The sequence below is a fragment of the Callorhinchus milii genome, unplaced genomic scaffold, assembly GCF_018977255.1.
Source record: "Callorhinchus milii isolate IMCB2004 unplaced genomic scaffold, IMCB_Cmil_1.0 Scaffold11, whole genome shotgun sequence".
NCBI classification, from domain to species: Eukaryota; Metazoa; Chordata; class Chondrichthyes; order Chimaeriformes; family Callorhinchidae; genus Callorhinchus; species Callorhinchus milii.
The window spans coordinates 1929249-2001337 of record NW_024704752.1 but is presented as its reverse complement, the minus strand read 5'-3'; positions in this window follow the sequence as shown (position 1 = coordinate 2001337).

Genomic DNA, 72089 nt, shown 5'->3' with positions numbered 1-72089 from the left:
CCTCTTCAGCAGCTCGCCATTAACCCCCGAGGTACCAAGGCAGGGACCGACCGACCATCTGCAAAATAAAACAAAACAAAAAAATGGTGTTTCCAATACTTTTAATAATGATAATGTTTCCTATCACGTCCCAGCTCCTCACATAATATGGCCGCCCTGTGTAGTGACTGTTTTTATTGATAGTAATAATACTTGCATTTGATGAAGCGCCTTATCACGTCTTCAAGACGTCTCAAAGCACTTCACAGGACAGACTGTAAAGTGAACTGACTGTATATTTTGTGGACGAAATGCAGCAGCCAATTGCACACAGGAGCGTCCCACAATCAGTCGTAGATTGAGTGAACAAATTATTATTATTTATTTGTTTGTTTTGAAGGGATTATTACCCCCCGGAAAAACGATCCGCCAATCGACTTAACAACTGGGTCCCTACTTACTGTTAGGTAAACAGAGGCGTGTGGAGTAAGGAAATTTGGCCAACGCTTCGCCCTGCTCGGGAATCGAACCCAGGTCCTCTCGCTTGTGAGCCGAGTGCTCTAACCACCATGCAGCAGGACTCCATAGAAACTGTCATAGGCGAATGAATGCTTGCTGGGAGAGGTTGAATGTGCTAACCTCGAGCACAACGAGGTCTTGAAATGAATGACCATTTTTTTTTGTGTGGGAGGAGGGGGAGCGTGAGGGGGAGGGAGGATTGTCAGCCAAAACCGGGAGAAACTCCCTGTTTTTTTCCAATAGTGGTACCAGAATTATCTCCCGACTTGGCCGTCCAAGACCTGGGTTATTGGGTTAGGAGTTTGATGTTTAATGTGAAAGATGACGCTTCTGACAATGTGGTGCTCCTAATGCCCATTCATCACCACCCCCTCCCTCCCTTATACCCCCACCAGCTCTGTGTCAGCCCTAGACTGTGAGCTCAAAACCCACGACGTGGGGGCTCGAACCCACAACCTGATGACCCAGGGGCAAGAGCGCTACCGACCGAGCCAGGCTGACACAAACACAAACAAAGGGGAAGACTTGAACTTTACATCAGTGACAACCTAGCATTAATCTCACAACCGCAACACTTCAACGCCTACCCGACGACTGTGAGACTCTGTTTTGACTAAACGCTCCTCTGCTCGTCAGTTCTGCAAACGAATGTCTCTACCGTTCACCCGGCTCTGTTACCGTGGCAACGTGCAACTCTTTGGCAGGGCCATAGCGCGGTGGAGTTACGATGGGGAGAAATAAGCATGAATCAATTCCTCAGGGGGGATGCAGCGTGCTGGAGGCCCGCGAACAATCAGCTCCATCAGGTTAGAGCTATTTTATTGCAGAGACCTGTGGTAGTTAGTGAGGGTTTTGGTAGTTAGTGAGGCCTGAGGTGGTCAGTGAGGCCTGAGGTGGTCAGTGAGGCCTGAGGTGGTCAGTGAGGCCTGAGGTGGTCAGTGAGGCCTGAGGTAGTCAGTGAGGCCTGAGGTAGTCAGTGAGGCCTGCGGTAGTCAGTGAGGCCTGCGGTAGTCAGTGAGGCCTGCGGTAGTTAGTGAGGCCTGCGGTAGTTAGTGAGGCCTGCGGTAGTTAGTGAGGCCTGTGGTAGTCACTGGGGCCTGAACCTCTCAGACTAAGCTGTACTTTCAATTTCACTGTGTTAGACCGAGTTCTGGTCTGTGGTTGTTTAGGTGGACATTAAATATCCTGTGGTACAATTGGAAAAGGGGATTTCTCTGTCCTGCCTGACAATCTCGCCAGATAAATAACATTGATCATTCACTTCCCAGCTGTTTGTGGGACGTTGCTCTGCGCAAACTGTGCAGCCGGGTTCGCCTACAAATTCCACAGTCACTACATTTACTGTGGCTTTGAGATCTTTTGAGTTTAGAAGCACTGGGTCAAAGATAATGATAATAATCCTTGCATTTGATATAGAGCCTTATCACGCCATTGAATGTCTCAAAGCGCTTCACGGAATAATTTGTACATTGGATTGACTATGTGTTTTGTGGGCGAAACGCGGCAGCTAATTGCGTACAGCAATGACCCACAAACAGTCGTGGATTGATTATTATTATTAAAAATTTTTTTTTTTGAAGGGATTATTACCCCCGGAAAGGCGATCCGTCAATTGACGAACAACCAGGTTCCTACTTACTGCTGGGAAAAACAGTGGCGTGTGGAGTAAGGAAACTTGTCTAAGGTTTTGCCCCCCCAGGGAATGGAACCCGGGTCCTCTCGCTTACGAGGCGAGCGTACCAACTGCTGCGCTATGGGACTCCAACGTCAGGAACCCCACTAAAACACGAAGCAAATGAAACCCGGGTTTGCCAAATTCACTGCTGGTGAATTTGAACCTGAGATCGGTTTCCGAGGCAGGTTTGATGTGTCCGTCATGCACTATTGGCCAGGTTCCTGTCCCTCATCTATTATTTAAGCCAGAGCAGGAATGGAAAACATTTCTTTAAATAAATCAGCCTTGAATCTCGACCGTGAAACCCAAATCCCTTGCTCACCTGACCTGTCTGTGACAATTACAGTTTGCAGCTTTATTTATTAGGCGATCGCGACTTTTGTTTGCTCCGTGTTTTAGTGGGATTCCTGACATTGGAGTCCCGTGGTGTAGTGGTTAGCGCGCTCGCATCGCAAACAAGAGAACCCGGGTTCGCTTCCGGACAGGGCAAAACCTTAAGTAAGTTTCCTTATTCCACATGTCTCTGTTTACTTAGCAGTAATTAGGAACCTGGTTGTTAGTCGATTGGCGGATTGCTTTCTAGGAGTAATAATCTCTCAAACAAAAATGTTTTCACTCAATCCACAACTGTAGACTGTTGTGCGTAATAGGTTGCAGTGTTTCGCCCACAAATATACAATCAATCCACTTTATGATATATTCTGTGGAGCACTTTGAGACGTCTCAAAGAGGTGATCAGGCGCTGTATCAAATGCAAGGATTATTATTAGTATTATTATCTCAATGACGTGATAAAGTGCTATATCGAATGCAAGGATTATCATTATTAGTGAGTCCCGGGATAATAATGCTAATAATAATCCTTGCGTTTGATCCAGCTCCTTTTATGTTGGGGTGACGTTTTAAAGTCCGTCATAGGATTTTACTGTAAAGTGCAGTGACTGTGCGTTTTGTTGGCGAATGGACTGAACTGGTGTAACGGGGGCTTAAACCTACAACTCCCAGTCCCAGAGACGAGAGCGAGAGCGACTGAGACAGACTGAACGCGTTAACTGAACTTCGCTTGTGGAAATGCAGGGGTAAATCTCTTGCATCAAAACATTTTGCAGCGTTACATTGACTACGGGTAATTGTGGAAAAATGACAGCAGCAATTCACCTGATTGTGTGGCTGCCTGAGGCTTACAACAGATGCACACAATAGAGAGGGATTTTCTATTGCATTTCCAAATTGCACTGCAAAACTATTAACTTATTCATAATACATAGCGCTCCAGCTGAGAGAACCTCTCTTCTCTTCACCGACACTTTTCCGTGTTCTCTCCAAACACTGGGGGGGATTTCATAAATACCATCTCAGAACTCCCCGCCAATCCCCACCCACCCCCACCAATTCTGGGGCAGGAGGGAGGAAAAGGAGGGGATGGGGGCCAAGTAAGGTGAAACTACAAAATTATACAAATCATTCAATCATTCAATTAAACTTTTTTCCGTATTTGAAAAGACACCGACAGTGAGGAATTTACCACGGCAATGCAGGGCCCCAAATTCCAGTCGTTCTCAGCCACAGAACCATAGACATTTCAAATAAATATAATAGAAATGATAAATTTTAAACGCCTCTGTTCACCTCGCAGTAGATTTGCAGATCACTTTCCAAGGTACTAATCCCTCCTGATAGTCAGTATATTTCTACACAACCCCAAAAAAATGTGGTCACTCATTCCACGATGTTTGTGGGATACCGCTGGCCACAATTGATTGCCACATTTCGCCCACAAAATACACAGTCTCTCCAATTTACAGCATATTCTGTGAAGCGCTCTGTGATGCCTCAACGACGTGATATGGGTCTATATCAAATGCAAGGATTATTATTATAATTATTCTTTTGGTTTGTCCTTAACTAAAGCCATCTTTGGCGCAATCTGAATCTCCGACACACACTATTCCACTTGGCCTGCCACAATGTTATAAATCTCTCCCCTTCGTAGGTGAAATAAATCACTGAGCACTTCATTCTTCCCCCATAAAAATGGGATCATAGAGGAAGGCTATTCAGCCCATCGTGTCTGTGCTGGTTCTTTTAAACAGCAAATCCTTTGAGTCCTATTTACCAGGCCTTTTCCCTTAATCCTGATGTGTAGCCCTAGTTAGATATCTGTCCAGTTCCCTTTTGAAAACTAATACTGATTCTGCCTAAACCACCGTTCTCATATTCCATACCTTAACAGCTCATGGAGTGAAAACATTTCTCCTAATAATAATAATCCTTGCATTTGATATAGCGCCTTATCACATCGTTGAGGCCTCTCAAAGCGCTTCACAGAATATACTGTAAAGAGAATTGACTGGGTATTTTGAAGAGCAGCCAATTGCGCTCAGGAGTGTCCACAAAAAGTCACTCGTTTTCTAGCTATCTTCAATCTTATCTTCGAAATTTGTGGGAATTCAGGACGTTCTTCGCTCTCCACCCGGGAAACCGAAGAAACAAAGAAGTGTGGAAAAGATCCGACCCCCAAAGACTTGAACTTTTCTGTTCAACCTTCAATTTCCTGGCTCCCCAGAAACCCACCCGTTCCCCCTGGTACAACAGTCATCTCCCCTCACTCAAAACACAAACATGGACATTCGAGTATAGGTGGCAGAAATCCAGCCTCATGATTCACCGCCAGCTGTGGCTCGAGCACGTCTGCACCTATCACCTTTCCCTTTCACAGGCCAAAACTGACTTTTACTCCAAAATTATCCTGGAGATCAAAAAACAATCCAATGACGCTATTTTCCACCGTCCATCAATTCCTCTGTGCACCCGCTCAAGCCCCCTATATCCTCACATCAGACGCCAAGTACAAAGAAGTCCTAGACTTCTTCGCCTCAAAGATTGAAAACATCTGCTTGACTGCACCATCCTCCCCCCACTGCATGTCCCTCCCCACCCCCAGACCAGACCATGCACACTGCCTTCTCCCTCCACCACTGCTCCTGCCACTCACCCTCCTTACCTTCCTTTGTCCCCATTTCTCCCTCCCTCTCAACCACAATAACCCGGATGAAGTTCACCACCTGCTGCCTTGACCCCCTCCCCACCCAACAGCTGGTCGCAAAACTCCCCCAGTCAACCAGTCTCTCTCCTCAGCTTTGCTCCACTTCCCCTGAAAACCGCTGTTATCACTCCCCTCCTCAAAAACCTACCCTCGATCCCTCATCTCTCACACTTCCATCCCATTTCCAACCTCCCTTTCGTTGCCAAAGTCCTGGAACGCAATGTTGCAGGTCAACTTTGGTCACACCTCTCCCTCCACTCCCTCCTCGAGCCCCTGCAGTCTGGTTTTCACCCTGACAGCACAGAGACAGCACTTGTCAAAGTCACAAATGACATCCTCTCTATCTGTGACCAGGGCTCCCTCTGCCTTCTCGTCCTCCTGGATCTCTCTGCCACGTTCGACACAGTTGACCACACCATCCCTCCCCACTGGCTCTCCTCTCTCATCCACCTTAGTTGGACCCCACTCACATGGTTCGAGTCCTACTTAATCAACCACCTCCATTTCATCTTGGCATATAGTTTCTCCTCCTGCCCCTGCTCAGTCACCTGCGGAGTACCCCAAGGCTCCATCCTTGGCTCTCTTCTTTTCCTTATCTACATGCTCCCACTTGGCGATGTCATCTGCAGATACGGGGCAAACTTCCACATGTATGCGGATGACACACAAATCTACTTTGCCTTCTCCAGCATTGACTCCACGTCCGCCGATGTTCTATCAACTTGTCTGGCAGACATCAGGGCCTGGATGAGTGCAAACTTCCTGCAGCTGAATGTGGACAAGACAGAAGCCATACTCCTTGGCTCTCATTAATGTCTTCACTCCTGCGGATCTAAACTCCTCAATATCCCTAGCCTCTCCCTCAGGCTCACCAAACCAGTGCCCAACTTAGATATCCGGTTCAACCCCCAGCTGTCCTTCCTCCCCCACATTCAGTCCCTGACCAGTCCCAGGCCTACCTTCCTCCACCACCAACTGTACCCTATCCCAAATGCAGCTGAAATCCTCATCCATGCGTTTGTCACCTCCCACCTGGATTACTCCAACGCACTCCTCGACGGTCTCCCCAGCTTCACTATTCAGAAGATGCAACTCATTCAAAACTCTGCCGCCCGCATACTGACCCGGACCAAACTCCGTAACCACATCTCACCAGTTCTGGCCCAGGCTCCACTGGCTCCTCATCACCGAACGAATCGACTTCAAGATCCTCGTGTTCAAATCCATTCACTCCCTGGCACCTCCCTACCTCTCCGACATCCTCACTCCCCAATCCACCACCCAGCACCTCCGCTCGACTGGCATGGGCCCCCTGCTCATTCCTCGCACTCTCCGCCCTACCATCGGAGGTCGTGCTTTCAGCCACTATGCCCCGAAACACTTTCCCTTAATCCCTTCACCTTGCCTCCTCTCTCCCCTCTTTCAAATCCCGCCTGAAGACCGCTTCAACTGTGCTTATGGCCACCTTCCCCCCCCATTCCACCCCGGCTGTTAAGTGCTCTGAGACGCTACCCTGCATGGAGGGTGCTATATACGTGCAAGTTGTTGTTGATGTTGTTGTTGTTCTGACACACAAAGGGGAGATTGAAAGAGCCAGGCTACATTTTAGGGAGACAAATAGTTTGCACTATTATTTTGTATTGCGATTGATTTCTTTTCCCTTCCTCAGCTGGGGGTAAATATAGCTTCAAAAGAATTCTCTCCTCCCACCCTCGACCCTCTCTCCATCCCCCCCCCTCCCGCACACAGCTGCTCACATCTGCTGCACCTGACGTGATTCAGCTACAGAGGTCGGCAGATGGGAGGAATCTTGTAATCAGTCAGCGAGGACAGGGAAGACAAAAGGCCATTAGTTGTGGTGCGTGCGATGATGTGTGGATCACAAGCCTCTCCATCGATCGTTACACAACTCCAGCCACCTGGCTGCCATCGCAGGCTGTAATCATTAGCCACAGAGAGTACTCCCTAACAAGTGTGAGCCACAGTTAGAGCCACACTGACTGACTCATTCACTCACTCACTCCCAAAATCCCACAACTCAGGTTGGCTTGCTTGCTCACACTCTGAGCTCGCAGTCCAGGCACAGCCCTGGGAGAGGGGAAAGGCTGGACAAGCAGCAGTAATCATGCCACACAACAACAACAACAAGATTCCATTTATAGAGCGCCTTTCACGTCGGGAGGACGTCCCAAGCGCTGGACAGTTGGGTCAGGACCCGAGCAGGGGGGAAATGGTCAGGGTGAGGGGGGGGAAGGGAGGGAGCGAGGAGGGTTAGAGAGTCGAGAGGGGAGCTGAAGGTACGGTCAAAGAGAAAGGTCTTGAGACCGGCCTTGAAGGAGGAAAGGGAGGAAGCAAGGCGAAGGCACTGGGGGATAGAGTTCCAGAGCCTCGGGGCTGAGAGGCTGAAGTCCCGGCCACCGATAGTAGGGCGGTTGGGGCGGGGGGTGTGGAGCAGACCGGAGCCAGAGGAACGGAGGGTACGGGCAGGTAAGTAGGGGGATAGTAGGTCGGAGAGGTAGGAGGGAGTAAGGCCGTGAATGGTCTTGTAAGTGAGGATGAGGATCTTGAATTCGAGCCTCTGGGGGATGGGGAGCCAGTGGAGGCGAACGAGGGTGGGAGTGATGTGGTCGCAAAGCCTGGTGCGGGACAGTACACGAGCTGCAGAATTCTGAATGACCTGCAGCTTGTGGAGGGATGTGGCGGAAAGGCCGTCGAGGAGAGAGTTCCCATAGTCCAGCCTTGAGATGATAAAGTTTCAGCAGCGTGAGGGGTGAGGTAGTGCCGTAGTCTGGCGATGTTTCGGAGGTGATGGAAGGCGGTGCCAGTTGTGGCGCAGATATGAGGAAGAAAGGACAGCTCAGGGTTGAACAGAACACCAAGGTTCCTGACTGTCTTTGATAGTGGAGAGTGCAGCCTTGGATGCTGATGCTGTCAGCGCCTGAGGTGCAGAGGCGCTGACGTGAGCCAATCAGGAGGGCCTCAGTTTTGCGCACGTTGAGCTGAAGAAAGTTGTCTCTCGTCCAGGACTCGATGTCGGACAGGCAGCTGTCAGGACATCGGTGGTCGTGGAGTTGAGGGTAGAGGAGGAAAGGTAGAGTTGGGTGTCATCCGCATACATGTGGAAGTTAACGCCATGTCTGCGGCTGATGTTACCAAGGGGGAGCATATAGAGGGTGAAGAGGAGGGGACCGAGGACAGAGCCCTGAGGGACACCGCACGAGACAGTGCGGTGGCTGGAGGAAAAGCCATTTGTGGAAACAAAATGAAGACGGTGGGAGAGGTACGACCTAAACCACTCAAGGACAGGGCCTTGAAGGTTGAGGTGGGAGGACAAGCGGTGGAGGAGGATAGCGTGGTCGACCGTATCGAATGCTGCCGATAGGTCAAGGTGGACGAGGAGGCAGAGGGAGCCCTGGTCATGGATGGTCAAGATGTCATCAGTGATCTTGACCAGAGCAGTTTTGTGCTATGGGCAGCACAGAAACCTGACTGAAGGGTTTCGAATAATGAATGGGTGGAGAGGAAAGAGCGCAGCTGGGAGGCGACATCTCTTTCAAGGACCTTGGACAGGAAGGGGAGGTTGGAGATGGGCCGGTAGCTTGATAGCTGCGACGCATCAAGAGAGGGTGCTTTCAAAGTGGGAGTGATGATGGCAGTTTTTAAGGGAATGGGAACACAGTGCTCTATAAGGTTTTAGCATTTATCATAATAATAATAATAATTCTTGTATTTGATATAGCGCCATCTCATGTCGTCTGAAAGCGCCTCATAAAATATATTGTAAAGTGGATTGACTGTGTATTTTGCGGGGAAAATGCAACAGCCAATTGCGAACAGTAGCGTCCCACAAACAGTCGTGGATTGCATCACATCTCCTCTCAATCATTTGCATTGACTGTTTGGCAACTTCTGGCTCTGAGTAAATTCTTATCAAAAGTTTTGATCATCCAGGTTCCACTGTGTATTTTGGTTTGCTGGGCAGACTAAACACATCGCCCCATCAGCCTTTTGTGGATGGAGGTAGCGTGGAGTCTGGGGTGCTCACTACCCCTCCGATTGCTCCCTCCCTCCCACCTGGCCCCCACCTCGTCTGCTCGGTATCTTTGAATTGATACAAGACAGGGAGCAGGCCTTATGTTCAGAGTTGGTATCAAACACTGTGAATGGTATCGCTTGTTTATCGCTACCCGCTTGAAGGGCGCTATATAAATGTAATAATAATAATCCTTGTATTTGATGCAGCGCCTTATCACATCGTTGAGACATCTCAAAGCGCTTCACAGAATATACTGTAAAGTGAATTGACTATATATTTTGTGGGCGAAATGCGGTAGCCAAGTGGAGTGAGCGATCACATTTTGTTTAGGGTTTATTATCCCTAGGAAAAGATCTGCCAATCAACTAATAACTAGATTCCTACTTACTGCTCAGTAAGAAGAGGCGTGTGGAGTAAGGAAACTTATGTAAGGTTTTCCCCTGCCCGGGAATTGAACTTTTGTCCTCTTTACCTTAGTTGTTGTTGTCTGCAAGCACTTAGGGGATTTTGGCCCGGAGTCAGAAGGTTGTGGGGTCAAACTTCCATTTGGGGATGAGGGGAGGGCTCCAATGCAGTGCTGGGGAGGGAGGGAAGAGAGAGCACTATATTGACGGAGGCAAAGTATCCTTGGATTTGATGCAACACCTTATCACATAGTCAGGACGTCTCAAGTGTTTCACAGGATATTTCTATAAAGTGCAGTGACTGTATTTTCAGACAACCACGGCACTACAATGATGCACAGCAATGTCCCACAAACAGCCATTGAGTGAGCGACCAATTTTATTTTGTGGGGGATTGTTGGCCAGACCCCGAGAGAGAGAGAGAGAGAGAGAGAGAGAGAGAGAGAAACAACTTATTTGATTGAATAGTACCGAGGGAGATCTTTAACGTCTACCTGAACAGGCACAGAAGGGACCTCGGTTTATCATATCATCCAAAGGAAGGCATCTCTGACAATGTAGTGTTCTCCAGTATCAGCCTAGACTGTGTGAGCTCAAAGTCCCAACGTGGAGCTTGAACCTACAACCTTCTAACTCAGAGACGAGAGTGCTACCAACTGAGCCATCCAGGCTGTCACCTATTATTACAGAATCATAGAATTATAGAATCCTACACCACAGAAGGAGGCCATTCTTTTAAAGAGCTATCCAATTAGTCCTACCGTCCATAACCTTGCAATTTTTTTTTCAAGTTTATCTACAATTTTGAAAGTTATTATTGAATCTGCATTTCAGATCGTAACAACTCTCTGGGTAAAAAAAAAATTTTCCTAATCTCCCCTCTGATTTTATTTGCCAATTATCTTAGATCCGGTTACCTACCCACCCGCCAGAGGAAACAGTTATGAGATTTATTATTTGGGGATGACCTTTGCTGTATCTGGGGACAGCCAGGTAGGTCACAGGGTACATGAGTAATGACACCAACATCTCTCTGTGCTCAATAGAAACAGTCGAACTCCCACTAGCTACAGACGAGACGCACGTTAAATCTGCCGTTTGTCATATCAGGCCCTTTATGAGTCAATTAATAGTCCGGGAAGAATGTCTTTTTAAGAGACTTACATGAACCAGTTGACCTCAGAGCAGGTCTGCCTGGGCCTAATAGCATCGAAAGGGCTTAACAAGCGTTTGCTTGAAGTTAACCAATATCGAGGTAATGACAGATGAGCAGGGGAACTCCACGGCTCAGGCACTGGGCAGGTTAGAGCCAGGCAGGCGGGCAGACGGTGATGAAAACAGGCTGATCACTTCACCAAACACTAGAAGGGATTTCGTCTGCGCCAACTTGCCCACTTCTGGACTCCTGTGCAAATATTTAAACCTCTTACTAAACATGCTGAAGGCGCTAAATAGGGGTGATTTCTCCCTTGGATTGAATTGAATGGTGTTTTACTTCCAAATACCTGATATTTTAACCCTGACTGATGATCCGTCATTGGAAAAAATAAATCGAATTATCATTAATAATAATGATTCTTGCAGAATGCCTTATGTCGAAATGCCTCAAAGTGCTTCACAGGATTTTACTGTAAAAGTGAGGTATTGTGTAATTTTGTAGGCGAACGCAGCAGCCAAATTTGCACACATCAACGTCACGGTAAATATCTAGGAATGACCGGTTTTATTGTATGTGACCAAAATAGATTTGTGGCCTTGGTTTTACTGTCTCATCCGCAGTGTAACACCGCCACAATGCAGCTGTCTCCCTCCTTACTTCGGTGGAGGGACAGCCTAGGCAATGAGCTCGAAGTCCTGAAACTGCATCCGCGTGGAGTCTCGTAGCGTATTGGTTTGTACGCTCGCCTCGCAAGCTCACAAGCGAGAGGACCCGGGTTCGATTGCCGGGCGGCGGAAAACCTTAGGTAAGTTTCCTTACTCCACACGCCCAGCAGTCAGTAGGAACCTGGCTGTTAGTCAATTGGCGGAAATTATGTTTGTGGGACACTGCTGTGCGCAATTGGCTGCTATGTTTGGCCTGCAAAATACACAGTCAATCCTGTACAGTATATGCTGTGAAGCGCTTTGAGATGTCTCAACGACGTGATAAAGCGCAACATCAAGTACAAGGATTATTTATTATTAAACGCTTTATGACGCTACCTTCCGTGGGGACACTATATAAACGCAAGTTGTTGCTGTTATTATTATAACCTTCCGACCTTGGAATCGAGAGCGTGTGCGGAGGTGGCAAACTGAGCCTGAAATGTGAGACTTCTGGCTGTCCTCCGCAGGCTAGTGACTGAGTGCTTGCTTCCTGTGGTGTGGTCTGTGCTATTCGTGCTACTAGTAATCCGTGCACTTGATATAGTGCCATTTATGGGCGAAACATTGCAGCCAATTGTGAGACCTTAGGCAAGTGTCTCACAAACAGTCGTGGATTGAGTGACCAAATTATTATTATTANTTTTTTAAGGGATTATTATCCCTGAAAAGCAATCCGCCAATCAACTGACAACCTGAGTTCCTACTTACTGCGAGATAAACAGAGGCATGGGGAGTAGGGAAACTTGCCTAAGGTTTCACCCTGCCCGAGAATCGAACCGGGGTCCTCTCGCTTGCGAGGCGAGCATGCTAACAACTGCTCTACAGGACTCCAAATTCCTGCCAGGTTTAACTGTGACCGCGCCTTCAGCTAAACCTGTGCTTCTCAGACCTTTGCAAACTGTCTTGGCTCGACAAGCCGTGGCTTGCCTGTCAAACAGACAGCCTTAGCTAGGATTTCCTTCCGATACTTTTAGCTGTGGGTGAGGCAATGAGGCGAAACCGTTCACATCACTCACCCTTCCCCCACTCCCAACCACCCACCCCAAAATACCACCCAACTATCCATTAATGCTTGCGTGACCTGGCTCAGCATTGCCAGCACTGAGCAATGAGGTGGCTGCGGGGGTAGGGCGTACTTCAGCAAATTTTGCAGCGTTCAGTGTTGTGTTAATGTAAATAAAGGCAGCTGTATGGTTTAGTTCCCCAACTGGAGCTCTCTACTCTAATCCCATTCCCCTGCTCTCTCTCTCCCCATCGTGTCTGTGCTGGTCCTCACTTCCTCACGAGAGCTCTCTCCTCTAATCCCATTCCCTGCTCTCTCCCCATCGTGTCTGTGCTGGTGCTCGCTCCCCCACTGGAGCTCTCTACATGCGGAAAAATGCTAAATGGGAGAGAGATAGCAAGCCTGGTTCATTATTTCCAAACACGCCGGTGGACGGATGGTTGAGGCCAGGAGCCTGACATTGACTGACATTGCTCACTTCAGCAATGAGAGGTCTGTGATATTATGTAACGATGAGATCAGATCTGAACCTCTCTTGAAAGACAATCTCATCAAATCATCACCGTCTTATTAATAATAATCCTTGCATTTGATATAACGCCTTATGTTGCTAAACCATCTCAAAATGCTTCATAGGATTGTGGCTGTAACGTGTAGTGACTGTGTCATTTTAGATTAACGATCTTCATATTCATTAAGCTGCTCATTGGTTTACAGTCCGTTCTGTATATATCTTGGTTACTGTAGGAATGGTTTGTTTGGTCAGCTAGGAGTCTGACACATGTGGAAACCTGTGTAATCAAACCAGACGGAGTTACACTGACATGTGCCACCTGCACAATAGAAAGATCCCTGTGTCTGGAATAGCATGTACAACAACATCAAAAACAACAAAATGACATTTATAGAGCGCCGTTCACGTCGGGAGGATGTCCCGAAGCGCTGAACAGTCAGGTGTCAGGGCCCGAGCACGGAGGAGGGGTGGGGTAGGGGTGAGGGAAGGCAGAGAGGTGGGAGGGCGACCGAAGGCACGATCGAAGAGAAGGGTCTTGAGACCGGCCTTGAAAGAGTCAAGGGAGGAAGCGAGACGAAGGGACCGTGGGATGGAGTTCCAGAGTGTGGGGGCAGAGAGGCTGAAAGCCCGGCCACCGATGGTAGGGCGGGTTGGGTGGGAGACATAGAGCACACTCTCTCTTAAGAGGTTTACACTCTGCTTGCCTAATTCAGGAAAATATTAGGCACAGGTTGGGAAGCTCCAAGGCTTGGGGAACCCCAGAGTGTGCATTGGGGTAACCAGCTGGAGTCTAACCAGCTAAAACTATGTAGTTTGCCATTGTGAGCAATGTCATAACATAACATGTAGGAGCAGGAGTAGGCCATTCGGCCCTTCGAGCCTGCTCCGCCATTCAATCATGGCTGATCTTCTAATCTAACTCCAGCTAATAACATAACCCTGCCTTATCCCCATATCCCTTAATCCCTTTTGCAATAAGAAGGATAATGTCTCAGTCAGTATCACTCTTGTTCAGGTTATAGGTTCAAGCCCCACATTGGGATGAGGAACTCCAAATTGACACTCCTTTACCGGAGGTTGGGAAAGCAAAGCATTGATAAAAGTGCCATCCTTCAGAATAGAGATGTTAAACCGCTGTCCCGTCTGTGCTTTTTCAGGTGGGTGTTGAAGATCCTGTGGCACTATATGCAAAGTGAAGTGAGCTTCTCTTCCCCAAACTATCCAACAATCTCCCAGATAAAAGTGATCATTCACTTCATGAGCTGTTTGTGGGATGTCGCTGCTGGCAATTTGGCTGCCACGTTCACCTACAAAATACAGTGACTACACTTTGCAGCATATCCTGCGAAGCGCTTCAAAACGTCCCCTCAATTGAAAGCTACAATACAAATTAGAGGATTACTATTATTATTGTGATAATTCCCTGTGAAGTGCTTTGAAAGGTTGACATTAAAGGCGCTGTATCAAACGGTTGGGTTGATATTATTGTGATCCTGGTTACAAGTCGAAGCGAATGTGATGAGACAGATACATGTATTGAGCTGGGTTTCACCTTGTTTGCTTGCAATTCTCATTAATACAAACGGGAGTGACTAATGACAGGAAAACCACTTCTAAGAACGATCATTATGACAGGACAATAAGGACCCTTTGATCTTGGACCTCTTTATTCCCTTTGCTTTCAGCAGACGTTGTGACAACAAGAATTCGCAGAGCAGCAGAATAATATAGAGATATTTATTTATAGACGATTAAAAAAAAACTTGTGGTGCGAATCAGGAGCAGGTGAATCCTCCTGAATCCCTGAGAAACGGGACCTCGCCCAACTCAGAGGTGAAGACACGGTCAGACACTCGACTCATAATAAGTGGGTGAGAGATCCGGATTTAACGATGACATTTTGCTCTTTGTGCGTGTCTGAGAAACAAACCCGCTGTTTGCTTTGGAAAGGTCGTCCGATGTGCCGAAGGAGGAAGTGAATTAGGGCCTTTTTTGTTTCTATTTTTAATAACTTCTGATCTTATTGTTTTTGTGTTTTTTTAGAAGACGTTGCAAGCGGTTCCCAACATTGGCAAGCGCTCTCGCCACACGCACCTCACTCAGGAAGCCACACAGAGAAAGGTGGCCATTCCGTCATCAGGGAGTGACACCAGAGAAACTAAGGAGAGGATTTTCTGTTTGTTTCCTCTCCTCCACTTCCCACCACACCACCCACCACCACAATTGACCCTGTGTGTGTCACTGAGCAAAATCCAACTGCCCTTTGTTAACTAGTTTCAGCCACAAAATACACAGTCCATTCACTTTACAGTATATCCTGTGAAGCACTTTGAGACGTCTCGAAGACGTCATAAGGCGTTGTATCAAATGAAAGGATTATTATTATTAATCCTAAATCAGTCCACAGGTCACAGGATCTCCCAATGTGGGAACCACCACCAACAAACACAAGACTTGGACTCACACAGCTCCTTTCATAACAATAATAACTAACCCTTGGATTTGATATCACTCCTCACCACATCGTGAAGACGTTTCAGAGTGCTTCACAGTAAAGTGTAAGGGCTGTATATTTTGTAGGCGAAACATAAGAGTGAGACAGCATGGAAACAGGACATTTGGCCCAACCAGTCCGTGCCAGTGCTTATACAACAACAGCAGCAGCAACAACTTGAAAATTTATATAGCACTTCACATAGGGCAGCGTCTCAGGGCACTTATACACTAAACATGTATCTCCATCTACTCCTCACTACCTCCCATATCCTACCATTCCTCTCTCCCTCATGTGTACATCTAGCTTCCTCTTAAATACGTCTATACTATCTGGACAACAGAGCGATTCTTGTTTTTACAGCACCAAAGACCTCATTCATCACCGTAAATGGAATGGCATCACCGTAAATGGAATGGCATTTACGTGATATGAGCCCCCCACTGCCTTTTTCCTCCTCCGCCTCCCCCTCCCCACCCCCTCACCTCCATTCACTTTCTGTTTTGCCAAAGGTTAAATGATTAATGTTAGCTAATTCCCTGGGGCATTATTAATATTTTAAAGATTTATACTAACGCTGTTGACTTGGGATTAGATCACTCAACCGCTTGAACCTCATTGATGACTGCAATGTCCCCTAAGATACCTAATGGTTCCAGATAATGAGGTGGACACAACTTGTTATTGATACTACTGAGGAGAGCTTGATAATCATCTCAGGAACACTGCCATCCATTTACCCTTTACTCTTCCATATTAGCAATATCAATAATCCTTACCTCTGATACAGCACCTTTCATGTCCAGAGGATACGTCAAAGAGCTTCACAGTGTATACTCTGAAGTGTAGTGACTGTGTATTTTGTAGGCACAGCCACATTCCACAAAAGGCTATGGATTAATGAACCAATTTTGTTTGGTCGGCCGGGTGTCTGACACATGTGTAAACCCTCCCAAACTGGGCTGGGAATTCCACGTATGCCACTTACACACGGAAATTCCCGTGTCTAGAATGGAATGCGCACTTTGCTTACCGAATTCTGGGGAGTATTAGGCGCAGGTTGGTGTAACTGCTGGAGTTTAACAATCTAAAGTTTAACAATCTAAAACCGACAGACAGCGCCCTCAATGGCAAGCTATGCGGTTTTAGCTGGCTAAGCTCCAGCAGTTAACCCAATACAAACTCTGGGGTGCCGAAGCCTTGGCTCTTGCCAAACTGCACCTAATACTTTCCAGAATTAGGTGAGCAGGATGCATCCCTCCAGGGAGAGCGCGCATTCCATTCCAACAAACTATCTCTGGGATTTCCATGTGTAGGTGGGAGGCGTGGAATTCTCAGTTTGGTTTGGATGCTCTTAAGCATAGTGTTGGGTTTCTGCATGTCTCAGACTGACCAAAAAAAATAGGTTCCATTGTAGTTCTGCGTACGAGTAGAGTAAGCAGAGTGGTTCCTCTACAATTCTTGTGTTTGACAAGGCATCATTCATATCGGGAGGGCGTCTCAAAGCGCTGCAGAGGAACCACTGCAAAAGTTGAGTGACTGCATTTTGTGGGTGAACACATCAGCCGATTTCCATTGAAGCAATGTATCACAGTCAGCCAGGCCTACATAGCAGATAAATCTCAGGATGTCTCTCACACACACACACACACACTGCATGTCCTGAGAGTAACAAGCAATGCTAACGGTCTCCTCTGCTGCTTGCCACTATTACACCACCCCTCAGTTCCATCTCCTTCACTCTCGCTCCATCCATCTCTCTCTCTCTCTTGCTTTAGCTCTCTCACTCCCTCTCTCTCTGCCTCTCCCCGTCCTCCCTGTGGCAGCCTGAGCATTAACAGTAATTGATGGTAATCACAGCACATTTAACGTTGTGCTCTGTGGCTAATTGTGGAGTCGGGGAGGGGCGAAGGGAGGCGAACCGTGACACTGCCTAGTGCCAGCGTGACCTGTGACCTCTGAGAGGACTGCTCGGAGAGAACACGGCAGCCCCTCTCCCAGGTGGGATCCGAGCGGCAGGTTAATCTGGGCTTTGAAGGGAGGAGGAACAAAACTTCTTGATGAGAGGGACAGATGTGTTTAATTGAGTAATTTTGCTGCATTCAGCCGCGCGCTCTGAACACCGCAAGCAGACGACAAACTCATCAGGAACTATAGTTCGCAGCCGTAATGGAACCGAGCACCTGCAGACGCAAGGAAGGCTTCTGGCTGATGCGCATTTTCAGACCCCCACTCTACGCCGAGGGTGGGTGCGATCCTTAAAGGAGCCACGCGCACACAGCGGCCCCCACCCCACCGCCCAAACGGAGCCCCGAGATTTGAAATTCCACCCAGCCTCAGCCTCAACACAATTCATGTTTGGGTCTCAAAATGGGAATCACGGAAAATTCGTAATTAGGGGCGCTATTTGGAAAGGTTACATTTTGCAGGTGAAAGAGCCTGTTCTACCCCATGTGAGGGGCGCTATATAAATGCAAATTGTTGTTGAAATATATCTCTCCCACAAAACACACAGTCACTCCACTTTACAGTACATTCTCTGAAGCACTTTGAGACGTCTCAACGACGTGATAAATCAAATGCAAGGATTATTATCATTAACTATGGGGAAAAACAGGTTCCCAAATTCAGGGTTAATTGAAGAATTTTACACAGTTTTGCACCTTCTTATGTTTTAAAACAAAATGGTTTTAAGGTGAAGATGAGGTGACTAGTTTTGAGCAGCCAATCTCCAGCCAGTAAAGTCTCATAGACAACAACAACTTGCATTTAAATAGCGTCCTTCACGTGGTGTAACATCCCAGAGCGCTTCACAGTGGCGCAGTCTGACACCGAGCAGTGGGAGAGGGAGGGGGGAGGTGACCGTAAGCACAATCAAAAAAGGTTTTCTGGCAGGATTTGAAGGTGGGGAGGGAGGGGGCAAGGCAGAGGGATTGAGTTCCAGCGTTTTGGGGTGTAGTGGCTAAAGGCACGGCCACCGGTGGTGGAACCGAGGGCATGAGAGACAAACAGGAGGCTGGAGCCAGCTGAGTGGAGGCAGTGGGTGGTAGAGCAGGGGGTAAGAGGGTTGGAGAGGTAGGGAGGGCATAAAGGGATTTGAAAATGAGACACAAATTGAATCGTCAATTTATCTGGATAATTATTGGCCAGAAAACGATGGGTGGGGGGGGAATAATCAAACAAACAAATAAACAATCCCCCTTCTCNTTTTTTGCAATTACTTGGAGGGATCTTTAATGTCCACATGAACAGGTAAAGGCAGAGGATTTGCCCCTTATCTGAAGGAAGGCATATGGGAAATGTAGTTTGCTGTTCAGTCTCACTCCCTGTCTCCACGCCCCGTGATGTCCCGCAGGTCAAACATAGACTGGGAGAAGCAGAGAGAAGCTGCCCCTCAATGGGAGCTGAATAGGCAAGTTTCCTCGTTCACAGGTATGCGCTCCCCCCACACCTTGCCTGGCCCACCCCACGCTCGAGCTGGTTCAGCCCCTGATGGATTAGCGCTGATCTGGGCTGATTCCTCACACCTGTCTGTCTCAAGCAGTTGACGTGGTAACCTGAGTTCCAATCAGCCACAAATGGGCGAGACGCCCTTGTGCACCACATTGTGCAAACAGCCAAATCTCAGGCACCTGCCCGCCTGTGGGAAACAGTCTGAGAGGGGAGGGAGGGAGAAAACAAGGTCCTTGTTCTTGAAAACTAAAAATGTGGTCAATGAATCCACGGCTGTTTGTGGGACGCTGCTGTACGCAATTGGATGCCGTGTTTCACCCACAAAATATACAGTCAATTCACTTTACTGTATATTCTGTGAAGCGCTTTGAGACAGATTGCAGTTGTATAGTGCCTTTCACGTTGGAGGACATCCCAAAGGGCTGGATGCTCTCAACAACGTGATAAGGCACTATATCAAATGTAAGGATTAATATTATTATTATTATTTCAGTTTATCCTTAAACAAAGATATTTTTGGCGCAGTCTGAATCTCTGTCTGACACGCACTATTGCACTTGGCCTGAGACGCCGTTACAAATCTCTCCTGTTTGGAGGTGAAATAAATCTCTGAGCCCTTTGTTCTTCTCAACAACAACAACAAATTACATTTGTATAGCACCTTTCACATTGGGAGTACTGGAGATTGATTCCATAAGAATGAAATTAATCACCTTTGACCCTCTCCTCCGCCCTCACCAGGCCATGCCGACAGGTTTCAAACGTTAAACCACAACTCAAAGACACAGCCATTGGCTTTCAACCTATTCCTACTCCCAGTGTCCATCTCACTTCATTGCTGAAGTCCTTTGCAACATAATGAAAATAGTAATAATCCTCACATTGGAGTCCTGTAGTTCAGGGGTTAGAGGACTCACCTCGCAAGCGAAAAGATCTGGGTTTGATTCCCAGGCAGGGCAAAATGGTGGGCAAGTTTTCTTACTCTGCACGCCTCTGTTCACCTAGGAGTAAGTAAAACCCAGTTGTTACTCGATTGGTGGATCGCTTTTTCAGAGGTAATAAGCCTTAAAAAATAAAAAAATGTGGGACACTGCTGTGCTGTGCTCAATTGGCTGCCGTGTTTCATCCACAAAAATATACAGTCACTACAATTTACAGTACATTCTGTGAAGTGCTTTGAGACGTCTCGAAGGTGTGATAAGGTGCTATATCAAATGCAAGGATTATTATTATTTGATACAGCGCTTTCACATCATGAGGACATCTCAAAGCTCTTCACGGGCTTTTACTATGAAGTGGAATGGCTGTGTATTTTTGCAAGCGAACGTGGGAGCCAATTTCTGCACAGCGATATCTGCACAAACAGCCAAGAAGTGAATGAGTGATTTTATCTGGCGGATTGTCGGTCAGGAACTGCAGAGTGCGGTAGGTATGTGGGCCATGGGGGCTGTCAGTTTCTCTGTGTTTTTGAAACTTCCCAGACTTTCTCCCAGTATCCTTGCCAACAATTCCCCAGATTAAATTGGTCATTCAGTCGGGTTAGAGTAGAGAGCTCCAATGGGGGAGCAAGCAACACAGACACAATGGGGGAAAGAGCGGGGAATGGGATGAGGGTAGAGAGCTCCAATGGGGATAGGAGAGGAGAGGGGGAACGAGCCCAGCACAGACACGATGGGCCAAATGATTCCAGTGTCGTAAACCTGATCCAGTCTCTCCGATCTGAAAATCGGGGTTCAAACCAATTCCATTCCCCCTCAAACCCCATTGACAATCTGAGCTCTAACACGGGATTGACGGCCTTATTCAGAAGCCATCAGATGCCATTTGAACTGCCCACCTGCTCTGAGCCATGGCATTGTACGCACATAGTCTGCGGAATTACATCATTAGCGGCCGAGCCGTACACAAAATTAAAATAGCTTTTTATCCTTCATTTGATTTGTATTGAGTTACCACAGGCAGCAAATATTAAATTAAAGGCAAACTGGATTTGTGGCTCTCTGTGTGGTCTGACATGTTTCAAGGTGCAGCTGTCATATGCATGACTGAGAGGATTGGCTTGCAATGCCCTCCTCCTCCACCTCCTTCCCCCCTCGCTCTCCCCCTTCCCCTCGCGCTCCCCCACCCCTTGCTCTCCCCCTTCTCACTCTCCCCCTCCCCCGTCGCTCTCCCACTCCCCCTACTCACTGTCCCCCACCCTTGCTCTCCCTCTCCCCACCCCCGCTCTCTCTCCCCCCGTGTTTATCAATCAGATCCAACTCAGGAACACCCATCGCTTCCTGTCTAAAGACTAACAGGAAATGCAAATGAACCTTACTGCCTTGTTCTTTCCATTTGCCCACAAAACGGACAAAGGATTGACAATGGTTGGATGCACCCTGATTAGTGAGCGGCCAGTGACTGGGTGGATGATGAGGTGTGGGCGCGTGGAGGGGGGGAAGGAAGTGGATGGGGAGGAGTCACGTCCTCTCCTGTCATTCAGGAATGAGTTTGAGAAAACTTTGTTGACCCATTTTAAACCCTTCTCCTACCAGAGTCAGACAAAGCCACCAAACCCGTCTCCTCTCCCCCCCTCTCCACCCCGTTCTTGCCAAGTCCTTTGATGCTGCTACATAGTAGAACCTCCCTCTGGGTCCCCACTCTCCTCCCTTCCTTCTCCCCACCCAAAATGGATTGTATCTTTAACTGAAGTTTACAAAGAGGAATATGACCTTCTCCCCGCACCCCCCACCCCCGTCCGTCCATCCATCACAGTAATTGACATATGAGGAAACCTGTCGCCAGGTTTACCAATCTCAAACCAAACAACAGGAGTATGTACCACATACACGTGGGAATTTTCAAAAGAGAGTCAGGGGGTGATTCCCAAATGCAGTCTGACCTCTGCTCTGAGACGCTACCCTTGCGTGAACTGCGCTATATCAATGAAAGTTGTTGTTGTTGTTGCTCTATTCTGCACCATTTGTACCAGGATGATGCATCAAACAGCCATGAAGTGAAACAAACCGGGGTGGGTGGGGGGGCATTTTGATCAGAGGAATAATCCCTTCACACCCTGGCACCTTCCTGCCTCTCCGACCTGTTTACTCCCCAGCCCACTACCCATTGTTTCCACTCGACTGGCTCCGGCCTCCTGCTTGTCCCTCATGCCTTCCGTTCCACCATCAGTGGCTGTGTTTTCAGCTGCTACGCCCCGAAATTCTGGAACACTTTGCCTCTATCCCTTCACCTTGCCCTCTCCTTCCCCATCTTCAGGTCACACCTGAAGAGCTTCCTCTTCGACCGCGCCTACGGTCACCTCCCACTCCCCAGCTCGGCCTCGTGCTCCGCCACTGTCAAGCGCTCTGGGATGCTACCTTGCATGAGGGGTGCTATATACAGGATGACCAAAAAGTCGTGATGTCTACCCTATATCAAAAAAAATATTATTTCTTCAAGATTTAATGGACATTGTAAGGGTATCACAACGTTTTGCTTACCTTGTACATGCAAGTTGCTGTTGATTACCATAACATGAAGGCTACCTGTTCTCTTTGGTGCTTACTTGCCTCTCACACCTGCACCCTCCCCCACTCCCCGACCACCAGTCTCCGCGTTTCTTAAAACAAATTAATGATATCTCACAGGGTAAATTGAAACTCTTATGCAAATATACTTTCTATAGTTGCCATTAAAAATTCATGTGGTTTTGCTTGAGGCCCATCTCAGTGTGGATTGGATTAGTGACCATATGGAAGGGTTGGGAAGCCACCTGTCTCCACGTTCATCACTTTAGGTGATTACTTCCCTCCCCACTTTGTCGCAAAGCCCCCAAACACCCAACACAAAGCTAGGCACGCTTATCTGGATCACAAGCACCCTTTCTTTCTCTCTCTCCCCCACTCTCTCTCCCACTCTAAGAGTTATTGTATCGATCTCGTAGAGTTTTACAGCACAGAAAGAGGACATTCAGACCATCATACCTCTCCTGGCTGTCTGTTCTTTCTCTCATTAGGATTGAAGGGTTTTGGGCCAGAACACTAGGAGAAATTTATTTCCAGTAGCGTTTTTCTCACAAAATACACAGTCACCCCACTTTACAGTATATTCTGTGAAGTGCATTGAGAAGTCTGAAAGATGTGATAAGACGCTATATCAAATGCAAGGATATTATCGTTTGTACTATGATGACGTCCACCTGAACAGATGGGACACCAGTTTAATATCTCATCTGTAGAACTAGCACATCCGACAATGCCGTGCTCCCCCCATGACTGCCCCTGGAATGTCTGACTGCGATCTCAAGTCTTTACCTGAGGCTTAGTCCCTCAACCTTCTGCCTCAGAGGTGTGTGGGTGCTACCAACCGAGCCAAGCTGACACATTAGACCTGATGGAATCACAGACTGGGTATTTCACTACTGTACCATCCTACATCCCACAAAGGATCACAGCTTTAGTTAGCGATCCAGGTCTGATTCAGTTGTGTATCCCGATAATAATAATAATAATAATCCTTGCGTTTGATATCGTGCCTTATCATGTTGTCGCAACATCTCAAAGCGCTTTACAGAATATACTGTGAAGTGAATTGACTGTATATTTTGTGGACGAAGCGTGGCAACCAATTGCACACCGCAGTGCCCCACAAACAGTCGTGGATTGAGTTACCAAATTATGATTTCCTGAAGGGATTATTACCCCCAGAAAGCGATCTGCTAATTGACTAACAACTGAGTTCCTACTTACTGCTGGGTAAACAGAGACATGTGGAGTAAGGAAACTTGCCTAAGGTTTCCCCCCGACTGAGAATCAAACCCGACTCCTCTCACTTGCAAGCTGAGCGCTCTATCCACCACACTACAGGACTCTATCACTGATCGAGAGCTTATCCCAGTTACAGCCTCCAATAGAACATTGATAGTTTCTAGACATTAATATTACCAGATGACAAGGTCTATGAGTTTAATCCTGAGAGACGGCTTGCAGTCATTGCATAAAGTCGTTTGAGGCAGTGTAGGTGTTGTATGTAGAGATGTCTATTGTGAAGTTGGATCAAGGTAGGATTAAGGGAGGTTAAAAAAAAGACGGAAGGAAAACCGAATTGTGCGTCCTGTGTGACATGGAGAAGAAAGGAAAGCACTTTGAGCAGCTATAATTTCATGTACTAGAATTAGCCGTGAGCCTAACAATGAGCAGTGGAAATTAATATCATGATAAATGATATTCTAACCCATATTGTGGTACGGGAGAGACAGGTAGCTTGACGCAGCTCATTACTGACTGCAACTCTAGCTACACCGAGGCTAAAAATAAAACCGGGACAGTGGGGTGGACAATAAGCGGGCCGTGGCCACGGGTATCAGAGATGCTGTGTTTTACCATCTCCGCTTGTAATATCCTCCACTATCCTCCAACTTCAATTCCAACTCTTTGAACTCACCTATGACCACTTCCTACTCTCCTTCACCCACACCTACACACACATCCACAAATCCTTTGCTCAGAGTCCAACCCAGTCCCCAGAAAAGCACTCTGACATGCGTTACTTGACGTGACAGACAGACTCTGTTTAAACCCAAGTTGTTGTTGTAATATTGCGGAGTCCTGTAGAATAGTGGTTAGTGCGCTTGCCTCGCAAGATTCGATTCCTGGGTGAGGCGAAACCTTAGGCAAGTCTCCTTACTCCACACGCTTCTGTTTCCCCACCAGTAAGTAGGAACCCGGTTGTTAGTCGATTGGCGGATCACTTTTCGGGAGTAATAATCCCTCCAAAAAAGTTCCCTGATTGTTTGTGGGACACTGCTGTGCGCAATTGGCAGCCACTTTTCGTTCACAAAATACACAGTCACTTTACAGTATATTCTGTGAAGCACTTTGAGACATCTCAATAAAGCGCTAATTCAAATGCAAGGATTATTGCATGACTGTCCAGCGCCTTGGGATGTCCTCCCGAAGTGAAAGGCACTCTATAAATGTAATTTTGTTATTGTTGTTGTACTACTGTATTGTGTCTTTCCAAACCTAAAGAATTGTTTAACAGAAAAAAGAGATAGAGAGAGAGGGGGAGAGAGAGAAACTGAGAAAGAGAGAGAGAGAGAAGAAAGGCGACTGACAAACAAGAGGAGGATATGAATGCTTAAAGACTTTCCAGACTATTTGCTAAACCTTGTCTATTCCTGTCAATCATGGTAGACATTTGGGAACAATATTAGAGGACGTAATTACATGCATCAGTCAACAGCCTTTGTCCCAGAGCAACTGAGACTTACAGTAAAGTTGGTAGAAAGAAATACGGTACTAGATTAAAGATGGATAGTGTCCAAAGGTGCTCAGTCCTATCGCTACTTGTCTCAACTAAATTGTCTAATCCTCAGGCAATTTGAAGAGGAGAGAATAGGTGAGGGGAAAAAGCACAGAATAAGGTCAAATGAAACAATTTTCGGCGCCACTTTTAACTCACATTGAAATCACAAGCTTGGCGCAAAAAGGGGGTGAACGGAAACAGGTGAGGTTTCTTGTGATCTTTGTCATGATTGCCCCCAAGGGTCAACGAGAGACACAGACTGTCAAGTGTGTATGGGGTGGGGTGGGGACCTAGAAAGAAAGAGGGGAGGAGGTCTTTGCTTGCATAGTGTATCGCATTTTGGAACCCCAGTTAGGGAACCAGCCCAAACAGACAGAGCAAAGCCAGACAGACAGCAAGTAAACCTAGAGGTGCAAACACCAGGTCCTCAACTCTTCAAGCCAAAGTCTTATGCACTCAGCCAGCGATGGTAAGATGTTCCATCTAGGACACATCCCACAAAGGACTCAGCTCTGTGACTTAGGGGAGAGTGGACAGAACCATCGACAATGACAATGAACTCAGACACACATGGACGATTCTCCAAATCTTATCAACAATAATAATCATTGCATTTAATAAAGGATAGACTGCAAAGTAGTTTGACTGTATATTTTGTGAGTGAAATGCGGCAGCCAATTGCGCACCAGCAGTCGTGGATTGAGTGACCAAATTATTATTATCTTTTATGGAGGGATTATTACCCCCAAAAAGCAATCCACCAAATGACTAGCAATCAGGTTCATACTTACTGCTAGGTGAGCAGAGGCGTGTGGAGTAAGGAAACTTGCCCAACTTTTCGACTTGCCTGGGAATCGAACCCAGGTCCTCTCGCTTGCGAGGCGAATGCTCTAACCACTAAGCTGCAGGACTCCACATATTATCATTTATTACAAATGAGTTATCATTTGTTGGTGCTCACCACTGCTCCAGTATGCGGAGTCAGGAAACTTGCCTAAGGTTTCGACTTGCCTGGGAATCGAATCGCAGTCCTCTCGCTTGTGAGGCGAGGGCCACTGTCCTACGGGATTACGCCATGATATGGAGGTATGGTGGAAAGCACACAGTTTGTACAGCGATCGAGGAGTTTTGAGTAAGGATGACGTTGTGTTCAGTCAGTGTTTGGCAGGAGCCAAGCTGGCTATAAATAATCTCTTCCAGAAATGGAAGTCAAAGTATTTCGGGCTGTAATGAAAATTCCTCCCTCACTTCCCCACAGAATTTCCAACCCCCCTTCCCCCCTCTCCCCCCTCCACGCCCCCTCCCCCGCGGGCGGTCCGGCAGGATAATCTAATTCCAGCCAATCAGTTTGGGGAGCTGCCATTTACCCTAGAATGTGAGCGGTGGCCATGGCAACAATTGGCCACGCTCTGAGGATATTAAGATACTCGGAAATAAATGAAAGACACCAGCTTGCTGTTCCGATGATTAATCTTTTCCCCTGTGATCGGCGCAGAATACATTACCGGGACTTGTCCCTCCCAAGACAATCATTAGAAAATTACCTGGGAACCAAAGTCCCGTTTAACTGTGTGGTTTAGTGAATGACCAGGGATCTCATACCAGATGTCCCTGTGACAGACTGGAGAGCGGTTGTCCCCAGAGGCAGGTTGGTGTTAGGCATTGGTCCAATGGCCTTTTTTTTTAACCGTCTCTATCCTTGCCACAACTTGGCCGCTTGGTGTTTTTTTTAATGAATTGCTGTTTTCTTTGGTCAGCTGGGAGGCTGGGCTGGGAGACTGGATTGGGAGGCTGGATTGGGAGGCTGGGCTGGGAGTCTGGGTGGTAGGCTGGATGGGAGGCTGGGCTGGGAGGCTGGGTTGAACGGGGGTTCTGGGAGGATGAGATCCGATTGATTTGACTGAAAGATCTTCTTCCCCTGAACCAATGTTGTGCCTGACCCCACACGGAAAATCATCACTGTGCTTAGGAGTATCCGGACCAAAGTTCCACATGTGTATGCCACCTACAAGCGGAAATTATACTGTGTCTGGAATGGAATGAGTGCACTCAATCTCCCGCCCCAGAACAACACACCCGGATTACTTGATCCTGAAGAGCAGTAGGTACAGGTTGGCGAGAGTCAAGGCTTGTGTTGGGGACCTCAGAATGAGGTAATTGGGGTAACTTCTGCATTGTCCCCTGTCCCCTCCGCTCCACCATTGGCAGCCTTGCTTCGAGCTGAATCTCTGGCACTCAGTCCCTCTGTCTTGCTCCTTCTTTGCCAACTTCAAATCACACCTGAAGACTTTCCTCTTTGACCGTACCTTCGGTCATGTGCCCTCTCTCTCCAGCTTGGTATCAAACATCTCACTGCTAAGTTCTCTGAGACATTACCCACGTGATGGCCGCTAAATAAATGCAAGTTGTTGTAGTATTTTTGGTGGAATTTAACTAGTTAAACCCAAACTGCTCGCTTGCCGTTTGCAGCAATCGCATTTTAAATGAAAACCACGCTCTCCCAGTTGATGGGATCAGGGTTTATACTGAGTAAGTCTTAAATGGAGATCAACATAGGAATAGGGGTTAGCCATTCAGCCCCTCGAGACTGTTACTCCATTCTATTAGATCATGGCTGATCTGTACCTCAACACCAAATACCCGCCTTTGCTTCATATTCCTTGATACCCTGCCCAAACAAAAATGTTAATTTAACTGAATAATAATAATGATACTCTATAATCTTTATAATCCTATAATCCTTGTATTTGATGTAGCACCTTATCATGTCTTCAAGATGTCTCAAAGCGCTTCACAGAATACACTTTAAAATGAATTGACTGCATATTTTGTGGGTGAAACGCGGCAGCCAATTGCACACATCGGTATCCCACAAACAGTCATGGATTGAGTGACCAAATTATTTCTTTTGGAGGGATTATTACCCGTGGAAAAGTGATACGCATTTCGATTAACAATCAGGTTCTACTTACTGCTGGGTAAACAGAGGCGTGTGGAGTAAGGAAACTTGCCCAACGTTTCGACCTGCCCGGGAATTGAACCCAGGTCCTCTCGCTTGCGAGGTGACTGCTCTAACCTTGAGCTAACAGGACTCTTAAGAATCAGTCACCCTCCTATCCTTATCCTCCCTACCCTCCACCATTCTTGATCCCAACCCCCAGCTCAGGTCTAAATCCCTGATTGTCCAATGCCTTGGGATGTCCTCCCGACATGAAAGGCTCTGTGTAAATGTAAATGTTGCTGTTATTGGAGACAACATGTAAGAATTGTCACAATCGCAAGAGATTTGCTGATTTGCAAGCGATTGGGTTAAAACAACGAGAGGCGTTTTTTTAATATTCTTTCCCGTTGGAGATTTGTCCTCGTGATGAGGAGGAGGACAAGTGCTGGAATGATTAGTTGCATTTTCGTTTAGGATTTTTGTTTGCTTTTGCTTGGAAAGCATTTGTTCATTTGCGCTCCTCACGTTTTTCTGTCTAATCATAAGCCTACTTTACAGCATCTCCTTTCTAGCAATAATCTAACCAGCTTTGGCTCTCCCCCTCCTATCCTCTCTCCATATTCTTTCTTTTCTTCTGCCAGGTTCTTTTTTCCAGTTCCTCCTCCCCTTCCTCCCCTGCCCTCTCTGCTATCTTGCTCTCCACTCCTTGATGGGCCCTCCTGATGACAGAACAGCCAGCCTGACTCATCAGCAGGACTTGGAGGGATAGACCAGTCATTGGGGGAAGAGACTCTTCCCACTCAGCTTCTGTTAACCCTGCAAGCCAAAGCATTGACTGGTAGGGTGGTCCTAGGAACATAGGAAAAGGAGTAGGTCATTCAGCTCCTCAAGCCTGTTTTGCCATTCTATTAGATCATGGTTGATGTGTACCTCAACTCCAATTACCCGCCTTTGCCCCATATCCCTTGATACCCTGACCTAACAAAATTCTATTCACCTCCGTCTTGAAAATTTGAATAGATCCAGCATCCACAACCTTTTGGGGTAGAGAGTTCCAGATTTCCACTCCCCTGTGTGGACAAGCAGTGGGAAGCTTGCCTGACAGTGCTCTCAAAGGCATACTATACCATAATAAGATGGTTAAACACCAATAAGCAACCCAAAGTACAAGCCTTGACTCTTATTAACCAGCGCCTAATATTCTCCAGAATTAGGTAAGCAGGGTACATCCCACTGGGATGAATGCACACTCCACTCCAGACACAGGGAAATGTCCATGTGGAGGTGGCTTCCGTATGTGGAGCTATCAGTGTGGTTTCAAGAATCCTGGAAACGGTAATGGTTTCTGCGTGTGTCAGACCCCCGACTGACTGAAACAAGTAGCCTGGAATGTTCACAGAATCCAGGGCAAGTGATTGGGTGTGACAGCAACAACAACTTTCATTTATAGAGCGCCCTTCAAGCAGGATAGCATCTCACATCACCGGCTGGTTAGCAGGACGTGAAGTGACTGTTTGTCCGTGTTTTTTTAGAGTAATCAGTGCTCTGAGACACGGCCCGGTGTGAAGGGTGCTATATAAATGCAAGTTGTTGTTGTTGTAATGTACCTTGTTAAAGAGTGGCCTCGATTCATAAACAGCAAGTTAATAACTCCCATTCTTTCAGAGTTCACATCAATCTACACAATTTGGTTACCCGTGTTTGTTCTGTTCCAGAGAGGAACTCCCTTCACCTCTCTCCCAAGGCCTCTTCTCTCCCTATTTATCTCCTCCTAAAAGCTTCCATCCCTTTGGTCAATACTCTTGAACTCCCCTCCTTCCCTCTCTGCTCGGTGATTGCACATTAATTATGAAAAGTGCTCCAAGGCCTTCTTGTTATCTTCTGAGGGGCATTGTATAAGTGTAAGTTGTTGGGTATTTGGTACCCTACCCTGTGTGAGGGGCGCTATATAAATGCAAGTTGTTGTTATTGTTATTTGTTCCTCTCTAACAATATCAATAAGAACCTCATCCAAAATGTTATACTAGGATGAGATCTTAATGGTAATAGATTAGAGTTCAAGCCCTCAATGCACGCACGCACATACACATGTCATATGTGTGCCACGTGACATGTGGGAGAGGGGAACAGAAAGGTGCGGGAGGGAGTGAAGAGAGGGTGAAGACTTGTGTGGAGATAAACACCGGCACAGACTGCTTGGGCCGATTTTCCTGTTTCCGCGCTGCATATCCTTTGTAAATCTTTGTCCATATGTACTTTGTCACTGTGCGCACTAACAATGACAACAACTTGCATTTATACAGTGGCCTTCACACGGGACAGCGTCTCGGAGCGGTTTAACAGTGGCAGAGCCTGACGTTGAGCGGTGGGAGGGAAGAGGTGACCGTAAGAAGAGGAAGGTCTTCAGTTTTTACCTAAAAGAGGGGAAAGAAGGGGCAAGGCGGAGGGATTGAGGGAGAGTTCCACAGCTTCGGGGTATAGTGGCTGATGGTGGAACAGGGAGGATGAGGGACAAGCAGGAGGCCGGAGCCAGTTGAGCGGAGGCAGCGGGCAGTGGAATGAGGAGAAAGCAGGTGGGAGAGGTAGCGAAGTGCCAGGGCATGAAGGGATTTATAGATGAGTGTGAGGTTCTTGAAATCGATCCGTTCTGGGATAGGGAGCCAGTGGAGCCTGGCGAGGACTGGTTTGATAGGGATGCAGAGTTTAGTGGGTGAGTATAGAGTGGTGGAGTTCTATATATAGGAGTTAAACCTGGCTATACTAGACATCTTTCACTCACCTACTGCATTGTCGCAGACACGCATTTCGCTGTGTGATTCCGTCCAGGAACAAAAGTTAAAACGGAGAGATCGGAAAAAATCTGGACGAAATTTGCACGAACAGAAAAAATTACTGACAGCCAATGGAAACAAAAACATGCAAATGAATCCTTAACCATGCAAATCCTCGTTATTCTCGTTTCCCAAAGCCGTGACGATGAGTCTTCTGTCAAATCAGAGACAAACGTGTCCCAGGAGCGACTAAAGGACAGAAGCTATCTAAACTTCACAGAGGAGGAAATTGGCAGGGTCCGCCTGGCAATATGCAGATCGCTTTGAAGCAGTGGGCATCTGACTGCCTTCACATGAGACACTCTGACAAACACATTTCGCCCACAAAATATACAGTCAATTCACTTTACAGTATATCCTGTGAAGCGCTTTGAGATGTCTCGAAGACGTGATAAGGCACTACAGCAAATGAAAACATTATTATTATTATTAAACACCGACAGTCTCGCTGTAACACATCTCCTGCTGAATATTATGGGGAATCCTGTAGCGTAGTGGCGTAGGACCTGGGTTCGATTGCCGGGCAAGGCGAAACTGTAGGTGAGTTTCCTTACTCCACATGCCTCTGTTACCTTGCAGTAAGTAGGAACCCAGTTGTTAGTCAATTAGCAGATCGCTTTCCACAGGTAATAATCTCTTCAAATTGTTATTATAATTTGGTCACTCAGTCCACGGCTGTTTGTGGAACTTTGTTGTGCGCAATTGGCTGCCACGTTTCGCCCACAAAATACAGTCAATTTACTTTAGAGTGTATTCTGTGAAGCGCTATGAGATGTCTCAACAGCATGATAAGATGCTATATCAAATGCAAGGATTATTATTCACTGGGGGAGACGCATTGCGTTAATAATAATCATTGTATTTAATATAGCACCTTATTATATTGTTGAGACATCTCAAAGTGCTTAACAGGATACACTGTAGAGTGGATTGACTGTGTATTTTGTGGGCAAAACGTAGCAGCACAATTGCCACAACAGTATCCCAAAACAGTCGTGGTGTGAGTGACCGATTTTAGCTGAGGGGTTTGTTGGTCAGGGACACCAGGAGAGAGAAACTCCCTTCCCTTTTCGAATAGCACCGCGGGATCTTTAACATCCACCTGAACAGAGAGATGGGACCTCAGTTTAACGTCTCATCCGAAGGATGAGGTTTTATTCTCAATATCCGCAATATAATATATACATCATGTCATCCCCATTGCAATGCTGGGGGGAGCGTTGCATTGTCAGAGGTGCCGTGCTTTGAATGGGACACTAAACTGAGGTCCCGTCTACCTTTTCAGGTGGACGTTAAAGATCCCACAACACCATTCGAAAAAAGAAGGGAGTTTCTCTCTCCCAGTGTCCTCTACCCTGATAGCATGGATCAATCACGTCCTAGCTGTTTACAGGACATTGCTGTGTGCAAACTAGCTGCCATGTTCGCTTGCAAAATCCACAGTCACTACATTTTTACAATAAAATCCAGGGAAGAGCTTGGCGATGTCCTCCTGACATGAAAGGCGCTACATCAAATGTAAGGATTATTTTTATTTTATTGTTTTTTTGTTATTCCTCTCAGCTGTGTCTAAAGCCTCTTCTAACACAGCACGTGGAGTTGAAATGCGGTAGGTTTGTGCTGCAGGCATGCGGGCTGTCAGTGTCTCAGTGGGTTTGAAGGCTCCCAGACTGTGCAACCTTGCAGTAGTCTGCAACCTCCTACCTTGACGTGCAGTCAGTGGCTCACAGCAGGGCACTGCTGTGAGAGAGTGCGAGAGAGAGAGAGAGAGACAGTGTGTGGCTAATTGGAGGGGGGGGAGGTGGAGCAGTGAGGGGGTTGGGAGAGGGGTGGGGGGAGAGCCAGGGGGGCAGAGCGAGGGAGGGGGAGGCCAGCGAGGGGGGCACTGTGGGGAGAGTGAGAGGGGAAATGGAATGAGGGTGGGGTGACCAGAGAGTGACCACAGAGTGACTGTGGAGTGAGCTGCCGCACAGAAAGACACCACTGTGACACCATTGTGAATGGGGATTTGACTTTAAACCTGTGGTTTGCTGTTTCCCTCCTCGCTTTTTGCTGGAGGTGAAACGGGGCGGCTTAGTTGCACTTGGCTGCCGGAGGAAGTGAAGTGAAGTTTGATCCGGACTGAATCCAAAACTCCAAACTTAACCCTTCAGAGGTTCGGCCCTAACATTTGGTCAATTTCCTTTTTTACACGAGGTTGCAGACACGCGGATGGGGGTGGGGGCCATGATGGGGCTGGGTGGGTTGTGGGGGGAGTGGGGGTGGGAGTCCTGAATGTTGAGTAGCCAGGAGATGTGTTGAAGACAAGGAAGCGGATCTTGCTCTGGAAACTGTCTCGCGAATCATCACGCAGGAAATACTACATGGGGTGTCAAGAGAGCTTGTGAAGCAGTCTGTCACTCTCGCACCATCTCCCCCACATTCTCACTCTCACTCTCACACTCTCATACTGTCACTGAAACACTCTCACATTGTCACTCTCATACTGTCACTCTCACTCTCACACTCACACACTGTCACATTCAAACAACGTCATTCTCACACTGTCACTCTCACATCGTCACTCTCACTCCATCACTCTCACATCGTCACTCTCACATCGTCACTCTCACATCGTCACTCTCACATCGTCACTCTCACACTCTCTAACCACTAAGCTACAGGACTCAGGAAGTGTGAAGAATGAATGGTGCAGAGTATTGAGGGAGTAAACACTGAGGAAACTAGGGCGAAAAAAAGTAAAAGCAAAGAAAGAAAAAAACATTAAGGGGAGATTTAATAGGGGTGTTCAAAATTATGAGAGGTTTTGATAGATCAATAGGAAGAAACTGTTTCCATTAATCAGGGGACATAGATGTAAAATAATTAAAATAAATAACCAGAGGGGAGATGAAGAGACATGTTTTTACACAGAGAGTTGTTATGGTCTGGAATGCACTGCTTGAAAGGCTGGTGGAAACAGATTCAATAACAACATTAAACAGAATTAGATAGGTAGTTGTAAAGAAAAAATTTGCAAGAAGATGGGAAAAGAATGGGGGAGAGGGACTGATTGGGTAGCTCTTCCAAAGAGGCAAGATGGGCCGAATGGCCTCTTTCTGTGCTGTAAGATTCTATGATTCCAGTCTATGAAACCATGGGCAAGTTTTCTTACTCCACACACCTCTGCTTACCTAGCAGAACTCGGTTGATAGTCAATTGGCGGATCACTTTCCTGGAGTACTGATCCCTCCAAAAAATAAATTCATTAAAAATTGGGTCACGTAATGCACGACTGTTTGTGGGACACTGCTGTACGCAAACGGCTACTGCGTTTCACCCACAAAATACACAGTCAATTCACTTTACAGTATATTCTGTGAAGCGCTTTGAAAAGTCTCAACAATGTGATAAGGCGCTATCAAATATAATATATCAAGTGCAAGGAATATTTTTTATTATTACACAGTGTATCTGTGACACACCTTGAGACATCAAGCTGTTTTTTTAAACGAATCCCAGTGTCCTAGCCTCAACCACACTGCTTGGCAATCTGTTCCAGTCGTAATTCCCCTTTTGGGTAAAGAAAAGCTTCCTGGCGTCTGTCCTGAAATTACCTCCTTTGCAACTCCAAACCTGTGTCCTCTTGTTCTACTGCCTTGTTGGGGCCTAAAGTATTGTTTTTATTGGGTTTGCTTTTTCCCATCGCATTTAAAAATTCACACACGCACCAAAACGAAAAACAAAATCTCACTAACAAGTTAATACAAACCAGAGTTTTTTTTAAATTGAGAGAGATTTCCTACGAGGAGAATATCAGTTGCATGAAAACAATGTAATCCAGGGGTTCATTCAAGTGACATATGAAACCACAAAGAGCGAGGTTAAGGTAATCTGATGCTTGTGGTTGGATTATATTGCTGAAATCTCTCCTTGCCATCGGTCATGTTTTGTACTCAATTGCTTTTAACAGCGGTAAATCTAATTTTCAATTTCCAGTTTCAAGCTGACTAGTTTCTACGGTTGATCATTATCACAGTGTTATTGTGTGAACTGTGCAAACCATGTGTATTGTGCAACTTGTGTAAACTGCAATCCTCTTCATTGATCAATTGCAGTCAAGGCCCCTCATAATATCCTCATTATGCACGTTTACACATCGTTTACGCGACAACAACAACAACAACCCGGCACAGACTCGATGGGCCGAATGGCCTCCTTCTGTGCCGTAACATTCTATGAAAAACGTGCATTTATATAGCACCCCTCAAACAGAGTAACATCCCAGAGCGCTTGACAGTGGCGGAGTATGACGTTGAGTCAGGAAAGAGAGAAATAAAGAGGAAGGTCTTCAGGCACGATCTGAAGATGGGGAATAATACACAATACACATTAATCATAGTAATTGATAATCGCTGACACGCGTGCTTCACACACAACACAAAAGGTACAAATCGGTTTACACATGATTTACACAACTCATACAATGGGACCCTCAGATTTATAGAGAGAATATTTTCACGGGGGGGGGGGGGGGGGAGGAAAAAAGTGTGTCTTTCCTAATAGAGATGAGCAGGATGACAGAACAAGTTTAGATGTCAAGACACGTGCATACAAATAACTAGTCGCCACTCTGTAAAGAGAGGACGCTTTGAATTTAACATAAGACAAAGACTATTTAATAATGCACAGCGCAGAGTAATGAGCATTAATTCATTCATTCATTTATTCATCCATTCATCTATCTGTCCATTCATTCATCCAGTCATTCATTCTGAGCGAGTGCGATTTGTCAGATCAACCAGATTCCGTGCAAGGCACGTTAACCAGAAATTGTGCACATTCAGATAGATTGCATCATGAGATTGTGAGGCTTAAGTGAGAAAGTATCTCTAAAATCACACACTCACCACCCAGACTCACACAGACACACACCACACACACACACCATCCACACACACAGACACGTACACACACACCACCACCACACACAGACACCTACACACCATGACACCCCCCACACACACATCACACAAACCACCCACCCATACATGCACACGTACACATAATAATAAACATATACATAATAATCCTTGCATTTGATGTAGCGCTTTTTCACGTCTTCTAGACGTCTCAAAGCACTTCACAGAATGTGCTGTAAAGTGAATTGACTGTATATTTGTGGGCAAAATGCGGCAGCCAATTGCAGGCACAGTGTCTCACAAGCAGTCGTGGATTGAAAATGACCAATTTTATTATTGTTTTTTTTGGAGGGATTATTATCAGGCGTGTGGAGTAAGGAAACTTGCCCAAGGTTTCGCCCTGCTTGGAATTGAACCCAGCGCTGTCTCGCTTGCAAGGCGAGTGCTCTAATCACTGAGCTACAGGACTCCACGAATATCCAGGGTAAATTATATATTTTTATCTCCCAGTTATTTTCTACCAAGATTTTTTAACAGTGCGTCAATTTCAATCACCATCACAACATGTGAGCTACTTCGCAGGTCCCTGGGAACAGCCACTAAGACCATCTGAATGTTTACAGGTACGCAGAAAAAACACACTGGGGGATTAGCTGTTCCCTGGGAAGCCATCTGAAATTTGAAGCCTTTATATTGAACTTATAATTCACTTATTACTTCTGCTTCTTCCAGTTATCTCCATCTTGGCTTCTGTCCATCCCTCTGTGTAAAACCACTAGTCTCCGCCAATTGGCTCAGCCACCCACCCACCCAACCACCCAACCAAACACCCACCCACTCACCCAACCACCCACTCACCCAACTAACCACCCACCCAACCACCGACCCAACCAAAAATCAAGCAACCAACCAACCAGCCAATCAACCAACCAACCACCCACCCACCCAACCACCTACCCTGTTAGTCTGTGGTTCAGCTAACCACCTCATGCTCAGGAGATTGTTGGTTTGAGCTCCCACATTGGGGGACTCTGAGCTCGTGGTCCAGGCTGACGCTCCAGCGCAGGGCACCGAGGAGGAGTGCGAGTGCTGAGGCACTAGCACTCAGAGGAGCTGTTAAACTGAGGTCCCCATCGCTGTGCCTGTTCAGGTGGATGTTAAAGATCACGCGGCACTATTCAAAAAAGAGAAAGGAGTTTCTCTCTCCCGTTGTCCCTGGCCAACAATCTTCCCAAATAAAATTGGTCGCACGCCATGGCTGTTTGTGGGATACTGCTGTGATGAATTGGCTATCGTGCTTTGCCCCCAAAATGCACAATCAATCCACTTTACAGTAAATCCTGTGAAGGGCTTGAAAATGTCCCAACGACGTTATAAGGAACTATATCAAATGCAAGGATTATTATTATTATTATCCCGCGGCGCTAATGGAAAGGAGAAGGAATTTCTTCCAGTGTCCTGGCTGACAAACCACACCAGATAAGATTGGTCACTCACTTCACAGCTGTTTGTTGGCCACGATTATGAGGTTTGTCTGTAAGAGAAGGAAGGGCCCATGAACCAGGGAGAGAGAGACAGTGAGCCAGGGAGCCCAATGTTGGACTGTGAGTGATGGGTAAAGCAGGTGGAAAATTCAACACTGGGGGTTAGTAATAAAAAGTTGAGTAAGCTGTCATTAACATAAATTGAACCATGCTGTGTGTACAATAATTGACAGGCTCTAATATGGAATCAAAGATGCTTCCTGCACACAATTTATTTACAGACCCACAGACCAGCGATTAAATTATCTGTAATTGCTGGGAATGAAAACAGGTCAGTCCCCATGTACACACACAGAAAACCATACACAGACACACAATCATAAACAGACATGTGTGCAGACACAATCATACACACACAGGCATAATCAATAATAATAATTTAATAATAATCCTTGCATTTGATATAGTTTGCCCATAAAATATACCATCAATTCACTGTACAGTATATTCTGTAAATATACTTTGAGACGTCTCGAAGACGTGATAAGGCGTTATATCAAATGCAAGGATTATTATTTTCACGTCGTCGAGACATCTCAAAGCGCTTCACAGAATATATTGTATGACTGTGTATTTTGTGGGCGAAATGCAGCAGCCAATTGCGCTGAGCAGTGTCGCATAAACAGTCGTGGATTGGGTGACTTTTTTTAAGACATTATTACGAATAATAATCAATAATCAATCATAAACAGACGCAGTCACACACACTAGTAACTGCATTGTCACCATAGCGTTATGTAATGTTCAAAGTTTGATTGAAAAATGTACGGACATATATATCAGTTTGTAAAATGCACCGACTGACCCGGAGGACATTTCCTTGTGTGTCCATCTGGGTTTACATTTTCAATCCCGTCGAAGATTTTATGCCCCCTATGAGGTCCACTTCAGCAACTTCTCCTCTCAAGACTAAAGAGGCCCCTGTCTCTTGTCTAACTATTGCTCATAGCTCATGCCTCTGATATTGGGGATCATCCTCATCACTCTCCTCTGCCATTAAAAAGACAAGTTCAGGATGCTCCCCAGAGCCTGTGTACTCTGGCCTGTGCCCCTGACCATTTCTCTCCATCTGCTGTATACGATGCTGGATGTGATGTTAAGCTCCCATCTGCCTGTTCAGGTAAACATTAAAGACCCCCCCCCCTGTGGCACTATTGGAAAAGAGAAGGGAATTTCTCTCTCTTCCGGTGTCTTGGCCAACAATCCCCCAAATAAAACTGTTCACTCACTCCATGGTTGTTTGTGGCACACTGTTGTACTCAAAACTAGCTGCTGTGCTGAGTTCACAAAATACCCAATCAATTCACTTTACAGTGTATCCTGTGAAGCGCTTTGAGAAGCTTCAATGACGTGATAAGGCATGACATCAAATGCAAGGATTATTATTATTATTATTTGTACTTGGGGACATCATGGCACTCACTATAAGAACTTTCAATATCTCATTAAAAAGTGAGCACACACCACAGGCTAAAGAGCTTCTGGAACAAAAGGGCTTCTGTGAAGGGAGGAGGAGCGGAGGAACTGGGTTTGACTGAAACACTTTGTGCAAACAACCAACCATCCACACATTCCATGTCCCAGCAATTAGGCGTGAAGTGGGCACTGCTTCGCAGTGGGAAGCTATCATACAGATAAGATCTTGTAGAGGAGAGGAGGGGGCAACACAGGAGGGAGGACGGGAGGGATGGAGTGGGGAGTGAGGGGAAAGAGAGGGAGGGAGGGATGGCAGAGCGAGGGAGAGATGGGGTAGCGAGGGAGGGATGGGGAAGCGAAAGAGGGATGGGGGAGCGAAAGAGGGATGGGCAGCGAGCGGGTGGGGGTCGGGGGAGGGAGGAAGAGAGGGAGTGGGAGAGGACGGAGGGGGAGGAGAAGAGAGAAAAAGAGCTGCCTCACTTGATATCCACCCAACATGTCACATCAAGATAATTACATCTCTCTCCCACGTCAATATATGTGACTGGCTCTATGGCATGCCATTGAGAGAAGATTGCAGGAACTTTTGAGCTGCTTATTTCAGCAATAAAACTTTTTAAGCTGCCTCCCCTCTGACCTTAGACTTAACTGAGCAGGAACTAATATTGGTTCGGAGCACAGCACAAGCAGGTGTAAGGTATTAGGCGCTAAGTGTTAGGTTTGTTCTTTCATGTTAAATATCATGTTAAAATCACTTCCTGCTTTCATTAAGCAATTTGCTTTCACCTGCGGTATTATCTGTTTAAACGGAATACACACACAACCCCCTCCCCCACAGCCACACACACACAACCCCTCCACCCACACAAGCGCCCCCCACCCACACAACTCCCCCCGCCACACACAACACCCCCCCAACCACACACACACAACCCCCCCCCCAGCCACACACACACAACCCCTCCACCCACACAACCCCCCCCACCCCCACACACACAACACCCACACACACAAACCCCCCCACCACACACAACACCCCCCAACCCCACACACAATCCCCCCACCCACATACACACAATTCCCCCCACACACACACAACCACCCCCACACACAACCACCCCCCCACAAACACACACACAATGCACCCACTCACACAACACCACCAACACACACAAACACCCCACCCACACACACTTAAATCCCCCCACACACACAGCAACCCCCACATACAGCTCTCCCAACCCCCCCACACACACACACAAACCCCCACTCACACAAAACCCCTACTCATGCACACACAAACCCCACCACACACACAGCCCCCCACCCCCCCACACACACCGCCCCACTCACACACACACAAACCCTCCACTCACACACACAAACCCCCTCACACACAATTTCACCCCCCCACACACAGATGCCACATACACAAACCCCCACACCCAACCCCACCCCACACACCCAGCCACACACAACCCCCCACCCCACCACACACATAAAACTCACACACAGCCCCCCTACTCACACATGCATAACTCCCCACCCACATATACACACGCAACTCCCCACGCACATATCCCCCCCTACCATACACACACATACACCCTCCCACACACATTTTTACACACAAAAATAACACGCAGCTATAAATCATCTGCATATCGGGCCTAGTGTGCGCCATTTCTTAATTGATTTCTTGATAAGAAATGTTCAATTATCAAATTATCAAAAAGCTTTGAAAAGCGTCTTCAGTAGAAAGTGTGTGAACAACTTGGCTCAGCTGTGTGTCGGTCTGGCCCATTGGTAGCGCTTTATCCTCCGAGTCAGGAGGTTGTGGGTTCAAATCCTGCGTCAGGACTTGGAATCACATAGTCTAAGATGACACTCCAATGCAGCGCTGAGGGGCTGTTGCATTGCATTGTCAAAGGCGTCGTCCTTCGGATTACACGTTAAGCCGAGCTCCCATCTGCCTGATCAGGTGGACGTTGAAGATCCCACGGCGCTATTGGAAAAGAGAGGGGAGGTTCTCTTTCTTGGTGTCCTCTCTCCAATAATTCCCCCAAATAAAACTGGTCACTCATTTCATGGCTGTTTAGAAACATAGAAACCATAGAAACAGGTGGAGGCTATTCAGCCCCTTGAGCCTGTTCCGCTATTCTATAAGATCATGGCTGATCTGTACCTCAAGTTCAATTACCTGCCCTTGCCCCATATCCCTTAATAGCCTGACCTCACGAGTTTTATGTTCTTCTTTGTGGGACATTGCTTTTTCTCAATTGTGCTACCATTTTAGCCTACAAAATACAGTCACAGTAAGTGCCGTGAAGGGCTTCAAGACGTCCTCGTGACTTGCTAAGGTGCAATACCAAATTCAAGGATATATTTTTATTACATTTTTTCTTAAGACTAAAGGCTGTGGGTGCTCGACACTCGAGACACCTTCGGGCCAACAGGAAGACAAGAGGTTTTTTTTTGTTGTGGATCCACCTGACTCTGATTCAGAACCAAAGCAATCATTTGCTCAATTTATCTGCAATGCAGGAAGCCCAGGCTTGGGGAAACAGCGCTCGTTTCTAGATGCCACAGTAACCGCTCCGAACACTCTCTGGACTTTGAGATCCCAACACGACACACGGTGCCCGGTAAACATTATAATGTTTATGTTCTGTTCGGCTTTCATAAGCTTATTTGATCTGTAATGAAGTATGAGCAGCTGTGGCCTAGGATTGGTTGGAGGAGGTAAGGAGATTGGCTTTAGATAAACATTGTCCAAAGACGAGGATGTCATTAACAATTGATCTGAGTGTGTGTTTGAGGAAGAATTTGCACATATATTTTCCAAGTGTTAAGTAGGTAATGGAGCTGGCTTTATTTATTGGGTGACGCGAGAGACGTGTTGCCTAATGAAACAACAGTCAGCTTTACAGCTCTTTGCATATCAAGACTCCTCAAAGCGCTTTGCAGTGATTCTTGTCTTTACTTCTTGTCAGCACGGCAGCCATTTTGCACAAACACAGCGAGGTCCCACAAACAGCCATGAAGTGTCTTACAGCACAGAAAGAGGCCATTCGGCCCATCGTGCATGTGTCGGCTCTTTGAAAGATCTACCATCTAGTCTCACTACCCCCATTCTTATCCCAAAGCCTTTTCTTTTCAGGCACCTATCCAATTCCATTTGAAAGCTACTATCATAAGTGAATGATTTTATATGGGGGATCATTAGCCAGGACAACAGGAGAAATTCTCTTCTCTTATCAAATACAACAACAACAACAAGATTCCATTTATAAAGCGCCTTTCACGTCAGGAGGACGTCCCAAGGTGCTGCACAGTTGGGTCATGACCCGAGCAGGGGGAAATGGTCAGGGTGAGGGGAGGGAAGGGAGGGAGCGAGGAGGGGGAAGAGAGTCGAGAGGGGAGCTGAAGGCACGGTCAAAGAGAAAGGTTTTGAGACCGGCCTTGAAGGAGGAGAGGGAGGAAGCGGCGAAGGCACTGGGGGATGGAGTTCCAGAGCCTAGGGGCTGAGAGGCTGAAGGCCCGACCACCGATGGTAGGGCGATTGGGGCGGGGGACGTGGAGCAGACCGGAGCCGGAGGAACGGAGGGTACGGGCAGGTAGGTAGGGGGATAGTAGGTTGGAGAGGGTGGAGGGAGCAAGGCCGTGAATGGCCTTGTAGGTGAGGATGAGGATCTTGAAATCAATCCTCTGGGGGATGGGGAGCCAGTGGAGGCGAGCGAGGGTGGGAGTGATGTGGTCCCGAAGCCTGGTGCGGGACAGTACACGAGCTGCAGAGTTCTGAATGACCTGCAGTGTGGAGGGAGGTGGCGGGAAGGCCGGCGAGGAGAGAGTTCCCATAGTCCAGCCTTGAGGTGACAAAGGCGTGGACCAGGGTTTCAGCCGCGTGAGGGGTGAGGTAATGCCGTAGTCTGGCGATGTTCCGGAGGTGATGGAAGGCGGTGCCAGTTGTGGTGCGGATGTGAGGGAGAAAGGACAGCTCAGGGTCGAACAAAACGCCGAGGTTCCTGACTGGCTTTGAGAGGTGGAGAGTGCAGCCTTGGATGCTGATGGTGTCAGCGCCTGAGGTGCGGAGGCGCTGACGCGAGCCAATCAGGAGGGCCTCGGTTTTTCGCACGTTGAGCTGAAGAAAGTTGTCTCTCGTCCAGGACTCGATGTCGGACAGGGATCGACAGTACCATAGGATCTTTAATGTCCACCTGAACAGGCAGACTGGACCTCAGTTTATAGTTCACCTGAAGAATGGCACTACCGACAATGCGGCACTCAGTCACCAGCACTGCAGTGCAGCATCAACTCAGACTGAACTCAAAGTCCCTGACGTGGGGGGCTTAAACCCACAACTTTCCCACTCGCAGGCAAGAGTTCAACCGACTGACACGCCATAACTAAGCCACTCTGGTCTCTAGCGTTGCAGATTACAGACTTTTGTACTGTACCATATTTATAAAATGGAGAGAGAAAAAAAACAGTGAAGAAAATGTACAAATTCTGTGTTAATACTTTTTTGGAAGATTTTATTCAGAATTTTAGCCCATCTTTTGGTGTAGTGACATCTGTCCTTACCCTCATTATCCCTGAATGTGGTGAAAAGTTACAAACAACATCATTAATACCCTGTGAGATCAATGAAAGATGATATTACAATCACACACACTCACACATACTCATAATTTTTTTTCCATTAGCACTGAGGTGAAGACTTCAGAACCATTAATATAGTTCATACTAATATATTAATATCAATATATAATCATTACTATAGTTAATATAGGCCTCATCGTATAGCACTCTGTGTCAATGACATGAAGTTCACGGAGTGTGGGGAGGGGTTGATAGTGAAAGCAGAATAATTCAATTCCATGAAGTTATCTTTTCGGTTTCGATGCTCCAGACACTAGATTGCAATCTCTGCTGGCCTATCCGCTACTATGCCACATCCATACTTCTGTCACTCCCTGCCTTGATCTGTCTCATTACCCACCTTCAAATCGCAACTGAGGATTTTCCTCTTCGACTGTTCCCCCATTGACCTCCCCTTTCAACCCCAGCTCGGAGTCAAACGACGCCATTGTGCAGTGCTCCGAGACATTCCTATGAGTGTTGAAGGGCGTTGTGTAAATTCAAGTAGTTGTTGTTGTTCAATGATAATGAGCCGCCCTTTGATTCCATTCCCAGTTTGTCGATTGACTCCAGAGATTTTATTCCTGGTTCACGGCTATGGATCCGTCGCCAGATGTTGGGGTCATCGAGCCACAGTAATAATCATAATAATAATCCTTGCATTTGATATAGTGCCTTATCATGTTGTGGATTGAGTGACCAAATCATTATTGGAGCCGTTATTAACCCCGGAAAATTATCTGACAATCGATTAACAACTGTGTTCCTATTTACTGCTAGGTAAACATAGATGTATGGAGTAAGGAAACTTGTCTAAGGTTTCGAACCGGTCGGGAATCAAACCCATGTCCTCTCACTTGCGAGGCAAGTGTGGTAACCTCTATGCTACGGGATTCCACGATGAGCTCAAAGTCCATCGTTGCTGGGCTGAGGAGGGGCCTTGAACCCTAAAATCAGAGGTGGGAGCATGATCGATCCGGGCAGACTGACTTGTCGATCTCGCAAGGCGATTTGAAACAAATAAAAGACACCAATGCGTAGGCAGGGTTTAACGTAAGGAACATTTCCTCATCAAGCAGAATAAATTAGCTCTGTATAAAGTGACACAGAGGGCTTTCATTTCCCTCCACTCATGTGAGAGTAACGAGCAGGATCCAATGCACACATCAGGTTATGAAAGGATATTTAAACTCTGGGTGTGTGTTTCGGCCCACTCTTTACCTTACTGCACCTGCCATCGGGGGACAACATTGTTTGTTCACTGGATGCTTATCAGTGTGGAGGTCATGGGTGCTGGTGAAGCATTTTTCCCCCCCTCTCTCTCTCCTCTTGGCTGAGTCAGATCACACCATATTAAAACAAGCTTTGAAAGCCTTGTTATTCCTAATCCTTGTGTTTGATATGTACGGCACATAGCGTGGCTCACACTGGGTAGTGTCCCAGAGCGCTTGACAGTGGTGGAGCATGATGCCAAGCAGAGGGGAAGTGGGGAGGTAACCATAGACACGGCAGAACCTGAAGATGGGGAAGGAAGGGGCAAGGCAGAGGGATGAGGGAGAGTGTTCCAGAGTTACGGGGCGCAGTGGCTGAAAGCCCAGCTGCTGATGGTGGCGCGGAGGGCACGAAGGACATCTCAAAGCGCTTCACAGGATTTACCGTAAAGTGCAGTGACTGTATTTTTCAAGCAAATTATTATGAGATCCACAAAACGACGACAACTTGCATTTGTGTAGAGCCTTTAACACATCTCAGTACAAAGACCACACGATTGGTTTGGTTAAAGAAGACCCTTTGTCCCATTTGATTTCAACCAGAACACACACTCTATCGTCCTCCCATCTCAAAATCAACCTTTTTTTTAAGAGAAAGGTGCCTGTGTCCTGACCTCAACCACCCTTCCTGCTCCCCTGTTCCAAATGATCCTGTAGCTCAGTGGTTAGAGCACTCGTCCCGCAAGCAAGAGGACCTGGGTTTGATTCCCGGTGGGGTGAAACATTGGGCAAGTTTCCTTACTCCACACGCCTCTGTTTATCTGGCAGTAAGTAGGAACTCGGTTGTTAGTCGATTGGCCGATCGCTTTTCCGGGGATGCCTTCAAATCAAATGCAAGGATTAGAAAATAAAAAATAGAATAGAAAATAAATTGGTCACTCAATCCACGGCTGTTTGTGGGACACTGCTGTGTGCAATTGGCTGCTGCATTTCGGCCACAAAATATACAATCTCTACACTTTACAGCATATTCGGTGAAGCGCTTCATTCTCTCGAAGACGTGATAAGGGGCTATATCAAATGCAAGGATTATTATTATCATTATAATTCTTTAGATGTATTTCTGCTCAAGCAACAAACAGTCTCTGCGTCCTCTCCCACCCCAGAACCTCAGCCCCGATCATCACAGTCAGGTCACCCGCAATGAAAGTGGTCGATTTACATCAGCCACATGATATTTTATAATAATAATCATCCTGACATTTGCTACTAAATTCTCGTTATACTCTGCCAGTGCTCAAAGACAGAGTTTGAGATTATTAGCTATGATAATAGTCCATTCCGCGCAAATAACTTTGATTGCATTTATATAGCGACTGAGCATTTAACAGTGGTGGAGCCTGATGCCATATGATGTGAGGGCTTCGCAGGGTAACCTGGGGTAAATGTCGGTCAGGAAACCGGAGGAGGGAGGGAGAGAGAGAAAAAGAGAGAGAAAAAGACAGAGAGAAACTCCCTTCTCTATGCGAAAAGTGCCACAGGATCTTTAACATCTCATTTTTTGGATGGCATCTCTGACAATGAAGCACACGCACACATGCACCACACACTAGCACACACACCCCAGCACTGCACTGGAGCGTCAGCCTAGACCAGGAATAGGTTGGTCGGGAGCCTCAGTGTTAACTTTGTGCTGCCTGCGTCTCAGCTGTGCGTGGAACTGGTTGCCGGGTTTATTTGAGGAGAGATTATCTTGACAAATTGGACAAACATCTCGCGGGTGACAGGACGCTGATGGAGAGGCGGCTCTGTCAGCACACCTGGCGGTCAGCGTTTGCTCAGTGTGGGACCGAGGTGTGGAACAGGGACTTGCTTTCCCCACTCGCCTTTGTTTCCAACTAACAGGTACAGGCATATCCATTCCTGGGGCTTCAAACCTTGCTCACAACACAAGTACTCCCGCACTCCCTCACTCTCTCCCTCACTCTCCCTCTCTCTCTCTGCGCAGGTGTGTGTGTGCGACTTTGCTCTCATTAAAGACATTTAAAACTCTTAACCACACTTCAAAACTCAACAAACCTGTTGCTTGCAACGAATGAAGATATCTGTGTCTCTCCCAGACACTCCAAGTTACTGATGAGATTCTAAACTGAAACTATTCCAACCTCCCCATTCTCTCTCATCTCTTTCTCCCTCTCCGACATCATCACTATTTTGGGCCAGAGTCTGACAGCATCAGTCATCGGGAAGCGAGCTGCTCTGGGATAAGACGCACCAGAGATTGGTGTTGAAACGCAGCCACTTAAGAGGCAGAGCGTCCACATGAGGAGAGCGAGGACCCACAACCTTGCACACCCAACAAGGCACTCACAGGAGCAATAGTGCACTGCTGTTGCAGGAGGTGTGGCAGCAATCTGACTGAACTCATCCGTGTGTCAGCCTGACACAGTGGTAGCGCCTCTCGCCTCTGAGTCACAAGGTTGTGGGTTCAAACCCCACATCGGGACGTGGTCTGAGATGACACTGCAATGCAGCACTAGGTGGGGATATGGTGTTGCATTGTCAGAGGTGCCGTCCTTCGGATGAGGTTCCATCGATGGGATGAAGCGCCACACAGGGAATTCAAGTAGTGTGTAGTGACTGTATGTTTGTTGACAAACTATCGGTGAAAAAGGTGGCTGATAATTGAGGAACTATCTATTTGCAGAGACTGAAAAGGATGCTTTGAGACAGGCCAGCTGTCATGGGGGAGTGTGGGGAGGGGAGAAGGGGGGGGAGGGATTCTGCCATGGTAATGGGCCAGTAGTGAATGGGTTTCAGGCCTCGGCCAGTGTTTGTTGAACTGGAGTCACTCGGAGCAAAGTCACCTCAAGAGCTATTTGCTTTGAAACAACTGCAGTTGAGCGTGAAGGCATTGCCTGCTTAATAAAACACCGGTCAGGACAAGCACTCTACTGCATTTTACACAGATCACATCGGAATGCCACACAGCTGAGTGAGTGGTCTGGGTTGGCCCTGGTTAACACACACACCTACAGACAACACGCACACATTCCATCCATCCCTACTTCAGCTGAAACCACAGATCAGCAACCAAGAAGAAGCCAAGGCACCGTGGCCCAAAATTCCACCCAGTCTTAGCCTGCGATGCCATTTTGTGTCCAAAAAACAAGTTGACCGCAAATTGTGAAACATTCCTCAATTCGGCCCTATCCTTCCACCATACACTTCATGGATGTCAAAGACCCCAATGCACCTTTATACCCCTATACTACCCAAGTGTATGCATGTCTCGCTTGTAACCCCCTTCGCCCTTCCCCCTCCCCTCCCCCCACCATTGATTCCTCTTTGAGAGCTTTCTGGGGTAGAGCGTTCCACAGCCCCACAAGCCTCTGTCTGAGGGAATGCCTCTTGACCTCATCTCTATCCATCTCAGCTGCGATCATGGGGCTCAGTCCCTTGTCAACCAGCAGTTTCAGAACTCCCTTCCACATTTAGAAGGTTGTGGGTTCATGTCCCACACCTCTGGGGACATGGAACTCAGTTTAAACTGATAGTTCAGTGCAGGGCTGAGGGAAGCATTGTCGGAGGTGCTGACGTTTGGAATGAGATGTTAAACTGAGGTCCTGTTATGCCTGTTCAGATTGATATCAATGATCCCATGGCACGATTGGAAAATGAAGAGCATTTCTCCCAGTTTGTAACAATATTAGGCAAGTTTCCTTACTCCACACACCTCTGTTTGTCTAGCAGTAAGTAGCAGCCCGGTTGTTACTTGATTGACGGATCATGCTTCCGGGGTAATACTTCCTTCAAAAAAAAACTTGATCACTCAATCTATAACTGCTGGTAGGATACTGATGTGTGCAATTGGCTGCTAAGTTTCGTCCACAAAATGTACAATTAATTCACGTTACAGAATATTCTGTGAAGCGCTTTGAGATGGGTTACAGTTAACAATTGCCAATTTTTAAAAAAATGGTCATTCACTTCATAATAGTAGCATATAATAATCCCGGCATTTGATATAGTGTCTTATCACGTCTTTGAGAAGTCTCAAAGCGCTTCACAGAATATATTGTAAAGTGAATTGACTGTACATCTTGTGGGCGAAATGGTTGTTTTGGTTCGAGGAAGGACATTACTGTGAGCAGAATGGTTGCTGTGCTCGCCTACAAAATCCACAGGCACTACACTTCACAGTAAAGTCCTGTGAAGTGCTTCGGGAGGCCTTGATGGCGTGATCAGGTGCTCTATCAAATGGAAGGATTATTATTAACATTATGATATTTTTATCTATGACAGGCTACAAATTTCACACTATCGTCACTGAGACAGAGATTAAAGCATCACTCTCACAGCACAAGCAGAAATATTAGTCGATTGGCGGATTCCTCAAAAAGAAAAAAAATGGTAAAAATGTGGTCACTCAATCCACGACTTTGATAACTCATCTGCCAGACTTCAACATTCCAAATAACAGCCTGACTGCGGCATTCACTTGAGCAGGAAATACACTGATCACCTGTAATCAGTTTGTTACAGGTATTAGGCCTTCCTCGGTTATGAATAATTTAGGAGCCAGAATTGATAACAGATATATATTTAATCCGTCAAGAAAATCAGCAATTATTGTATGTCTCAACGAAACCCGTCCTCCGTTTATTCCAAACCTGTGTAATTAATTGTCTGGCTCTGTAGTATATGCTCAACACAGATAGCAGGGAGAAGCTTCAATAAACAACCAGATGATTTGATCACGTTTTATCGCCCATAAAATATACATCATTTGACTTTACAATATTCTGTGAAGCGCTTTGAAACGTCTCAACGACACAATAAGGCACTATATCAAATGCAAGGATTATTATTATTATTACTACATTTTATTCCATTGTGCGAAGAAGAAATTTGCTGGTTACAATTCAATGCCATTTAAATAAAATAGTTATTTTAAATCAATATTAAGCAGGGGTACCAAAAATGAACTTACTAGCACCAATCCTTGCATTTGATATAATGCTTAAAATGGCAAAATGTTCCCAAAGTTTTCACAGATAGTGACTGTATTTTGTAAGTGGCAGTCAATTTGCACACCACAACATCCCACGAACCGCCACGAGATGAGCGATCAGTTACTAGAATAATAATCCTTGCATTTGATATAGCGCCTTATCACGGCGTTAAGACATTCCAAGGGTTTCAAAGGATATACTGTAAAGTGGATTGACCATGTATTTTGCGCTGCAGCCAATTGTGTACAGCAGTGTCCCACAAATAGTCATTATCTGGTGGATTGTCGGCCGGGACATCGGGAGAAACTCCCTTCTCTTTCCAGTAAGTGTTGTGGGATTGTTAACATCCACCTGAACAGGGCAAAGATGGGACCTTGGTTTAACAGTGCCTCTGACACCCATCTCTTCACCCCCCTTTCCCCCGTCACCTGTCTTCCCCATTTCCCTCTTCCCCTCTCATCACCTGTCTTCCCCATTTCCTCCTTTCCTCCCTCGTCATACAACATTCAAGAATTAAACTCCTTTGTGTATATTCCAGGGAACCTTTTTCCTCAGTGAGATAACACAGTAAACAAATGGTTGGGCTCGATCTGTGATCCTTGATCCTATGTGGCTTGGGGTCATTGCCCAAAGACATTTGACCCTCTGAAGCTAATTCCCGCAGAACAATAGGGACTGGCAGGCCTGGTCTGATTCTATTACATTCTGATACTAAATTAATTGCTTGTTTTCTCACCAAGTCGCCGTCTGACCCTTAAGGGCCAAGTGCAAAAGTTCCTGGTTATATAAAAGTTGCAATTGCACATTCAGTGACGGGTGTTGGTCACTGCTTAATAGGATTTAATATTCTGATTAACAGCTTCTCCCCCTCACTCCCTCCTTTTAGTCAAGAGGGTTAGAAACGCATTCCTTCCTATGCTCGGACACTGAAATGAAATCCTCAAAAGTTTTCCTCATGCAATGACGCAACTAAATAAATATAAATTCCCTTACACACACACAGCCTCACACACTGCATGCACACACGCACTCACACACTCCCGCACAGCCTCGGACATTGCACACACGCACTCGCACGTTAACCAAGTTAAATGATTCAAAGCGTTTCACAGGATTCACTGCAAAGTGTAGTGACTGTTCATTATTCGCAGGCAGGTTACTTCAACTCTCTCCTCCACCTCTTCCCTTCCCCTACCCACTCCCACACACAAAATTTTAACAGTCGCTCGACTAAGTTCACTTCCTTTAAGGTGGCTGAAAGCATAAGACTGGCTTTATTCGAGGCTTTCACCAGCTAGAAGGAATTTCTTTCACCTGCCCAGGACTCCCAGGGATCACCCATTTGCACTTAATTGCATTCTTGAGGCTTGGGCCCTCCATACTCTGATTGACAAGGGGGAAGGCACTGGGTTGACAGCTGAATTCAGCTCCAGAGTGATGAAAAGGGGTTCTGGAGATTGCAGAGTGGGGAGGTCACATCCTGTGTAAATGCTTTTGCAATAGCCTGTGATTGAGCATCAGATGAAAATTAGCAGCTCGTGTGACTTACCTACGGCTGCCTTAATCATGGAGAACGAGTGCCAGCTTGGCTCAGTTGGTAGCCCTCTCACGCCCAATCCAGGCTGATGCCCCAGTCAATGCTGCATTGTCGGAGGTGCCGTCCGGCCTTCGGATGAGACTGAAGTTCCCACCTGTACATGATAATAATCCCTCAAGAAAAAAATAATAAATTGGTCATTTCAATCCACGGCTGTTTGTGGGACGCTGCTTTGCGCAATTGGCTGCTGCATTTCGCCCACAAACATACAGTCAATTCACCTTACAGTCTATTCTGTGAAGAGCTTTGAGACGTCTAGAAGATGTGAAAAGTGCTATATCAAAATGCAAGGATTATTATTACCGGCTCGAATGGATGTTAAAGATCCTGTGGCACTATTCGAAAAGAAAAGGGAGTTTTTCTCCCTCTCTTCCAGTGGCCCTGACGAACAATCCCCCAAATAAAATCAGTCGCTCACTCCATGGTCGTTTGTGGGACATTGCTGTATGCAAACTGTCTGCCATGTTTTGCCCACAAAATACAGAGTCAAAACCACTCTACAGTGTATCCAGTAAAGTGCTTTGAGACATCTCGACGAGATAAGGTGTTATATTGAATGCAAGGATTGTTATTATTATTGTTATATTATTATTACAAAGGGAGAGTCACAGCAGCTCACAACATAGGACTGGAGCCCAACAAACCCATCACCATGGGATGGAAGTGTCTTCTACTTCATTAATAACTCAAACAGGAGTTTTGATGCAAACAGTGAATACCTTTAAAACAGTCTGGCGTAACTCTGATCAATGCACAGTCACTACACTTTACATGACAATGTGAAGTGCTTTATAGTCAGGTTCTGTATCAAATGTAGCATTATTATTATGGTAAACTGCTGATAACTCGTCACTTCCATTTAAGTCGTCGTGCTGTCAATATCGTGACCGCATTTATTGATGTATTTATACACAGGACTACCTAACGCGCTGCTCCTTATAACTCCTGAAAACGTGAGCCCTTTTCACGTTGGAGTGTCGAGTTATCAGAAGTTTACTGTAATTATCATTACCTCAGCCACCGTGGTACATCAGCGCTCGGTACATGGGCGCAGGCTAACCAGAACAAGAATCACTGGATACACGTTGTTTAGAAATTACAATTTTCAATTAAAATCCCTCTTACGACTGTCTTAAATTATGGAAAAGAGCTGTGCATTTGCAGTAGAAGAATAGAATCATATGCCAAAAAGGTTTCAAATGCATTTGTTTCATGAATAAAGCAAGAAAATGAAGTTAAAGGGAAGAGAGAATTGTTTCCCCTGCCTGTTAGTCACCCCAAGGCCTTAAAATGTGTGTTACCATTACACACATACACACACTGTGCGTCTCTCCCTCTGTGTAACAGGTGTCAGGAGTTTAGGAAAGTTTAGATACTTTTTGGACAGAGATTACCACATCCCATCCCCAAATTTCTCTCTTTTTGAATCACTTTAGCTGAATCACCATTCTGCCTCGCCCCCCCCCACCTACCCCACCCCCTCTCCTCGCTCTCTCTCCCTCAGTCACCAGGATGCTGGGGGTTGGGCTGTGTTCAGTAACATTGTTCATGTCCTCTCATCCATTCCAAATCCTAATGCCCTTAAACTTATTACACATTCTCCTCCCTCGGAGGTGACCAGGGCAACTTCCCGTGCAACCCTGTCTGCCTGCTAATTACCTGGTCAAACACCTTGTAAAGACCCGAGTAAATCTGTCAGGAAGACAACACACCTTTTCACTCAAAAAGTTGCCCGATTCCTTTATCCCAGCATCCGATTTCTTGTCACATTCTCCAACACTGACCACAGTGTGTGTGCGCTCTCTCTCTCTCTCTCTCACACAATTACACTGAAAATAAGTGGAGTTTAAAACCAATTTCCGTTACACTTGCATGGAGTGTTCAGCCCAGCGGCAATTTGTATGAAATTCTATGCAGTTTTTTTTCTTCTATTTAAAAAAAAGTTAACTTGTCATAATGTGGGTGGGTGGGTGGGTGGGAGGGAGAGGGGGAAGAGAATTCTTCACGTCCCCATCCTCCCCAAAACAAATAGTTGTTGATGAGAGATCAAAGCACAATAATATTTTTCCCACTCCCCACCCATTTAATTTGGTCACTCAATTCACAACTGAACATTGCTGTGCGCCACTGACTGCTGCGTTTTGCCCACAAAATACAGTCAATTTACTTTACACTATATTCTGTTAAACGTTTTGAGACATCTCGACGACGTGACAAGACGTTGTATCAAATCAAGGATTATTATTATTTATTGTTATCCATTTAATGTTTTCCAATTTTATTGATAAATCTGGACTTTCTTTACCATTCCGAACGACTGATGCTTTTATGACTAAGAAACAAACACTGAGCTCCTGCCTGACTTACTTGGTAACACAAAAGCACAGGGAGCTGATTCCATTGCCCTCGGCTCTCTCTTTCTCCCTCTCTCTCTGACGCACTCACTTGGCATTCTTCCTAGCTGACCTGCAGTGTTTTCTGGTGCGTTAAGAGGCTGCGAGAGAATAGCCACGGAATGCAGTAATGATTTTGCGAGTGATGGAGACAATGTGGGAGTGAGTCAGAGAGGGAGAGAGTCACCGCTCAAATAAAGCCAGACATTTATTTCACTCTTTTATACTCATTTCCAATTTTGGGTAAAATAACAGGAATATTATTTATGTACGCTCTCATTCCCTCAGACTGAGCACATCCGCTCACGACTAATCCATCTACACCGGATGCCTGAAGAACGTCCCATTTTAGATTCCTTATTTTAAAGCACAAATCACCCATCGTGTCTGTACTGGCGCTCTCTACTCTAACCCCATTCCCCTGCTCTCTCCCCATGGTGTCTGTGCTGGTGCTCGCTCCCTCACTGGAGCTCTCTACTCTAATCCCAGTCCCACCAATTATTGTAAAGTGAAGTGACCGTGCATTCTGAGAAATGTGGCCAAGGAAGGGTTTGAAGGAGAAAAAAATGGGTGAGACAACATCGGGTCTCCTTTAGTCACTTCATAATGTTGGATTATACAGGATGTTCACAAAGTCCTGTTACCTTCCCTGTGCTTTTTTCTTACAATGAACTCTTATTTCCTGTTATAGGTGAGTCGAGTGAAACAAGGTCTGATCCCAGTAACTCCCTCCTCACTGACTCCATCTGTGTTACGGAAAGTGTGGCACCAAATAAGGTGACGGATCATTATCTACCATGAAAATGTTGGTGCTCACACTCCCACACACACACACACACACACACTCACTCACTCCCTCACACACTCACTCACTCACTCCCACACACACTCACACACACACACACTCACTCATACACACACACTCACTCCCACACACACACTCACTCACACACAGATCCTCTGGACGTCTTGATACAGTTAAACACTTGCACTGAATACAATGAAGTCACTTCTAAGCACAATGATCATCACATTCTACCACATGCTTCAGTTGTTGGTCAGTGCACTGTAGAGAGAGATGGAATAAACACATGGGAGTAACAGGACTTTGTGAACACCCTGAATAATTGATGAATCACATCAAAAGGAGTATAGAGTTCGGGATGCCTTCACAAGAGATTTGCGGGTCGGATTATTTTCAATAATTAACCAATTGAAGTGACTTAAAAACAAGTAGATTTATTTAATGTTCTTATCAGTTGGGTTTTTTGGGGTGGGGGGAAATAATCATGCCTGCTTTTTGGCTTTTAAGACTAGGGGGAAGGAGGGGTGGGAACAGGAGACAGAGAGAGCGACAGGGAAAGGAGAAATAATTGTCTTTTGAGATGTTGCTAATTGAAAATCAGTTCCTTTTTCTAAACCGAATCCACTGCAGCTGTGGTGAGGGAAGAGAGAGAGAGAGAGAGAGAAAGAATAAAAGGGAGAAAGGGAGAGGAGTGGGGTGATACACTCCCTGCCTGCGGTGAGTTGGATAAACTGCGGTGGTGAATTAACAAGACTTCCGCAAGCGTTAAACACTTTTTTAGCAGCCAGGCTGCAATGTCCCCGCAGATCCTTGCAGATTAAAAAAACACAGCAGCGACTGATTTGCAACCATGTAATAGGCTTTTGTCTGGGGTTACTTCTCCGCATCTCAGGGGCCGGGCTAGTTTCCTTCTCAGCAGGCCAGAGTGGTCTCTCTCTCTCCCTTTCTCTCCTCCCCTCCACTACAAAAGGACAGGGTCTAGATTCCCTCCTAATACCAACCCCCCACCACCACGAATCTAAGCACTCTCTGTGGCCCCAATAAGATGGGTGGGGGGAGAGGAAACTCTGCATTTATTTTCCAAATTAGGATTTTAGTCACTGTGGGTTGATTTTCTTGCTTTGGAAGAATGAGCACAGCTTGAGAGAGACTTTAACCACACACACACACATACACACACATAGTCAAGCCTCTCTGGTCCTTTGCAAATCCACACACACACACCCTTTTCTTGTTCAAAACAACGCACGGGTGGAGAAGGGGATTCAGCACTACCCTTAGTACACAATCTGTTCCCCCCCCAAAAAAAACCCCTGCAATTTCACAGTAACTCTTAAAAAAAAGTTTGACCAAAGTTTAGTGCGAATACACACACACAAATACCTCTGCACACATGCATATACACACACACAAATACACACACAGAATTACATATACACACACACATATATATACACACACATACACACAACCAGCAGTCTAGTGGAATCTAGTTCAACTCTAGTCAGTCTTGTTACCCACACAGGTTCTGAGGGTGGTGGGGAGGCAATCTCTAAAAAAAAATCCAAACACACAAATTCTGATCTGTGTGAACACCCCCCACCCCCTCGAAACAGCATCCCCTCCCACAGGGACAGTGAGCTGAGTCCTGAGAGAGCACTTTTGAACGCTGGCACCTGTAAGCATTCCAACCCCTTGAAGAATGTCTTTCACTCCCTGACTCTGAACTCTGACACTTTCCCTCCTCCCTGAAAGGAGTCGTGGAATTTACACTATTCTGTTTCCCGCAGAGAGACAAACAATGGGGTACATGGTGTGTGGTGGGGGGAGGGAGAAAGGGAGGGGGGTTTGTGGGGGGTAGAGTTTACAGTCCTGGGACACCGGCTCCCTTGCACCTGGCTTATAAAACAATAAGTGTTGTCTGGGTCATTTTGAACATGGACTGTTGTAAAGATTTTAGTTTGCTTTCAATAGAGGATAGTGAGGGGATATTCAGGAGCTCGTCTGTCTGTTTTTTGGTTGGTGGGGGAGGGTGTTGAGTATGAGGATCCCAAGAAACACACACGTATTCATCACCTGTGACTCAGACATCAGTTCAGTGACCCATTGCCCTGGTCTTTGCCACCCTCCTATCACACCACTGCATTCAGCTCTTTAACTTAGTGCCAGCGTCTCAGTCTCAACAACAACAACAATTACACTTGGATAGCATCTCTCATGTCGGGGGGAACATCCCAATACCTCAGAGAAAGAGAGTAAAAGATATAGACACACACAAACTCACACAGAGAAACAGTGAGAAAGACACATACACAGAAAGACTGAGACACACACATACACACACACAGAAAAAATAGTGAGACATGTACACACACACACACACAGAAAGATCGAGATACACGCACTAACACACACACAAAAAGAGTGAGATACACACACACATTCAGGGGTATATGTGTGGGTTTGCCTTCCATTCCTTGCCTACACCCACAAAACACAGTCACTACACATTACAGTGTATTCTGTGAAGACGCATTGAGACGTCTTGAAGACATGTGCCACACTACCCAGCATAAGACAGTGCCTGGGTGAGGGGGGAGGTTGGGAGAAGAGAGAGAGCAGTAGCCGAACAAAAATAAATGCATATGATACAACTGTAAGTTTTAAGGAAGGGCGGAGAAAATCTTAAGTGGTCTCCCCTCCTCTCCTTTATTAAGTAATTCCAAATGAAGGGTCATCCCAGTTTTCCTTGCGCTTTGTTAGAGAGTTGTCCACACATCTCCAGGAAAAACTCAGATCATGGCCTTTACAACATAAAAAATAATCCCCCCCATCAATTGGGGTTTGGGAATGTAAGAGGCCATGACTGTATATTCACAAAGTCTCTCACTCGGGGCCAAGACTGGCCCAAAGCAATTCAACAGTTTGGGGGATTTTAAGAATGGGAAGCGTTGTCTGAGGCAACACACAGCAGCTGCTGCTATGGTGGTTTGTTACACACAGGCTCCAATGAATAGGAGCCGCTGTTTTATAGCCCGTCAGAATCCCATGGCCCCCCATCTCTCGGCCCACCACAGATTTGACCGATGAACGGCGGGGCACTGCAATCGCAATTCTCCACAGCGCAGGGAGGATAAAGGCGGTTTGTTGAGAGCTGGGGCTGGGCTTTGCCTGCAGGGTGTGAGGATGTCATCGCGAGCTGTGGTCTTTAGCCTCGTTAGGTGGTGAGGCTGGGATAGTGCCCTTGTTGGTTGGGGGATGAGAAATTCCCACAACAAGGATAAGGGGTAAAGTTAGGGCAGAAGCGATTAAAATTTCCTCAGCCCTCGGCTTTGGCTTAAAGACAAGTCTTGGTGTCTGAATTAACAAAGGCTTTTATTTGTGAGAGTGTCTGTCTTTAAACCAGGTTTTTTTTTGAAAAAAATATTCACAGAAAGTTATATAATGCTATTAGGACATAATTGATTCATCGATTTTTTAAAAAATTCATGATGTTAATGCTCCGGGACACTACCCTGCACGAAAGATGTGTTATAAATGCAAGTTGCTGTTGTAGTTAATTTAATTAATTAATTGAATTCATGTCGTGAAGACATAAGATGTTATATCAAATGCAAGGATTATTATTATTATTAATGTCATTCATGTTAATAACTTTCAAATTTAGCATTTGGAAAATTTAAATTGAACCATGCTTAAAAAAGAATGCATCACTTCTAATCTGTGGATAAAATAATGTATTGTGGGGGGTGCCACTACTTTCTGGGGCGGTGCTGGGGGGAGTGGAGGGTGGGGGGGGTGGGCTAGGGTTTGATAATGTAAGAGGCCATAACAAAGTCTCTCACTTGGGGACCGGACTGGCCCAAAGCAATTCAACAGTTTGGACTTGTCCATTGCATTAACATTCAGATAAGACATTAAAACTAAGGTCCCAAATATATATATATATACTCCATCCACTGTGCTTGCACCTTTCTTTTCCTACCTCTTTGGTGATTTATTTTCTCCATCCCTGCCACATTACCCAATCCTTTACTGGAAAAGTGTGAGTTATTAAAGAGGTACCCACAAGATGGCTTCAAATATAACATGAACAAGATGGGAGTCAAGATCTCATGACCTATTTCTAGTGAACACCTTAAAACACAGAGTGACAGTCACTGATAGTGAACACTCAGTAGGCAATGAGCTGGAAAACAAGCCCTCCTTTTCTCTGTAGCAGATGTTAAACCACCACAATTAGCTTCTAAATAGGGATGATTACTCCCTTAACTTTCCAGATCACATCTCATTCTCCGTACCTGCCCTACAGGTGGCAAAGCAATGACCTGATGCAGTTAAACAAAGAGTGCAGGAGTCGAGCAAAATCTATTAAGTGAAGTTCCACAGTCCACCTGATGGCCCTACTTTTCATTAGAAACTCCTGAAACTGCCAAACTCTAACAATAATGATAATAATCCTTGCATTTGATACAGTGCCTGATCACATTTTCGAGACGTCTCAAGTGCTTCACAGAATATGCTGCAAAGTGAATTGACAATATTTTGTGGTCAAAATGCGGCAGCCAATTGCACATAGCAGTGTCCCATAAACAGTCCTGAATTGAGTGACCAAATTATTATTATTACTTTTTTTTGAAGGGATTATTGCCCCCGGAAAGCAATCCGCCAATCAACTAACAACTGGGTTCCGACTTACTGCTAAGTAAGTTATCTAGGTAAGATTATCCCTCCACAGGCTGCAGGTAATCCAGAACTCTGCAGCCCATACCCTCTCCCACACCAAACTCCGTGACCCCATCTCCCCCATTCATGCCCGACTCCACTGGCTCCCTATCCTTCAGAGGATCCTGTTCAAGATCCTGGTCCTCACATACAAAGCCCTCCATGGCCTCGCCCCACCCTACCTCTGCGACCCCCTACCAACCCGCCCATTCCCTCCGCTCAGCCGGCTCTGACCTGCTCCACGTCCCCCGATCCACCCACCCCACCATTGGCGGGAGAGCCTTCAGCCACTCTGCCCCCAACCTCTGGAATTCCATCCACCCATCACTCTGCCTTGGTCCCTCGTTAGCCTCCTTCAAGTCCCGCCTCAAGACCCTCCTCTTCGACCATGCCATCGGCCACCCCCTTTCCCCTCCCTTACCCCCCCCAATTCCAGCTCGGGTCTAAAATGCTGTGCTTCAGCGCCTTGGGACGTCCTCCCGACGTTAAAGGCATTATACACATATAATCTTCTTGTTGTTGTAAACCGAGGCGTTTGGAGTAAGGAAACTTGCCTAAGGTTTTGCCCTGCCCGGCAATCAAACCCGAGTCCTCTCGTTTGCGAGGCGAGTGCACTTCGCTGCAGGACTCCATCCATTGTTGTAGGCAATAATAAAAAATGATAATCCTTCCATTTTGTTACAGCGCCTTTCACATCGGAAAGATGTGTCAAAATGCTTCAGGGGATTTACTGTAATTTATTGCTGACCCCCTATCAACCTGCCGCTCCCTCCGTTCAGCAGGCTCCGGAGTCCTCCATGTCTCCCGCCCAACCCGCCCTACCATCAGCAGCGGGTCATTCAGCCTCTCTGCCCCCACCCTTTGGAATTCCATCCCACAATCCCGTCGCCTTGCTCCCTCCCTTGCCCTCCTTCAAGGCACGTTTCAAGACGCTCTTTTTCGACCGTGTCTTCAGCTGCCTTCCTACCCCCTCTGCCCTCCCTCACTCCCACTCTGCCCACTCCCCCACCCCACCACCCCACACTCGTGTCCTGATCCACGACAGTTCAGCGCCTTGAGAAGTCCTCCGAACATGAAAGACGCTTTACAAATGTAATTTTGCTGTTGTTGTTGTAAAGTGTGGTCACTGTGTGTTTTGCAATACGTTATAAATAAAAGACAGGAAAAGAAAGAGAGGAAAAAGCAGGACATTTTCTTGCCATTTCCAGATTGCTCAACGAGTAATTAACAGGTCTCTGATCCCTTCCAGACCCAAATACCGCAGATTGAAAAAACTCTGTCCTGCTTATTTCATGAACATTTTTGGCATTTTTATTTTGACCTGAACAAGCCCCTTCTCTCTCTCCCTCTCTCCCTCTTCCCCCCTTTTAAATAGCGAACATGCATTTACATGAGGGCAGAATCTCCCATGTTTAAACATGGTCAAAGCACATACTGGACCCCTTTGTTCTGCTAGTCGCTGACATCATTCACTGCTGATCTGATCAAATCCCCCATTTTCCAACGACAGCACTTTTGAAACAAAACTTGCCACCAGTCAGTTGAGTAACATTGATCTGTCGGAGAGCCCAGTCCACAGTTTTGGAGGTTACAAACGCTGAGGCTGCGAGACAGCACAGAATGACGCAGTTGAATGTAGGGTTAAAGAATGCTCTGGTTGGAGGGAGAGAACAAACGACACCCAAACAAATGCTCAAAGCAAAGTGCAACATCTCGTTTTCCGGGCGTTTCGCCCACAAAATACACAGTCAATTCAATTTACAGTATATTCTGTGAAGCGTTTTGAGACGTCTCAAAGAAGTGATAAGGTGCTGTGTGAAATGCAAGGATTAATATAATCAAAACTAGAGCTTCCGTTCAGTTCCCAAACTGGCACCTCTCACCCGCTTTCATTCTCCTTTTAAACAAAATTTAATCCAGGATTTATTTAGATTCACGTTAAGTGAAGAGTGCAGGTATTTTCTTCCCTCTCAGCTCCTGTTTGCTCTGCAAGACAAAGTGGTAAAAGATAGGGTCGTCATAGCTGGACAAGCAGCAATAAGCTTATTAGATAGTGCTCACAATGGCAATTTGTGTGGATTTTGGTCACTCAATCCATAACTGTTTGTGGGACACTGCTGTGCGATATTTGCTGCCGTGTTTCACCCACAAAATACACAATTTACTTTGAAGTATATCCTGTGAAATGCTTTGATAAGTCACAATGAAGTGATAAGGCATTATATCAAATGCAAGGATTATTATTATTATTATTGTCATCATTTAGTTGGTTAAACTCCAGCGATTACCACAATTGACACTTCCCTCTGAGTGCAGTCCATTCCAGTAAAGGAGATTTTCATGTGTAGGAGGTACACACACGGATCTCTCAACCTGGGTTGGATATTCTCAAGCACGGGTGTCAGACACCCGGCTGACCAAGAGAAAACCTTACCCGCACTGGAATTCTGTCCAGCAATACTCGTCATGTGTAGACTCACACATAAAGACAGTACTTATCAATCAGTCAGACATTCCCTGGCACACATGAAACCAAGATCGGTGTGACTCGTTGCTTAAACTTAGACTGTGTGTGGGGGGGAAGTGGGAAGTTATACCCAGATGTAAAATTGTCTTACCTGCCTCTTCTACTGACATGGCCAACATCGTAAGTTAAGAGTAGATGAATGGGAGTTATTTCACATTGCTGGCCAATGTTAAACAATTACTTGAAACACAACCGTTTGGTTTTACTTCCAAAGTCAACTACTATCACGTGTGCCATTCGTTGCTTTGTGTTGAGTTTCTGATCTCAGTCAAGGCCGTGTTTGGGTCAACAGTTGACTTCTGACTTAGGGAGTGGGTGAAAGAGGGATATCCCCAGGGATGCTGTTCCTGATTGCTACCCATGATAATAATAACAAGAATAAGAATACAAATAATAAACAGTTGTGCATTGAGTGACCACATTTTTTTGTGTGTTTTTGAAGGAGGGATTATTGTCCCCAGAAAACAATCCACGAATCGACTAAAACTAAGTTCCCTAAGTAAACAGAGGCATGAGGGATATATATATATGGTTTATTTTGTAAAGGATATTCATCCTTTAGAAAATAAACCATTGAGGAATAAAATACAAGAGACACACACATACACACAAAAGTAATCTCATGTGTAGCAGAACTAGATGCCAATGCACCCCCCCAACCCCCTTTCTCCCATTAAACACACAAGCAAAACATTGCTCACTGCATTACAATAATCATAGCCCACGTGAGTGTCTGTGGGAGGTTATTTGCTGGGTGTAAGTGGAAAATAAATGGAAGAGGGACTCACTGGTACTGTTTATACTTTTTTGTTTATTGCGATTTAAAAGAGCCAACTAAAACAATCACAAAAAAGCATTTATCCCAGTGGTTCTTTTTGATGAATGTTCGCCAGCTAGATCACTTAGATAAATGGTTCTGTCAGTTTAAATGCAAGAGTGTGCCGAACACAATGAAGATTTTAATCGCCTCTGCGCGGAAAGCGAGCTTTAAAAATGACTTAGTGCACAGCCCGCGTTTTCTAAATAAAATTCCATTCCGCGAACAGACATTGAAAGTTGGAGTTTAAGAAAAGCCACTATTTTCTGTGATGCACCTTGCATTAGGCGCTTGCTAAACAACCCGAAATAACACTGAACAACGTAGCAAGGCGAACAACCTTTCGCCCACAAAATACAGTCAATTCGCTTTATAGTATATTCTTTGAAGCGGTTTGAGATGTCTTACAGACATGATAAGGCGCTGTATCAAATACTAGAATTATTATTATTAACAACAACTTGAATTTATATGGCGCCCTTCACACAGGACAGCGTCTCGGAGCGCATAACAGAGGCAGAGCTTGATACCGAGTCAGGGGTGATGGGGAAGGGGTGAGAGAGGAGGTGACCGTAAGCACAGTCAAAGAGGAAGGTCTTGAGTCACGATCTAAAAGAGGGGAAGGAGTGAGCAAGGCGGACGGATTTAGGTAGAGAGTTCCAAAGCTTCTATGCATAGTGTCTGAAAGCGTGGAATGGAAATGCTGAAACAGTCAGTAATAACATTGTGTAGGAGACCGTTCAGCCAGACGAGAGACTTTGACAATTGCAAGTTTTTAAAAATCTTTTACAACTTTATTTCTGTGAGAAAATAGGAGTTCAAAAAGCATGCGAGAGGGCAGGTGAAATATACAACAACAACAAAATTACATTTGTTCACATCGGGATATATATAGCAAGGTATCTTCACAGTAAAATATTTTTTTCTTAAAGGCGAGTGGATGAGACAGGTACAGCTGTTTGCTAGTGAACGGATGCAAATCAAAAGCTCACTGTGCCGCTTTATAATAAATAATAATAATCCTTGCAGTTGATACAACTCCTCAACACATTGATAGAGATTCTGGAACACATAGTGACTGCATAGTGGTAGGCAAACACAGCAGACAATTTGAGTAATGTTCCACACACAGTCATGAAGTGAACGACCAATTATTTTTATTTAAAAATTTGAGGTGTTGTCAGCTAGGATATGAGAAGTTCTCCCAAATAACTTCAACATACCTTTACCAGCACCCGAAGAACAAGTGGACAGAACCACAGATTATTGTCTCATATGAAAGGCAATACAGCATTACCCACACAATTGCTGACACTTAAGCACACCACTGAACACTGGATTATCACAGGTACCATTCTTCAGATGAGATCTAATACATGGAAGGCAGGGAGGATGGGGGTAGGAGGATGGCAGGGAGGATGGGGGTAGGAGGATGACCAAAGAGGAAGGCCTTGAGGAACGGCTTGAAGAAGGCAAGTTAAGTTGTTGATATTGGTGCCTGAATTTCTCAAGGAATCCTGTTAAAATTCCAAACTACCCATAGGAACCGTCCTGTGGGAAATGCAGGCAGATTTCTCCCCAGGCAACATGACATGTTCCCAGTTAGCAGAAGGCGTCCCTTACACACACCCCCACACCCCCATCTCCATTTGCATAACTTTAAGAAAACCCACTGAGAAATATCGCAAATTAGCCCCTTTTATCACAAGTATTTTCAGAAGTAAATAGTGTACAAACAGGTGGTGTGTGAGAGTCAGAGCACAATAAGGGGAAAATAACGGAGCCTAAATCCAGATTGGGTTATTAACTCTCACACACCTCCTCCTGTTTGTACACTATTTACCTCTGAAAATACTTGTGATAAAAGGGGCTAATTTACAATTTTAGACCCCAGTGAAGTTAGGTACAAGACGAAAGAGATGGAGTCGGCTTGGCTTTATAGGATTGAGGTGTATGTTGAAGTCCACATTTAATCTCTTCCCATTACTGTCACTGTCAGACCACAGGAAACGCTGTAACTGAGGGGGTGGGTGAGGATTAAGGGGTTAAATAAAATAAAAACTGCACATCATTTTTCCCTACAGTGTCTCACACTCAGCTGTCATTGCCTGTCATTGGCAACCACAGCCTGTGAGCTGCTCTGGCTGACCTGTCTGTGGTGGAGGTTGGGGGGTGGGGGGTGGGGTGGGGGTTTGGGGGGGGGTTGGGGGGTGGCGGTGGGGGGTTGGGGGGGGTTGGGGGGGGGTGGGGGGTGGGGGGGGGTGGGGGGGTTGGGGGGGGGGTTGGGGGGGTGGGGTGGGGGGGTTGGGGGGGGGGTTGGGGGGGTGGCGGTGGGGGTTGGGGGGGGTTTGGGGGGGCGGTGGGGGTTGGGGGGGGGTTGGGGGTGGGGGGTTTGGGGGGGGGTTGGGGGTGGCGGTGGGGGGTTTGGGGGGGGGGGGGGGGGGGGGTTGGGGGGTGGCGGTGGGGGTTTGGGGGGGGGTTGGGGGTGGCGGTGGGGGGTTTGGGGGGGGGGTTGGGGGGTGGCGGTGGGGGGTTTGGGGGGGGTTGGGGGGGGGGGTTGGGGGGGGGGGGGGTTGGGGGGTGGCGGTGGGGGGTTTGGGGGGGGTTGGGGGGTGGCGGTGGGGGGTTTGGGGGGGTTGGGGGTGGCGGTGGGGGTTTGGGGGGTTGGGGGGTGGCGGTGGGGGTTGGGGGGGGGTGGGGGTGGCGGTGGGGGGTTTGGGTGGGGGGGTTGGGGGGTGGCGGTGGGGGGTTTGGGGGGGGGGTTGGGGGGTGGCAGAGGGGTCACGATTGATTGCACAGCCCACCTGGAGGGGGCAGACCAGGAACTGACTGAGACAATCAGTGTGAGTGCCCTGGACCCTGGCGGCCCCCCAGCCCCGGCTCCTGCCACAACCACTCGGAGATGTTAGGTGGCCGACTTGTCACAGACAGGGGCCAGAGTTGCTGACCCCAACCCACTGACCCCTTCAAAGTCCAGTGCAATTGTTCTGGCAGTTACTGTGGCGACTGTGCACCCCGAGCTTATTCCTTGTTAACAGGAGAGTGGAGTGACTGTGTGTGTGTGGGGGGGGGGGGGTGGGTGGGGGGGGACAGGACAGAAAAGGCTATTTTTTAAAAACATTTACCACTGTATGTTTGTAAATTCTGCATCGCTCACCTATTTTTTCACTCCTCACAAGCACTTAAGCGGTTGGTTTTGCTTTAATTCTCCCAAATGTGCTCTGTCTCTCACTCCCCCTCTTTCTCTCTCATTTCTCTTCTTTTCCTCACTCCCCCTCTCTCTTTCTTTCTTGTTCCTCTTCCCCATCTCTTTCTCTCTCTCTCTCTCTTCTCTTCTCCCTTCTCTCTTTTTCTCCCCCACCTTTTTTCTCCTCTTCCTCCACCTCCACCCAACCCCTCTTTCTCTCAGCTTTCTCTCTTCTTTCACGATCAAAGCTCAAGTTGAATTTATTTTCACCATTTGACTTTCATTTAATGCACTTTACTGCTTGAAGTGAATTCGGGTGTTGAAGTGTGTGGGGGTTAAAAATCCACTGGGAAAAGACTCTCAAAAAAAAGAGCAGGTGCATGTCTCATGCCAACCTGAAATGATATTAAAATTAAATTAAATGCAAGTCACAATCCATTGCAATAGTTTTCATATATATATATACACACTATCAATAAAGTGTGTGCATTAAGTTGTATGATTGTTCCAGGACCTTTGTTTTAGAATTTAATTCATCCTCAAACACACACACACACACATAAAACGCGCATCATTCGTTGTTTCTTGATTTGTTGTGATTGTGGTCAGGTTAAGCCATAGCAAAGTGTTTTCGGGTTACTGTAATCCTGTCAAGTTCAAAGATGAAGGGTAGATCAGCGGCAGCCTTCAAATGTATGGAGTAATGATGGAAAATCTCCAAAAAAACACAAAAAACAATAATAAATTGGTCATTTTCAATCCATGACTGTTTGTGGGACATTGCTGTGCGCAATTGGCTGCCGTGTTCGCCCACAAATACACAGTCAATTCACTTTACGGTGTGTTCTGTGAAGCGCTTTGGGACGTCCTCCCGACATGAAAAGCGTTATATCAAATACAAGGATTATTATTATTAAAATATAACTAAATATGACTGGATCACCTCCACGATTTACCGGGGTTTATTTTTTTTCCAAAAATACATTACATATTAACTAAATACATATATAGCTTTAAAAAATTGTATAGGAAACAATCTGTATGGGAGACTATGGAGAAAGACTAAACTGGTACTGCATCGACTCCTATATGGTTAAGTTCCTATGCACGTGTCCTCTCAAAATACAGTCACTACACTTTATAAGTAAATCATGTGAAACACTTTGAGACGTCCTCCAGTGGTGAAAAGCGCTATACTATATCAAATGCAATGATTTTAATTTGATATCATGGTTTTATTTGTACCCAAAGTAGACAGTAGCTTAATGATGGAATGAGAATGAGAGAGAGAGAGACAGAGAGGGATGGAGACAGGTTTCGAAGCCCAATCAAGATAACCATGAAGCCCCACGTTGACTTTAGGTGTAATCCCACCATTCGCCTTCTGAAATGCATTTAAGAGCAAGTTTAAATGCCTTACCTCCTCCCCTTCCTATTGGCCATGTTTAACTAATTTTGATTGAAAGCTTGACTTCGTAAATTGCCTCACTGTCCCCTCAATCTCACCAACTTCCTTGCTTAGACCAGTTACATGCGATTGGGTTGAACAATGGATAGGTCCTGGAGAGTGAAAAGAGAATTAAAGATAATCTTGTATCGATCTGAGAGTGGAGAGTGCTGTCGGTTGATATTTCTTCAACACATTAATGGTCCCATACATTAATGCCCCCATTCCCTCCACCCCATGAAGACAACCACAACGATGTCCTTCGGGATGTGGCCAGTCGGAAGTAGGACACTGTATAATTAGGCCTTTGGCGGCAAACAACTCCACAAATAACAAAGAGATCCAGTAATAATCTAAGAGCTCAAGTGGCCGTGAGTAAAAGTTGAGGGGAAGTTATTGCAAGTGACTGATGCACACTGACAAAAGAAATCAATACACAGGCATCTCGGCGGCTCAATGCTTTGTTCGGATGCATTACTGCCAAGTGATGGGACGACCTTACCTTTGAGAAAGAATATTAAGGAGAACTATTTATAGGGACTTTTGAACTGTGTGTGTGTGAGTGTGTGGAAGGGGGTTGGAGGGGGTCTTAACTAGGAGAGAGAGGAGAGGAGACTTACTCCATTTGTTCTTTCCTCAACAAATATACAGTTCGCCCACAAATATACAGTCAATTCACTTTACAGTGTGTTCTGTGAAGCACTTTGGGACGTCCTCCCGACGTGAAAAGCGCTATATCAAATGCAAGGATTATTATTATTATTATTAACACGAGTTGGGTTAGGGTTTAAACCAGCCATCCTTGCTATTAGGTGGCATCCAAGCCATCTCTCTTTCTCACTCTCTCCCACCATCTCCCACCCACCCTCCCTCCTCCAGAAATGTGCTGTCTGTTGGCTCCTGATATCAGATCGCCTTTGAAGGTTGTGTGTGTCTTGTGTGATATTTATATTTCGCTGACGTCAGTGTAAATGGCATATAATCGATGAGAGAGCGTTGGCTGTCACACATTCACTGGTCACTTCTCCCTGAACAAGGTAACTTGATTTGGCATTTTTTTTTAAAAAAAATATTTTTTTAAAATTATTGTGAGGATTCCACTATTTCGGGTCATTTGTTAAGTGAACTTGTAACGTCATCTTACTACAGCGAGCGAGGTGTATTCCCCGCCCCCACGGAAAAAATAAAATAACTAAATAAAATATCTTCTTTGAAAAAAAAAGCCATATTCGGCACATTTCGATTTACCACCACGCTTTGCTTAGAAACGTTCACTGACAGGAGGGAAAGTGTGTGTGTGCGTGTGGTGGGGGGTTATGTGATGAAATAAAAAAAGGAATGAAATTATGGAATTGGAACCGTTATGAATGCATAGTTTACACAAAGGGAACTTTTAGTGTGTGTCTTAAGCCCAGTTGCTATATGTTTAAGGCGGATATTTAAGCAATTTGGCCCAAATTTTGCCACATTGACTTTGCAGGAGATAAGGAATAATAATAATAATAATCCTTGCATTTGATATAGTGCCTGATCACGTCTTTGAGATGTCTCGAAGCGCTTCACAGAATATACTGTGAATGAAATGAGTGTATATTTTGTGGGCAAAACGCGGCAGCCAATTGCGCACAGCAGTGTCCCATCAGCAGTCGTGGATTGAATCATCAAGTTATTTTTTTAAAGAGATTATTTCCCCAGGAAAGCAATCCACCAATCAACTAAAACCCAGGTTACGACTTATTGCTACGTAAACAGGTATGTGGAGTAAGGAAACTTACCTGGGATTCTTCTCACCCGGGAATCCTGTAGCATATTGGATAGAGCATTCGCCTGTCACTTGCGAGCCAAGTTCTCCATCCAATAAACTACAGGAGATGTCTTCACAAGGGGATGTTTAACTGGATGGTAGTACAATCTTATATAAGTGGATATTAAGTCAAACTGACCATTAGTGACCAGAAAATGGAGGTGTTCTGGTAAAAGGTGGAGCTCAGAAACCAAGCAAAACTTGGGTAAGTTTCCTTAGTCCACTTGGCCTCTGTTTACCAAGCAATAAGTAGGAACCCAATTGTTAGGAGGATTGCTTTCTAGGGGTAATAATCCCTTTTTAAAAATGTGGTCACTCAATCCACAACTGTTTGTGGCACACTACTGTGTGCAATTGGCTGCTGCATTTTTCCAACAAAATATCCAGTCAATTCACTTTACAATATATTCTGTGAAGCGCTTTGTGATTTCTTGAAGACGTAATAAGCCGCTATATCAATGCGTGGATTATTAATATATATTTATATATGGTTTGAATAAATCATGCGATTCCATAGAATAATAATAATAATCCTTGCATTTGATATAGCACTTTTCACGTCGGGAGGACGTCCCAAACCGCTTCACAGAATATACTGTAAAGTGAATTGACTGTATATTTGTGGGCGAACGCAGCAGCCAATTGCGCACAGCAATGTCCCACAAACAGTCATGGATTGAAAATGACCAATTTATTATTGTTTTGTTTTGGAGGGATTATTATTAGGCTCTGTGTGGAGTAAGGAAACTTGCCCAAGGTTTCCCGCTGTCTGGAATTGAATTCAGGTCTCTCGCTTGCAAAGCGAGTGCTCTAACCACTGAGCTACAATAGACTCACTATAAAACCTTAATTTTTAGGGTGTGTGCGGGGTGGGGGGGGGGGGGGGAGGGGCAATATGATATATTTAAAAATGATTTTCAGAAATTAAAAAGTGTGGATTTGTCATTTTACACACGTTTGATAGAAAGAGTTGATTTTTGTTGACAGTTCTCCAATACTTAATAGAGCTAAACTCATCAGCGAGTGTGGGGAGGGGAGAAATGACATGGTGAATGGACAATTAAGTAGCAAGTCTTAATAACTCGTCATTTCTCTTCTTTCTTAATGAAATGGTAATGCGTGAATTTCAGAGCAGTGAAACCCCATCCACTGGCTGGCTGGAGCCCATTAGGTTACAGAGCTGTCATTTCCAAGCGGAGGCTACAATGGGCAGCTCCACAATGATAGCGCTCTGATCTGGGCGATGGGTAAGATAACCACTTGATTAAAATGGTTGGGTTGTTCTGTCGTTACTTGATAAGCGTGTGAACCCCTCTCCCGCGTTATATATGCAATTATGCGCAAGGACTTTATCCCCAGCGATCTCATTACGGTTGAGGAGGGTCTCTCTCTTTCTCTCTCTCTCTCTGTCTCTCTTCCCAGCCGTCAGGTATAGCTCCTCGGGGGGCAGTGGGTGGGACACAGGGGTCGGGGTTTCCGACTCCAGAAAGCTCCGTCTGCAAAAGTTAATGAGAAAGTTGATCAACTGTCTTGGGATCATTGCCATTGGTACAATATTGATTGATTGATACATTACTGCAGCTTTATCCAGATGGGAGACAAAATACGCATCATTTTCAAGTCAATTACACACAAATCAATGTATTTTATATTAAATATAAATATTTATATCAATAAATCCAACTGTTACATTTGACTTCTTACAACAACACAAATCAATTCTTGGAATTGGATATTTTAATAGCTGCACTTTAATTATTGGCCCACAAAATATACAGTTAATTCACTTTACAGTATATTCTGTGAAGCCCTTTGAGACGTCTCGAAGACGTGATAAGGCGCTAAAATCAAATGCAAATGCAAAGATTATTACCCTGATTGTATATTGTAGTCTTAACCAATATAGTGCCCAGCGCCTTGGGACGTCCTCCCGACGTGAAAGGCACTATACAAATATATATATATTTTGTTGTAGTAGTGTTAGCATTGAGCTGAATGCATCTCAAGCGATCATATAATCGATATTTTAAGAAACCTCGACGTGAAGTTACGCAATAAACAAGTCTGTTCCTTAGTGAAAAGGGACACCACATATGTTTTGTGTATATATATATATACAATTTCTATTATGTATATACACACAAAAGGTATTCACAGTTCATTAGGTGCAATTTATTATATAGTGAAACAGAATCGTGAAATAAGTTTAAGCGTTTGTTAACCGTGTACATCAGAAGTTTCTAAAATACATGAAATGTATTTGAGTCACTGAAATGCGTCTAAATAAAGCAGATTTCTTTATCTAAGAGGGGGTGCAGAGGGGGATGGGTGAGAGGGGTGGAGAGGGGGATGGGGAGAGTGGTGGAGAGGGATGGAGGGGTGTAGGGGGTGGAGAGGGGGATTAGAGGGATGGAGAGGTGGCTGGGGGGGGGGGTGGAAAGGCGGGATGGGGGGTGGAGCGGGGGTATGGGGGTGTGGAGAGGAGGTGGGGGAGAGGATAGGGGGTGGGGGTGGTGGAGAGGAGAGGAGAGTGGGGGGCACTGAAGCATTAATCAGACTAGTGCAAAATAGAAAGAAAACGGTGGATTCGACGTAATCAAGTTTCAACTGTTGGTGGCGGCTGAAGAACAGACAGACAGCTGGCTAACACCAGTGACTGTTTGAGTGAAGTCATGCGCATAATTGAGTAAATTTAACATAAAGATTTAAACGATCGGTGATTAATAAGTAAATAGATTTTTACCTTCATTATGTAACCGCGTGAATAGGTCCTCTGCGCGGTGGGCAAGACTGATCTGAAACGTGGTTCAATAAGGTATTATTTATTGATCTTATCCCCCAACACACACACACACACACCAAATAATGGATTTATTTTTGAAGAATTTCCACCCCTCCCCCCCCCCATAAAATTCTTATCACTTTGCAATTGCGCTTCACAGGCTATACTGTAAAGTGACTGTGTTTTATGGAAGAAACTATCGTGTGTTTAAGATCTCACAACACGGAGACA